The sequence below is a fragment of the Mytilus galloprovincialis genome, chromosome 11 (genome assembly GCF_965363235.1).
Source record: "Mytilus galloprovincialis chromosome 11, xbMytGall1.hap1.1, whole genome shotgun sequence".
NCBI lineage: Eukaryota > Metazoa > Mollusca > Bivalvia > Mytilida > Mytilidae > Mytilus > Mytilus galloprovincialis.
Window position 1 is genome coordinate 20,975,316 of NC_134848.1, and position 72,089 is coordinate 21,047,404.

The 72,089-nt window shown below is 31.5% G+C and overlaps 1 protein-coding gene across 2 annotated transcripts; it reads right to left on the reverse strand.

Moving 5' to 3' along the window:
* Nucleotides 1–29,534: 29,534 nt before the first annotated feature.
* Nucleotides 29,535–57,465, reverse strand: LOC143051846 (thiosulfate transporter TsuA-like). 2 transcript variants are annotated; one of them, XR_012970923.1, is made up of 11 exons: nucleotides 56,576–57,465; nucleotides 42,239–42,322; nucleotides 41,398–41,555; nucleotides 40,325–40,373; nucleotides 39,322–39,424; nucleotides 38,744–38,867; nucleotides 38,291–38,351; nucleotides 37,848–38,017; nucleotides 36,592–36,743; nucleotides 31,510–33,285; nucleotides 29,535–31,232 (listed from the first exon to the last, which is right to left on the reverse strand). XR_012970923.1 is itself a non-coding variant. In XM_076224820.1 (10 exons), the coding sequence occupies exons 1-10, from the start codon at nucleotides 56,808–56,810 to the stop codon at nucleotides 33,138–33,140; spliced, it is 1,284 nt and encodes a 427-aa protein (XP_076080935.1). In that variant the 5' UTR covers nucleotides 56,811–57,465; the 3' UTR covers nucleotides 29,535–33,137. The 2 variants fall into 2 exon arrangements, 1 of the variants encoding a protein (XP_076080935.1); XM_076224820.1 differs by having other exon boundaries at nucleotides 29,535–33,285.
* Between the last annotated feature and the right edge of the window lie 14,624 nt (nucleotides 57,466–72,089).

Genomic DNA, 72,089 nt, shown 5'->3' on the forward strand with positions numbered 1-72,089 from the left:
ATCACAGAATTGCACAAAAAATTCTAGCTATTCTGTACATGTATGTAAGTACATTTGTTGTACAGACGAATATTTTTATTATTATTGTCAGAATCAGCTATCAGTCATAATAAAGTTATTTCCATCCAGTTGATTATTTTATTGACTGGCCATTTAAAATGGTAATTTCGAACAATAGTATGATACATATACCCTTACTCTATACATTTCATACCAATCATCTGGACAAAGGGAGGTAAGGCACATAATACCAATACTATGAAAAATATTACATCTCTATCCAGGACCATGGACTGATGACTAATTATATTTTTTTTAGTAAATTCTGTGTTTGTCATTATTACTATTGTATCAATGTCAAAAAACGTCGGCGCCACAAGGGTCTTTGGGTTCCAAAAATAAAGAATCAATTACTTTTTTGTAAATAAAACCCCGCTCAATACTAATCTGCCGTATTTAGGACCATTTAAGACTACATATAAAACTGAGAATGGAAATTGGGAATGTTTCAAAGAGACAACAACCTGACAAAAGAGCAGTAAACAGCAGTAGGGCAAATGGGACTTCCATGCAACGAGAAAATCCCGCACCCGGATGAGAACCTCACCAGGCGCCTTAATCAAAATATGTACTAGTTCAGTGAAAATGGACGTCATACTAAACTCTAAAACATAAACATCAACTAAAACTTAAAAAAAGGCTGGCAAAGGCCAGAGGCTCCTGACTTGGAACAGCGCATAAAAATGCGGCGGGGTTAAACATATTTTGTGAGATATGTTTTTCTTTTCAATACCAGAAAGGTGTCTTTACCATAGCTTAACTCTGACACGATTCCGAGCAATTGAAATATCACGGGCGAAAGGAATAAATTAAAATGTTGAATGAATTTTAACAAGACATTAACTCAAATACACAACAAAATATTACAAGTCTTGTACATATATAAATATGTTATGCAATGTGAGAAACAGCGTTTAGAGTATCGTATATTATGGAGCTACGAAAGCGGCATAAATTTGTTATCATAAAAGAAACAAAACACGGATTCTCTAGAAATCAAATTATTAAGGTTCATATTATTTTTTTAATTTTGATTCTCTGTCTAGATGAGATGTTCCGCATGACATGTATATCTATCCCATGCACTGTCGTTTTTTGCACGAAATGGAAACAACAAATATTCGAATCGTGCGAATACAAGTTGTATATTTTCTAACGACAACAACTTAACAATATGTATCTTCGCCTCATATTCGTTGAATCCTATCAACAAAAATTCTTTCATTGTCTATACTTAAGCTGTATGTATATAAAATGTCCAAGTTCTTTGTGATCTGTAGTCCTATTAATTCTCCATTCGCATTAATAGCATGTAAAGCATGATTGTTACAGTCCGATATTATAGTTGTATCCATCGATGTAACTACGATATCCTTGGGGTTAAAGGTTGCTTCTTGTGTATTCAAAACTTGAGCATCCATTGTAGTAGAAACTTTTACGACCATTTCTGTCTACGCTCACTACTCTCCCCATAAATTCATCATTTACGAAATCAATTACGTAAACATTATTTGTCGAATCGGTTGCGATTCTACTTGTACATGTTGTATATTTAAATAACATGTTCTCTTTAGCATCCCGATCAAATGTTCTTTTATGTTAATAATCCGTCCCAAAAACGACAACTTTTCTTGTACAAAATTTCGTTACTGGGTACCTTGGACCTTGTTCGCGAAGACCCATTAGAAGTTCATTATGTTTACTCTTGTGAATTGCCAATATTATCATTGGGGACATGTCTAAAGCCATCTGCGTATTCATAGTAGTTGTTGAAGTCACTTTTAATTTGGTATATGGTTTTAGATTAAACAGGATTTTTTCTTCAACGCTGATAGCAAAATCGGCACATTCAATGTGAATTTGTTGTAATACTGTCATGGAATCTTTTAATAATTTTACTTTTATAAAATGATACTCCTGTCCGTCCGCATTATTCATAAAGTAAATTATATCATCAGCGCAGCTAATCATTTTATGGATTCCCGGTACATTGGTTGTGTATGTACTAAAGACGGACGAAAATACCTCGGAAATGTCTTCAGTCTATCTGATAGGTCAATACCCACATCTTGGGTTGTAATTATGTTATGTTTGTCTGCAGTCTTCATCCGAGAATGAACTTTGTTTTTGCAATTGTCACACATTAATAATTCACATTCAATACATTTCCATTTCATTTCTCTCTGAATATTACAGAGCTGACACAAAAGGGGTATTTGTGCTTTACAAATGGATATCGCCATGTCGAAGATCAGTTTATTAAATGGCTTCCAAAATTACTCACCCCACTATATATTTTATTCCTTAACAAGACGATAAATATCAACTTTATCGTCAGGTAAATGTGGAAGATATCGTCTGTACACTTATTTATCCTGCAATCAGCCAACTATTGTTCAAATAACAGGTACACAAATATATTTATGAATTTATGATTTATTTGAATTTGTACAAATAATTCTTCTGTTGCCCTGCTTCCATGTTTAGCAAATGGTGATATGGATATTTCTTTTTGTGTAATAGTTCATTTCTTGGTCCTCTTTGCGGTTCGATTTCTTTGAAAAATTAGAAACAGTGATATAGATTTAAACACCTACAGTTATGATAGGTGTTGGTTGTAAATTGAACGTATGTACATTGTCGAACAATAAAAATTTATTCGTACTCGATATTCGTCCTCATACAAATGAATTTTATATTTTCTGACAATCTAAATATATTGTACATTTACTTAAATCTATTTAAAATTGGATCAAGGATGAAAACGCAAATGAATAGTCATCTATTTAACCATATTATAAGGTGTATATGCCTATTACAGTAAATTTGTTCCATCAGCGTTCGCTCAACACAGAGACTGGATGCCAGCGGACGTTTTTGCATTCTACTTTCCACTTAGATATATACCTAATGGTATGTAAATTATGGTTCTATCGAAACTTGTATCAGAAAGACTTTTAAAAGGTATAGATAAAACTTAAATTTCGAGTAGCTCAGTTAAAACTGTTCAAAGTCTAAGAAATCTTTAAATAAAAGGCTTAATATCGAGTTAATCTAACTGCATAGTTTGACTACTACGATTACAGCTGTTTAATTCTGGTTTAAGGATGGCATCATAAAAATCTGTACTTTAGATCTAGCCTCGGATTAGCGCGGATTGAAAATATCCTGGTCTGATTTATTACAAACCAATAAACGAAAACCACTGTAGTACAGACTTCTTACTTTGGACAGATGCTAAATTAGTACACCGGCTATATAATGTTAGAATTATCAGGTACTTAATATAAAGTAATATGATCAAGACAAGGTAACTTCTTAATTGAACAATTTTAGACCGAAATAGGGTTGTGCAGATAAAGATATTCTAAAATGGCTATGCTTTCCGAAGTTTATCAAAACCCGCACAGTTTTCTTAGTGCTGAATCTGGACGATGTGAGGTTGTCCTAAATCCTAAAGATACTTTAATGATTTTCCAATAAATTGTGACATTAAGAAGTATATTTAAAGAAAGAATAGAAAGAATAATCTTTGCCGACAAAAAAGAACAACAAATACCCTCGATTATGAGCTTGAAACGTCAAGTTTTGACGTGACTTGCTGGAAAAATATCGTTCGTCGCATTAAAGTGCTATTATTATCATTTAAAAGTGAACTTCAATCCCTGTATTTAAACTGCTAACGCAACAAGTAAAGAAACATGATCACTCTGCACAGAAAAGAAAAAAAAACAAGGTACAATCAATGTTCATCTAGAAATTGTTCATAGATGATAATGATTGAAACAGAGTTGTTTCTCTTTATATATTTCATTCGCAAGAAAACTATTTAAAGACATTACAATCAAAACCAAGGAGTAAACAAAGAAACACAATAAAGACCTACATTGACTATCCAATGTATATATTTCGAAGAAAAGTTTATCAGTGAAAAACTACAACAGCAGACAAAAATGATATGTTTACCAATGAAATTATTCATGATCTTATGGATATTATAATGAACAAAAAGAGAAAATTTCAAAATAAAAAATCATCATGTTTTACTGCTTTTATATATTCTTAATGAATTCATATGCAAATATGTAGTATAATCAATGGGTATTTATTAAGCTTTTAACCTTTGTTAAATTGTATGTGATTTTGAAATGTATGAATAGATTTAATGGTCCAAATTTCAGTATTGATCATAATTGAAGGTCGGGTTTCCCCCTAATTTAAACTGCCAAATTTCTTATACTGTCTTATATACTTCATGGTTTCTAGAAGAATTTTCGGAAGGTCATGATCAGTATTTAAGAAAACAATAATGTTTTGAGTATTAATATGGTCATTTTATTAATTCATATGCTCAAAACAATATTGTTCTCAGCAAATTTTATTGCAAATAATTTGGCAATTTTGTGCCATGTATTGCTATCTGAACCATTTTTCGTTCGTGTTGTGTTTGTCTATGTGTGCATATCTTTATTTGGAGGAGTTTAAAATGACGAAGTCCCCATATTACGGTAGAAAAATTAAAAAAAGTAAAGAAAATCGGGAACATTTCCCGAAATTTTTATTCTACTAATGAACTCAAAATCGTTAACTTTTTTATTATCATACTTTTTTAAAAACCCCGCATTTGCGCAGAAATCTACTTCCTTTTTCCGGTATCGTTGTCATGAGACTTTGAGTAAAACATATATTTATCAGTCTAGTAAAATATAGGAAGGAACACAATACCAATTTTATTTTTAATAATTCTTTGATATGAAAACACTTTACCTAATGATAGCGTTTCTTTGTTTACATTGAATATGACGTCATAACTTAAATCTCTAACAACAGAACCAAATCGGAAATGTTACGGTATTTTCGTTTCTTTTTTAACAGATTTTGAAGTTAAAAATAAATATGTTTGAAAAAAAAGTATTATATACTGACTTCGTCCCCTTTCACAGGTAATGCCTGCCTCATATTATAACGGCTCACGTAATAGTTTGTTCTGTCCACTGTTTGTGTCATCGCCTGTTATCTTAATGTATGATTTCAAGTTATTTTAAGATATGATTTCCTGTAATGTTATGATTTCCAGTTATTTTAATGTATAATTTCCTGTAATTTTAATGAATGATTTCCCGTTATTTGAATGTATAACTTCCTGTTATTTTAATGTTTAATTTCCTGTTATCTTAATGTATGATTTCAAGTTAGTTTAAGATATAATTTCCTGTTATCTTAATGTATGATTTCCTGTTATTTTAAGGTATGATTTCCTGTAATCTTAAAGTATGATTTCCAGTTATTTTAATGTATAATTTCCTGTAATTTTAATGAATGATTTCCTCTTATTTTAATGTATAACTTCCTGTTATTTAAATGTATAATTTCCTGTTATCTTAATGAATGATTTCCTGTTATTTTAATGTATAATTTCCTGTTATCTTAATGAATGATTTCCTGTTATTTTAATGTATAATTTCCTGTTATCTTAATGAATGATTTCCTGTTATTTTAAGGTATGATTTCCTGTTATCTTAATGAATGTTTTTCTGTTATTTTAATGTATAATTTCCTGTAATTTTAATGAATGATTTCCGGTATTGTTATAATAAAGCTTAATAATTATCTAGATGTACAGTATAAAGAAGATAAGAGACATACCGGAACCCAGTAACACAAATATTCAGAAGATATATCAAGAAAGACCAAATTCAAATATGTATACAATATATACAAATCTTGGACTGAATCTTTATCGAACTGACTTTTGGCAAAATCTATCATTTTTACTCTACTGTTTACTCAGGTTAAAACTTTATTCTTTAGGTGAAACATCTCATTAATTTTTGTACCACTCAGATTTAAATAAATAACCAAATTTTAAATAAACTACAAAACAGTGATTTAGAAGTGCAATATACAAGATACCTTAAAAAAGAGGGACGAAAAATACCAGAGGAACAGTCAAACTCATAGATCGAAGTTGCATGGAGGCCTCCCTGTGACTACAAAAGCAACAATACGTGTTTTTCTATACTCTTTGTGAGTGTTCATTTTCATATAACCGACTTTTGACTCCTGGATTGATATTTTTCGACAAGTTGCCTTCTCTGTTTTGGGACATTCGGGTACTCAGTGAAACAAGAGCAATCTTAAAAGGTAAATTCAAGATATTTATAATTTTGAAGGAAAGTTAACTGTGTAAATGTTCTATACATGACGTAATCATCGGAATATAGTAAATTTCCCCCCGAATTACACCGATCATAAACTGTGGATTCATTATAATTCGTTGGATACAAATTTTCGTGGGTTTCGTTGATAGAGGTCAACCACAAATTCAAATGTTTAACAAATAACCTATGTTCAATAGGCATTGCATACAGAGATTGACAAAACCACGAAATCAAATATCCACGAAAATACAAGTTTTCAGCGATCCTCGAAAATTAATACTTACGAAAATAAATGAATCCACATTATTTGATTTTACTTTCTTTGGTTGCCTGTAATTGACCGAGTACCAGGATGTCCTACCACAGAGAAGGTAACCTGTCGAATAATTTTAGTATCCGGAGTTAAAAGTCGTTAATATCAAAACGGTATATTGCTATTTGTACACCTCACTGATTTTTTGTCATTATAACACGAAGTTAAAACATTTTGTTGTTCAAAGCCAATATTTCAATAAACTAATATATAAAAATTTAAACACATTGTTAAACTAATAATTTTAGAATATGTATCTTAGCGTCTTTGTTTATGCTCGATCCAACCAAAAGAAACCCCTCATAGGCTACTCAAGCTGTGTGGATATAACACATTCAAGTACCTTGTAATCTGTAGTCCTAATAATTCTCCCATAGCATTAAGAGCATGTAAAGCATTATTTCTACAGTCTGAAATTATCGTCGTATCCCTCGATGTAACTACAATATCCTCGGGAGTAAAGGCGGCTTCTTGTGTGTTGAAAAAAGTTGATCCGTTGTAGACAAATCTTTTTCGGCCATTTCTGTCTATGCTCACTATTCTTCCTCTATCATTGTCATCAAACCAGTCACTACGTAAATGTTATTTTCCGAATCAGTTGTGATTCTTTTCACATATTTTAATAACTTTTTTTCCCAGCAGTATCACGCTCAAATGTTGATCTATGTTTATGATTAGTCCCGAAAACAACAACTTGTCTTGTGCTGCAATCTGTTACTGGGAACCTTTGGCCACTGTCTCGAAGACTAAGTAGAAGTTCATTATGTTTACTTATGTGAATTGCCAATATTTTGTTTGGGGAAACATCTAATACAGGCGTCGTTTTCATTTTTGTTGTTGTAATTGAAAACAGTTTGTTTTCGTGTAGTGGAACAAATAGTATTTCATCCTTAAGGCTGATAGCAAAATCGGCACACTTAATGACCATTTTGTGTAATATTTAAATGGAAGCTTTTAATAATTTTGCTGTTATAAAATGACACACCTGCCAGTCAACGTTATTCATGAAATAAATTATATCATCTACGCAGTAACTCAATTTGTGGACTGCTCCTACACAAGATGTATATGTATTGAAAACGGACGAAAATACCTCGGATATGTGAAGAGTCTTTAGACGCTCTGATAGGTCATTACATACCTCTTGGATTTTGATAATGTTATGTTTGTCTGCAGTCCTAATCCGAGAATGAACGGTGGTTTTACAAATATCACACATCAACAATTCACATTCAGTACATTTCCATTTAATCACTCGGTGAATACCACAGAGTTTACACAAGAGTGGTGTTTGTGTTTTACTAATGGATGTCGACATATTAAAATGATGATTTCCACTTATTATCCGTCCCGAAAACAGTAACGAGTCTTGTACAAAAAAAAAGTTTTAAGATATTTTTCTAAAAAAAATAGACGGCGATTGCATATTTTACTTCCTTATGAACAAGAATAAATATTATCTAATTATTCATATCTTAATAAACATTATTATATGACTTCAAATATATTTTAACTCATGCATGAGAGTAATTTAATTCTGCCTAAGAAACAACACCAAAACAAATATCATGGTAAAGAAATTATATTAAACTTTGAACACATTAGAGTTCAATAATTTTTTTAGCTAAATCCGATGTCCTATGCCCTAAGTATGAATATATATTCATCATAAATACCAGGTAAAAAAAACACATTTCAACAAGATTAACAAAAAATTCTTTATACTAGCAAGCTATGTTATGTTTGGCCTCTTTTATACAAGCTTAAAACGTTGATGTTGTGGGTAAATTTGAGAATGTGTTGATGCGTTCATTGTTGTGTTTTCTCTCTCTCTCAGTTCTATATAAAACTAGAACAGATAGGTAAAAGATTATTAGATTCTTTTTTTTCAATTTCAACAGGGTAAACTTTGATTTAACCATCCAACAATTTTAAACCATGACACTTTAAAACTTAGTGTGTTTATCCCAAATCTACATGCGTAAATTGTGTCAGGCAAAAAGAGGAAATCGTAATTGAGCTGTGAAGTGGTCAGTGGTTCAACTGTAAGTTAGTTGTACAAACCTTGATGATTACAAGACGACTGGCTTTCATAGTTGTGGTTATGCTCCAACGCTTGGCGCGGGTGCGGGGCAAAGGGAGATGCCCTTGAGGCGATATATGTGTCCTCAGACACATTCTTATTTTACTATTATTGTAATATTGGCATGTATATGTATGTTTAATGAAAAATGATTTTGTCATGTTGATGGCTTTGTATAAACGGTACGACTCCAAGTTAAGGGTCGTAATTGTGTATATCAACGTCCTTTAGTCTCTGGAGATATTTTGCATACTATATCTCTTTTTTTTATATTCATTGGTAGTCTAATTTATTTCTATAAACTGCTAGACCTTATCTTTTTCTTTTTCGTTTCACATATCCCTACTTTCATGCACGCTGGTTATTATACAATATATCCTTATTAATTGTTATAGCAAAATTACAAATTGCCAAGGACAAAATTTTATATCATTTTTATATGCATCAATCGGTATCACGTTACAAGAATTTGGGAATTGAACTTCACTTTAAGAATGCAAAGATTTTGAAAATCAGTAATGCAAGATGTTATTTTAACTTCAATGATGATGAAGATAGCTGGCTACTAAACATAATGTAGGAAGTAAAATGCATATTCTGGACGAGAACATGTTAATTGGATAAAATAACCATATCAATGATAATTCATGTCAGATAACTACTGGGCTGACTACCGACACAGATTTGGTGTCAACTCAAGGACAGAAAATAAAAAATACAGGTCTTTTTTGTTTGTTTTACATTAATTTTCTTTTGAGCTTCTTTTGAAATCCCATTGGAATATTAGAAGATCCCAAGTAAAAAGAAATTTCCATGGGAAAAAAATACTTTCAATCAGCTGTAGTGACATCATTGACATTTGAAAATGTCGGAATTTTCTTTTTCAATCATTTATGACTTTTGGACAAATAATACTCTTGTTGTCTTGTCAAACAGCAAGGTCAATTAGGAAATGGCATACTAGTAATTGTCCTGTATGGTCATATGGCACATAATGTTGCAGCATATTTAAGCAATCATTGCTTTAAAATGTATAGATTAGAACTGTTCATTATAAAAATTCTTATATAAGTTTTCTTTATTAAATATTACGCATATAATTTTATTTAATTTTGTATCTATTTTCTAGATTGAAGTCTAAAATCTTTTTGTTTTCTTGAAATTTTTCAATGATACAAACAATTATATTCATAGTGTCTTTATTCGACGCAAACAATTTAAAATAAGAAGAAATATAAGCATAATTCATATTTGCTTTAACTTTACAGTAATAACTTCACAACATATATCTTTGCGTTTTTGTTAACGTTGGATCCAATCAACAGAAATCCTTCCTTATCTATACTTAAGCTATATGGATATATAATATTCAGGTTCTTTGTGATCTGTAGTCCTATTAGATCTCCATTTACATTAAGAACATGTAAAGCATGATTTTTTGTGTCTGCTATTATTGCCGTATCCTGTGATGTCACTTCTATATCCCTGGGATTAAAGACTGCTTTTTTTGTATTGAAAGACGCGCATCCATTGTAAACAAATCGCTTACGACCATTTCTGTCTATGCTCACTATTCTTCCACGCTCCTTATCATCAAGACAGTCTATTACGTAAATGTTATTTACTGAATCCGTTGTTATTCTCTTCGCATAATTAAATAACCTTTCACCTGTATCGTTTCGCTCAATTATTGTCTTATGTTTATAATCCGTCCCGAAAACAGCGACTTGTCTTTTACTTAAATCAGTTAGAGGGAACTTTTGGCCATTGTCTCGAAGACCTATTAATAGTTCATCATGTTGACTCATGTGAATTGCCAATATTAACATCGGGGACATGTTAAGTACAGTCTCCGTATTCATAGTAGTGGTTGACATCGCAATTAGCCTTGTTCCAGGTAGCGGAGTGAATAAAATTTCTTCTATGAGGCTGATAGTAAAATCTGTACATGCAATGTCCATATTTTGTAATACTTTTAAGGAACCTTTCAATAACTTTGCTTTTACAAAATAATATACCTGCCAGTTCATGATACTCATGTAGTAAATTATGTCATCAGCGCAGCAAATCAGTTTGTGGATTCCAGGCAGATTAGTTGTACATGTGTTAAAGACGGGAGAAAATACCTCTGAATTGTGAAGAGCTTTGCTTGCCTCTTGGATAGTGATGATTTTATGCTTTTTTGCAGTTTTAATCCGAGAATGAACGGTGGTTTGACAATTATCACACATCAATAATTTACATTCGGTACATTTCCATTTTATTTCAGGCTGAAGACAACAGAGTTGACACAAAAGTGGTGTTTGTGCGTTATTCATGGATGTCGCCATAATAACAAAACTTGGTTTCAAAATGGCTTCCTAATACTATACTCCTCTTTCACTTCCTTAATAACTGTAATATCTTGTCAGGTAACCGTGCAAGAAATTGTTAACACACTTATTCTAAAAAATTACAAAAACGTAAATGAATTTAAATGTAAAACAAGTAATTTGATTCTGACATATACTTTTTGCATCTTCGTCATATTTTTGTTCAAAGTTCACTCATGCATTCATGTAGTTTAATCCTACATTAGAAAATACATTTAATTACATATGGTACTATTTTACGTTTAAGTAATTTAATATTTCAATTTTAACATTATCAAAAGTCCAATTTCTCTTATTCTTGTTCTATTAAAAAACCAGTATTACAACAATACGATAGATATTGTTTCGATGATGAATATTATCTCGTTTTCCCGTGCTTGCATTTCCTATCATAATTTTCTTGATAGAGGGTTGCTGCTCACAAGGAAGCCACTAAACCAAGAGTTCCAAATGTTGAAGTTGAAATCATCACTTCGTAAATTTTACAGACGCCATCACGAGTTGGTTGACCGTTAATGAATAACCGTTTCACAAATGATATTTGATATGTTCCTTACTTCGTAACAACAAACCCCTTCCCTTTCATGAATGTGACCTACCGAATAAGACTATTTACCGTATTTGTTATCACATAAGGAACACGACGGGTGCCACATGTGGAGCAGGATCTGCTTACCCTTCTGGAGCACCTGAGATCACCCCTAATTTTTTGTGGGGTTCCTGTCGTTTATTCTTTAGTTTTAATATGTTATGTCATGTGAACTATTGTTTGTCTGTTTGTCTTTTTCATTTTTAGCAATGGCGTTGTATTTTCTATGGTGTCACGTACATGTATAACAACGTTACGGGTATCAGAAACAACAACAAAGGTTAAGCAAGATGTTTTATTTTTTTTATATTTTGACAGTCAAATAATAGAATCTGAGCAAAAACGTAGAAATTAGGCATTGTATTTAATTACTTGATGTAAATTCCATTTTTAAATTGTCCTTTAAATATCGATTTTTGATTGGTCTGGGCTAGAGGGTAACACTCAAAAAAATTGTCAACCGCTCAGCCATGTGATAGAGTTAATTAATACCCTCGTATTAGCCAATCAAAATATGACATTTTAACGTGAAGCATTATAAAATATAATGTCGTATTGTAACAATGGTAACAAAAACCATCTCTAGATAGTCCATTCAAACATTATATAAATTATTCTACGGTCCTGTGTATCAATCTACAAACAATATAAAAACATCTTTGATAATTCAAAACCAGGTTTAAGATCTCCCAATATTATATAGATGTTGACAAATGTCTTGTTTTAATTACATGTTCAATTTTTTTGTTTCATTGAGCGAATCATTATAACCTTGCTTCCACAGTGGTAAACAATATATGTCAAAAAAATAAAACTCATTAAAGGGATAATTCGCGATTTTTCACTTTTCATCTTATTATGTTCATTATACAATAAAAGACATATTCACCAAGTTTTATTTTGATATGAAAATTAATAAAGAAGAAAATTAGGAATTATAAATTTTATTTCTTGAAACGTGACTTAAAGCGCATCGATGACTTTTGGTGTAGCTATTAACCAACGAAAAATAAGTGATAGCCATGCAACATTTAAAATTAGATCGTGTGGATTTTTTTTAACGAATTTTAATAATAAAAGTAAATCATACAATAGAACATTTTTATGATTTTTTTCTACAAATACTTTAAACAAACATATGAAACTGACATGATTGATAGTGTATTAAAAATACATGTTTGTATTCTGACCGTTTTGCTTCATTCCAGCAAAAATTTGCACTTGCTTGTACGATGGAAATAAAATGTGTATTGTTTTGTGACACTTATGGAATGTTGAATGCGTAATTTAACTAAAGGTAATTAAAAGATTAGCATTATGTAATTCTAATCTTTTGATCTTCGTTCAGTGAAACCTAGGCGTCACGGTTCACTGGCATTTCAGATGTGAACAACCAGAGACATATATATATACACATGTATATATGTCTCTGGAACAATATATCGTATCGGAATGGTAAACGGGAGTCAGTCATAGTTTTAGACACAAAAATTTAAAAAAAGAATTAAAATTAATTAACGGGAATAATAAGGTCGCACAATAACTTGATAGCTGTTGTATATTTTTATATTTTGCATAAGATCACTTTTAAATGAATTATGACTTCTGATTACTTTTGTAACGATAAAATACTGAATTATTTTAACTGAATAAATTTATTATAAATTAAAAATAGCCTTTTAAACACGAGTGTTTGAACTAAAATTTTTAAATTAGAATCGGCAACCTTAAATATTTCAAACAGATCATTAACAATTGCAATTATATAATTTAGTCCATCCAAAGCGATCTTTATTTTCCTATTTAGGAATAAATGTTCTCATCAAAATATTTCAAATCTCACAACGCATGAATACTTTCTTGAATTACTTTTTTAATATTTAAAAAAAAAAGACGTTTTAAATAATTTAGGAAATTAAAGGATCTTCTTTGAATGGAATTGAAAAGATATTCTTTTCAAGTGTGAAAAGTATCAACAAAATTTATGCATAATCGGGAAGGTCCTTATCAAAAAAAGTCTTCGTCTCACAACTTATAATACTTTAGCTATTTGACCAACGATGTTTTAAAATAACAGAACGAATTTTAAGTTTGTTTTAACTGGCAAGAATACCCCTAAAGCGGACAAGCAGTTTATTCTTTAAATTGCTGTCATTGAATATCAAGAAAGAAAATAAATCCCGAAATTGATTTGAAACTTTGATACTCTAGTTTTCCTGGAAAATATTCACATCCCTTGGGGATCATTAGTGTACACCCAGTTGCGTATATATTACATGCATGTCGGAACAATTGTGATGATGACGAATTTCTTCCTTTATTCGAGAACAATCTAATTGATATATAAGCTGTGATTTTACTATGTCCATAACTTCGATGAGCCTAAGCAAGTTATATATCGACGTGTATGTAAATCAAATTGGCTCTCTTCTTCTTCTTTTACACAAAATGTATGTTTCTTTCTTATGTTCAATGTAAACATGTATATATTTCAATTTGTGCTATATATAGTTCCATAACTGATCATATCCAGGCGTATAAACAAATGGTCGACAAGTGCGTACATTTTTTTAAATCAATATTTCTGGTTCGAATCTGTCCTTCACTATTGACAACGAGTATATATTACATTTTACCAAATTTACCCTTGAAAAAGTATGTATATAGATTTTTATTTCATTAAATCTGGTTTTTTTTTTGTATTATTTATATTTTTATAAATAATATTCTTTACACCAGAAATGTTATTTATATATTAACAAGCGTATGCGTTTAGTAATGACAGAGACATATATATGTGTATATATGTCTCTGGTAATGACTAGTATATCATACCACTTTCGGACACGCAAGACAGAGATGTATATTATACACATAATAGTTCAAAACGGAAAGTTATAAGTTATCGGCCGTGTACACTGATCAATACCCTTAGAAGTGAAACGATACATGAACTTACAAGCCCGACAGGAAATCGCTTGAATACCTGGACGTGTCACTTCACACCCCTCATAATACCTTTGGGAGTAATACCTTTAGCCATGCGGGTTATCAGTTGAGAGAAGATCCGAATTTGTTTGAATAAGTTTATTACATAAAAGAATTATGAACAAATTAGATTTTCGAAAAAAAATTCAATTTTAACGGAACACTTTACTTTTTATATTTGTGATTTGAATTTTGACTTTTTAACTAATTCCAATATTAACAGTTTAAAAATAACAGACCATGGTTATTTTAAAAAAAATAATAAAATATTCCGTAACAAGTTAGTTAACTAGTCGGATAAAACAACCGTATGATTGACAAGATATCGACACGCAATTACGACTACATCATATCTATGAATTTGAGCGTTTTTATACATAATGGACATAATATCAATTTTTCATTGTTTTGCGAAGTTTCCCTTTAACACAAAAAACAATATATCTCATCAAAATTATGTTTTTCTTTAAGGTAAATTTATACTGATTGTATGCAGAGACTTATCTTTCATTGTACATGGCTCAATTTGTTTGTAATTTTGGATGACAAAACACACTTGACTTAATATGACTAAATTGTGAATGCATTGCAAAACCTTTAGTCCGGCGGCTTTGTAAAAAATTGTGCACATCCTGTTACCAGCATGAAATTTGGCATAGACCTTCCTCAACTATTACTCTTTTATTTCAGATAGGGAGGCATTTGAAAAAAATGTCTCACTTCCGGTAAAATCCAAAATGGCGGACGTTATACTTAAATCAGCCCAATATCGAAGGCTAGCGTGTAAAAATGTCCTATTATCATGCTACTAGAATGAAATTCAAAACAGTGTGGCTGTGGCCATTGATTGACACATTAAATTCATCCATTGACTGGGACAATTTACGTGAACGTTTGTATGTAACGGCCACTGCTCACTATGTACTTTTTAAAGACACTTAAACTATGGGGTCACCAAAGGTTCTCAACATCTTAATAAAGTAATTCGAAAAATTAATCAGAAATAACACGATGTTTTGATTTATATCAATTATATAAATCAAAACATAAAGGTTATTCCTGATTATTTTTTCGAATTATTTAATAATTAAAGGCGTTAAGAAACCTTTGGTAACCCCACAGTTTAAATGTCTATCGTAGGTACGTCGTGAACAGTGGTCGTTACAGACAAACGTTCACGTAAATTGTCCCAGTCAATGGATGAATTTAATGTGTCAATCAATGGCCACAGCCACACTGTTTTGAATTTCATTCTATCATAATATTTGGTACAGACCTTTGTGTTTTACTACTTTTGGATAAATTAAATAGATTAGATGTCTTCAGAAACCCCACTTCCGGTTAAAATCCAATATGGCGGACATTGTACTTAAATAAGCTTATTTTTTAGGGAGGGTAATTGAAATGTGTTTTAACGTATTGCTACTATAATTACATTGTGTATGAACCTTTCTTTGGTGCTTCTGATGAAGACAATGTATAAAACATATGTCTTAAAAACCCTTACTTCCGGAAGTATCCAAAATGGCGGACAGAGAAATATCAATTTTTTATTCAAATTTTCAACTATCTTCAAAATGTAAAGAAAATGATTTTATTTTGTGCTGGTCATTAAACTTTTGGCTTTAAGTTATCCCCAAAACCACTTATTCTAGCATGTTGTAAATGCTAAGATATAAAGTTGACACTTCCGGTAAAAATATGACGTAAATTTTAAAGATGAGTCCTCAATCTATTTCTTCGATGTAGAGTTTTGGATAGATTGATTTAAACAAAATAAAATCACTATAGTACTAAAAAATATTTAAAACTACTTCTATTTGGCCAAGAATACATGCTTATTCACAATCACCACCACATGCACACAAGGCAGTGCACGGGAGACCCGATTTTACACATTAAAAATAACCGCGGCATCCTTTCTTACATCCATAATGTACAAGCTTCTGAAAAAATTATGAGGTCTCAGAAAGAGTTTTTTTTAAAGGGACCCTCTTTGTCCCTTCGCAATCCATTAGTGACAAGACTAGGTAGCATAAGAGTCAATCCAAAGCTCGTCTCACTAAACACCTGCATTAGTATATTACACGTTTTACATGCTTGAAAAGACTAGAACAAGTCGTGGGAAAAGCCTCACTTAAAATGAGATTTCCCTTTTGTGCAAAAATTGACTTTCTTGGTTCGTTAATCATGTTAGATCTGATAAGTTTGTACAGTACAACCCCGGTGATTTAGGCTGATCAATCATCATTCTTTATGTTAAAGTCACATCTTCAAATACCATTAATGTCTCCCACGCAGTCTTTTTTTTCCTTTTAAAGCAAAGAGAGAACAGTATCACAACCCGTCATAAGGTATTGGTCAGAAATAAAAGTGTGTGATCACTCATTGCCTAGTGCATTTGAAAGGCCATTGATAGATATTAATCCAAAGATTTTTGCCTCCCCAAATACAATCAATAGTTCGTCTGCCCCTTTGTTACTGAATAGCGAAATACTGGTAGTTTTAAAGCTGCTAAAAGAAGCAAGGGCAACATTTAGGGGAAAGGGAATACACAGACGAACCCAGGATTAAAAACATCCTCAAAGATGGGAAAGTTTTCTGAGAGATGACGACAGTAAGAAAGAACTTTTAAGTTTTCATTCACAGGAGCTTGCTCAATACAATTTTGAGTACAAGGTAGTTGAAGCAACAAATGCTCAGGATGTTTAGTGTTATCCACCACTTGATGATGTTTCAAGTTTAGCACCATGTTTACACGAAGAGACTGACACTAGAATCAAGATAGATGTGTCTGATGCAGTGAAACATAGACTTAACTGAGTCATGACTCAAACATGATGTCATTGCTGTTTCGCTATTCCGTGACAAAGGGCAGACAAACTTTGGTTTGCATTTAGAAGGGGAAAAGTATAAGATATATATCAATCAATGACCTTTTAAATGCACTAGGCATTTAAAGATAACACGTTCGCTGGAAAAGGAACTGCGTTGGTGACATTAATGGAGTTTGAAGATGTGACTATAGCATTTATAATGATGATTGACCAGCCAACATCACCATATGGATTTGATGTTTAATGTCATTGAAAACGATACGTGGTTTTGTTGGAAGATAAAAAAAAGAGAAACAGATTAGGTTAACAAGGCAAGAAAATATGTGTTTTTGCAGAATTTATTAAGATGTGAGAAACAATACCACAGTCTTTGTAAATGTTGGAAATCAGCTCTCCGATTGTGAATTGCGGCCTACTGAGTATGCTGATTGGGTATTATGTCCTTACCTAAATAAAATACCTTGAAACTGAAATACGAGTGGATGAAGTCTTGGATGCGTATGGTAGTTATAGCAACAAATGGTCAGGATATTCTATCTTATCCACCACGTAATGTATTTCAAGTTCAGCACCAAGTTCATATTTAGAGGCAGACACTAAAATCATGGTGCATGTGTCTGATGCAGTGAAACACGCACTTAAACGAGTCATGATTCGAACAGTCGTTAATGATGATGTTGTCAATACTGTTTCGTTATTCCGTGACATAGGGGTAGACGTTGTGTTTGGGAGGGCAAAAGACTTTGGATTAATATCTATCAATGGCCTTTCAAATGCACTAGGCAATGAGTGATCTGGGTGATCTGAAACACTTATTGTTATCCATGTCTTTACCTGTTGTGATATGGTTCTCTCTTTGCTTGAAAGGGGGGAAAAGACTATGTGGGAGACATTGATTGCATTTGAAGATGTGACTTTAACAAAAAAAATGATAATTAATCAGACTAAATCACCGGGGTTTTACTGTAAGATCGCACAAACTTAGCAGACGCGGGTAGGTTAATGCGGTTTCAAATATTTTTTTACAATTTTTGGTGATTGCATCGAAATCTCATCTATTACGTCATTTTCGAAACCATACGAATTTTGATTGGCTAAATCGGACGTTGGGAGAATTTGCTATAGAGTGGTGATTTTTTGGCTTCACCGAGGTCAAAGATTTATCAACTTGTTGTTTTTTCGACAACGGCATTGCGACATTAACAATATCTTCATACATGACCATTGTTCCCTTGAACACTTACAGTTTTAAGTAAGAAAATCGCCAAAAAACTAAGATTCATCAACGTCAATGTTTAGCTTGTCACGTCACAGTCATTATTATCAGCTGTTGAGCACCTTGTCACAGAAGTCGGCATATGGAAATCACAATGGAAAGGTGGATTTTGCATACATTTTGAGGTAAATACGTTGTAAATTGTAACTCTTTATCACCGGTACCCATTTCTTCGTATTGAATTTGTTGAAGTGAATCAAAACATTTATAATTCGTCATTTATTTGGATAACCGACGACGAAAACCGTTGACCTATGAATCAATCAACGAATCAATAAAGTTAGCTAAATGGAAACAATGCTCGGAGAAAGATTGTTTTAATATTAGTTATATTAGACTTGATTTTTCCCAAGCTATAACTGTTACATAATAATTACACCCCCCCCCCCTAATTCCCCCTTGGTTTAGCGTATGCAATAAATTAAAACTATTCATTTTTACTTTGGTAGTAAGGGGTGCACCCCCTATATTATCATACCCAGTCTACGAGGGTGGTAAAGGGGGGTGCTTGCACGAAAAAAACGTGAAATAAAACATAATTTCACGTTGAACGTGAAATAATTTCTGTAATGAACGTTGCACGAAAAATAAATACTTTTATGTGAACCTTTTGTGACTGAATCACTGTCTTTTTGTATATATTAACTCTTTGTTTTACTTGATATTCCCGATTTAGTATACACATTTATGATTTAATTGGTTTACAGCTTTTAAAAAAGTATTTCTTGACGATCCCTGTCAAGTGTTTGAATTTTATTTGAAAATACCGAGCACGCAAAATAAGACTTTGAAAATCACGATGCACGTTAAATTAAATAAGCAGAACACGTTGAACGAGGCACCCGTCTTGCACGACTGAACGTCAAATAAAAAAGTAAAAACACGTTGAACGTGAAATAAAAAACGGCGATCACGTTGCACGAAAATAACCCTTTACCACCCTCGTCTACCTATTCTTAAGCTTAGTCATTTTTTTGTTTATACTTTTATACACCACCCACGCAAATGAACAGTGTTGGTGTTATTACATTTTAAACAGAGAATGACATTGTTTCAATTCAGATTTATTTTTTTTCATTGACATTGTGATTTAAGCATAAATTTTATTAAAATAAAACATGGATTTGTTTCACAAATAGTATTTATATATCTATTGTCATTTCTAAGTTTATAAAAAATACCAGAATTTATAAATGCATGTTCAAACAAATAAAATGTACTATTATTAAAGTTATATTTCAGTTATCAGGCTACTGAGATTTTACAAAATGAGAGAATTTGCTCATCTCAGTTAATATATTATCCAATTTAATTGTTAGTAATAGACATGGACATTTTAAATTGATCACCACTTTCATTCAATTGACATAAAGACTATTGATTACTTGTAGGATTTGCTAATCCAAATAAGTGACTTTAAAAGGTGTCAATCTACATTGATGTAAATATTTCAATATCATACAGATTAAATACCTAACAGTTTTTTTTAAGTATCTCCTTTATTGCCTATTTCCTACATGTTTAACAAAAAACTTTTGGTGTGTTTATTGCTTTTAAAGTTTTGAGTATGCTTGAATGAGACACAGAATATTCATTGAATGTGTACATGGTGTATAAAGGATATGTGTGAAAAAAATGTTGCAGGATTTGAAATATAATTAAATTTCCATTAGCTCTTGCACTATCATATTTGGTATAAATTGATTTAATAGTCCCATACTTACTGACCATGGCACCATAAGTTTTTTTGTTATGAAATCATCATCTATTTTTCTTAAAGTATGTTTTCTATCAGCATGTGGTAATTAAATTTATTGAGAGAGAGAAAAAACAGGACATTGAATATATATATATTTCAAGCTGTCATTATATATGGTGTGATTGCCACTGTGACCAACGACTGAATAATGTACAGTGTATGGGTCTGTATGATTTATGAAGAATGAGCAAGATTCATGATTTTATTGTACACTCTAAAAGTTTACACTGTTACAAGTGGCAAAACCCAAACATGAGAGGCACCTCACCTGACAAAATAGAATTCAAAGAGCTATCTGATTGATTGAATGGTGTTTAACGATACTTCCCACACTGTTGTGCGAATACACGGAGGTCATGTTTTATTGGTAGATAAAACTACAGTGTCCGTACAAAAATTCAATACATAATTTTTTTGCCAAAAAATACCAAACAGAAAGAAAAGGGGCTTCATACCCCAAGCCGATGTGTAATTATAATCATTCTGATCTATTCTCCGAGTATTAAAAATATATATATTTAAATAGTTTGTTTCTTTTATTAAATATTTGGTTATGAAGAAGATGCAACAAAAGGTACATTTAAATAAAGATCAGCAATAAATTCCCGATGACTGAAATTTTTATTTCTGTTTACAGAATTACTTCCCTTTGAAAGTCACTTGTGCGTTTGTAAACAATGTCGGACACAAAAAATTGTGAAACACGTGAACTTTGACTCAAAAGTGCTAGCGTGTAGAAATGATGAATTTTTAAGTCAAGTTAACGTACAGAAAGCTGAATATTAATATTTTTCGAAAACTGCTTCTCGGTTCATGTTGTTAATACCGTTTAAGTGTTAGACGTTGTAATATCTGAAGGTCAAAGTATTTTTGGCACAATTCAGTCGAAAATCTCCGTTTATGTATTTAATCTTTTTATTTAAAGGAGGCGAGTAGCACTTTTCTAATACTTTGGTATATAAGCTATCCACAGATAACAATATTTAGAAAAACAAGACTGTCTACACGCTAGCACTTTTGAGTTTACTGTTTTCACGTTTATAAATAGATTTTGAGTGTCACGTGATAACCACGTGATAATTTGAGAATGTTATTTTTGCAAACGAAAATTTATATTGTCAACTTACTAGCAAAACTAAAAAATATAACAAATTACACTATAAATGAGTCAAAAAGTCTTTTTATTAAAAGTCGAAATTTAAGTTTCATTTTTTCATTTTTTCGAAAATACAGCATTAACATACCCGCGGATGGGTATAACATGGTTAACGAAGCAAGAAAATAACTATTTGCGCAACAGGGACGGCTTTTCGAGGCTATTCCCTCAACTTGGTCTAGTCTTTTCCAGCATGTAAATAATGCAATATACTTAGGCAGGTGTTTAGGGAGACGAGCTTGGGATTGGCTCTTATGCTACCCACTCCAGGCGGGGACAAAGAGGATAACTTTTGAAAAACTCTTTTTGAGGCCTCATCATTTTGTCAAAAGCTTATACATTGTGGATGTAAGAAAGGATTCCGCGGTCATTTTTAATGTGGAAAATCGGGTATCCCGTGCACTGCGATGTGTGCATGTCATGGTGACTGTGAATAAACATGTATTCTTGGCCAAATAGTAATAATTTTAAATTATTTTTAGTACTATAGTGATTTTATTTTGTTTTAATCAATCTATCCAAAACTCTAAATCGAAGAAATAGATTGAGGACTCATCTTTGAAATTTACGTCATATTTTTAACCGGAAGTGTCAACTTTATATCTAAATATTTACAACATGCTAGAATAAGTGGTTTTGAGGATAACTTTAAGCCAAAAGTTTAATGACCAGCACAAAATAAAATCATTTCTTTACATATTGAAAAAAATGAAAATTTGAATAAAAATTGATATTTCTGTGTCCGCCATTTTGGATATACCCGGAAGAAAGGGTTTTTAAGACATATGTCTTATGCATCAAAAGAAACACCAAAGAAAGGTTCATACACAATGTAATGATAGTAGCAATACGTTAAAACACATTTCAGTTACCCTCCCTAAAAAATAAGCTTATTTAAGTACAATGTCAGCCATATTGAATTTTAACCGAAAATGGGGTTTCTGAAGACATCTAATCTATTTAATTTATCCAAAAGTAGTAAAAAACAAAGGTCTGTACCAAATATTATGATAGTAGCATGATAATAACACATTTTTACACGCTAGCCTTCGATGACGTCCGCCATTTTGGATTTTACCGGAAGTGAGACTTTTTTTTTCAAATGCCTCCCTATCTGAAATAAAAGAGTAATAGTTGAGGAAGGTCTATGCCAAATTTCATGCTTGTAACAGGATGTGCACAATTCGTCTGAAATATGCTTGTAGCCGCCGGACTACTTATACCATTGGCAAGTAAACTTCACACATAAAAGTTACATTAAGTAATACGGATATTGTGAGTATGATAATGCTACACTTAGTTTGAAATGACAGTCAAATCTATATGTTAATGCCTTTTTTTCTAGTCGTTGGTAAGTGCGTTGAATGTTTTGTTAGTTATGGTGCTTTCAGTTTGTACAAGACAAACAATTTGTCTGAAGTTATTGTGAAATTGAAATTATAGCCATAATAGTGACAAAAACTCAAAATTCCATTGACATCAAAACGAGTGAAAGTGGTTAATTACTTATAAAGACTTCATATACATAGCCAAAAGTACAGCTTTTAAACGTTATGATCGTCATAGTTTTCTGAATGTGTTACATCTGCATATTTTTTTATTATATTTCACAACCTGTTTCACTTGTCAGACATATTATACGTTCTACGTTTGGTCTAAAAGTCTTTTTATAAAGTTTTAACGTTTCTTCTGTCAAAAACTAAATTGGTTGATACACCGAATTTCTTTTTTTTATGGACAAAATACAAAAAAGTGTCCAAAACTAAATCCTCGCATATTCTAATAAATGTTTCTTAAATTGGACACAAATGAAAAATAAAGATAACTGCCTTTTGACTGAAAAAATTATATCAACGTTTGCGAAAACCCGAAACTGTAAAGCTGTATATTAGCTTGCTGTCTGACCCGTATGACCTTACCACCACAACCATATAACATCTGGGAAATTCGGTATCCATTCGTAAGTTTGATCGAATGGTTCCGATTCCCCATCTGTCACCATTTGTTAATTGTTAAAACAGGTGGGTTTAAAAATTACTAAAAGAAGACAAGAATATACACGATGCTTGTTGAGAAATGGTTACTACAAATGATAATTCAATGATTGGCAACTGAGGTAAAAAGGGCTAAAAGCGTGTATGGCACAAGGGAGCATAAAGGATAAATGTAAGAAAACAAAATAAAAATGAATCAGAAACAAAATCACACCTGGTAAATAATCCAAGTCTTTTTGATATCTCAAAACATTGGGAACTGTTTTCCCTCGACCCTTGCAACTCTTGTTCCGTACTTAAACAAATTGAATGGTTCTTGAAGGAAATACAAATGTGCACATATGTTATAAGAATGAATAACACGTCAAATATTTATTTTGTATTTAAAATGTACAACTCTAGATTACTTCCCTTTAACCATAAAAATAAAATGTGTACACGATATAGAAACAAAGGAACATATGTTTTTTATCTTCAACGTTTCCGAGATTTCTTATATTCAACTTTTCCAAGATTTCTTACATATTGAAAAATATATTATAAGAAATTTCACATGTATAATATTTGCAACAATTTTACAATAGAAGTTTTACAACATGTATCTTCGCGTAATCTGTGCTGCACCCTATTAACAAAAAATTATGATTATCTATACTTAAGCTGCAGGGATATAAAATATTCGAGTTCTTTGTGATTTGTAGTCCTATCAATTCGCCATTTATATTGAGAACATGCAAAGCATGATTACTATTGTCCGATATAATTGTCGTATCCTGCGATGTAACTGCAATATCCTCTGGATTAAAGGCGGCTTCGTGTGTGTTGAACGCAGCACATCCGTTGTATACAAATCTTTTCTGACCACTCATATCCATGCTTACTATTTGTCCTATCCTCTGATCAATATCAAACCAGTCTAGTACATAAATATTATTTTTTGAATCAGTTTTAATTCTTCTCGTAAAGTTAAATAACCTTTTCCCGGTTACATCGCGTTCAAATGTTGCTTTATGTTTATAGTCTGTCCCGAAAACAGATACTTGTCTTGTACTAAGATCAGTAACTGGGAAATGAGGACCTTTCTCCCGGAGACTAATTAAAAGTTCAGCATGTTCACTCATGTGAATTGCAACTATTACCAGTGGAGACATATTCAAAACAGTCTTCACTTTTTTTTTGTTGGTCGACGCCGCAAATAATTTATTTCGTGGTTCGGGAGAAAACAATATTTTCTCTTTAGAACTGATAGCAAAATCGACACATTCAATATCCATTTTTTGTAATGTTTTTATTGAAGATTTTAATAATTCTGCTTTTATAAAATGGCAACTCAAGTCCGTACTACTCATATAGTAAATTATATCATCATCGCAACAAATCAATTTGTGTATTCCTTTCAAATCAGATGAATATGTATTAAAGACGGAAGAAAACACCTCTGAAATATGAAGGGCCTTCAGACGATCCGAGAGGTCATCACCTATCTGTAGGATAGTGATAATTTTATGTTTGTTTGCAGTCTTGATCCGAGAATGAACGTTAGTTTTGCAATTATCACACATCAATAGTTCACATTCAATACATTTCCATTTTATTTCGGCCAAAAGACAACATAGTTGACACGAAAGTGGTATTTGTGCGTTATTGATAGATGTCGCTATATCGAAGTTAGGTTTTGAAATGGCTTCCTTATGAACAAAACAAATATGTCTCATTTGTGGGTATACATGATTTGTGCACTTATTGGATCAAGTGTTGCAAAGAAATCATGTCATATTTATTTAAACAAAGCATATTAAATTCTTCAAGAGAAATATGACCACTTTAATTTGGTTTAAATATATGTCTTCCCTTAAATAAATTTCATAATACCATATATAAAAAGGAATGGAAGCAAAATGAAAGCTCGGTCAGTAAAGCTTACAAATATAAAGAGTGTTTACCGTTAAAAGTTTACAACAAGTAGGTTTCCGTTGGGAGTTGATTTTGCCTTTAGACATCAATAGGTGTACCATGTTTATATCATCAGTTAAGATACCAGTATTCATAAGGATTCTTATAGTTTGTACTTAGATAAGACTAATTGTACACATCAGATCTGTTTAAATAATCCATTAAATCAAATCCCATTCATTGTTTTTGTCTTCTTTTTTTTAAATAATGGTAAATTAGAGCAAATTTACAATGAGGTCAGTAAATAGTACAAATTCATGTGTAAGAGTTAAAAAAAAAACATGCATTCAATTCTTCAAATATGATCGATATGACTAAAAATAATCTAATGGAAAACGATACTATTCCAATCTACAAAACATATACAGGTATCTGTCCGTACTTTTGTTTCATTGTAACGTCATAGCTGTCTTCGAATTATTTATGAAGAAAGTATAAAATAACTTGCTTATACAATTGTACACTTACTACAAGTAATAAGAAAAAGATGAGACTCATAGGATGAATTATGAGGACAAAGTCCCCTTATGAAGTTTAAGTATAATAGATACGGAGACTTTTACAAGTATCACTCTTTACTGTTTGCAGAAGTTTAATTATTCGAAATGCTAGCTGGATTTTCTTATCCCAGGCATAGATACCTTAGTCGTATTTGGCACAACTTTTTTGATGTGGAATTACGTTATAATGAGTTAAAGAATAGAGAAGAGATAAATAAAGGCAACAGCATACAATAAACTGCAAAACAAGAGTTGAAAACACACAAAACAACAAATTTTAAAAAGAATAACAGAAAATAGCAAACAAGGGTTCTTAAATATAACAAAAAGGAAAATGTGGTTCATAATATAAAAATAGAGAATAATTGATTTGAGCAATAACGAAAAGAGGTGACAGACCTTCCAAATGTGAGATACAGAAATGATGATCCCCATTCAGACCGGCACATCAAAGGGCTTGATCGAGTTTACCGTATTTTTGGTGGGATTCGGTTTGTTTTGCAATCTTGAGGTTTCTTGTACACGTTTTGGTCAATTTGTCTTTTTGGAATTGTGTTGTGTATTTGGTAGTGCACTGATTTTAGAAAATAAATAAAAAATAAAAAATCGCACTGGTTTATCTCAAAAAGATTTTTACAGTGTAGTTTACTACTATTGATACAAATAATATCAAAATTATAGAAACATCTTCCAGCTCTAACTCAAAATATTGACAATTCTGTGTTAAGAGGGTCTAAAATTAAGTTTGACAACTTCAGACATACTAATGTTTGATCTTTTTTAACTGAACCAAATCACTACTAAACATGAAGAGTAAGCATTCAAATGTAATTAACATATAATTGCATAAAATATTAAAAAATAAATTGGGTAAGTGTACATGAAAAATTAAGTTATACACTGTTCACAGTAGGGACTATATTCGTAGAAAACGAAAACCAAAAAACGATTACTGTGTCCTTGGACCAGAATGTGTATCCTTATTTCACTTTCAGTGTTGAAATTCTTTTCATTTTAATAACTGAACACGCCTTATTCATGCGTTACACATCTTAAGATAAGGTATTAAATTGAAGGTCACGGAAAACGGATGCAATGAAGTCGCATTATTTACTGCAAGTACTTCTTTTGCTTATTTTTACAAAATTGAACCAATCCGGCTGAAGGGAGCGAATTATTATTTCACATTTACAATTTATTTAACGATGGAACAATAAGAAACGTATTTTTATTAATTTTCTTTATATTTTGAAACTAGTGTTTCCTTTAACGTTGTTTTTTTTTTTTTTATTTCAAACTGTTGTCCTTGGTTCCCATATAGATTGACATTTTAAAATTTGTAATGTTAGGAGGACCCGCAAATGGATTGTTACGTGGTCATTAATTATACAACTAGCATCTGCTTAAGAATGAACCTTCATACAGATAAAACAAACCAATATTTGAACATGTTGTATTTGCATAAAATTTACTGTTACAAAATGAAACGCCTTATCGGTGGTTTTTAATATAATATTCGCTGGATACAATTTTGTCATGCCAATGGAACTGTATAAGTACATATTATATTGGTTTTGATCATGTTTAAAGGTCATACGGTAAACTCACGTTGCTTACATTAACGTCCATTGGTCTCTGGTGGATAGTTGATTCATAGGCAAACAGAACACATCTCCTCGTTGTTATATACACTGGAGGTCTTACCACATCTCTTTATTATTCATTCACAATAACAGTCATACTACATCTCCTTATTTTGTATATACATTGGCAATCATACCATATCTATATCAATAAATTTTGTGTTTTTACTGTCTTCTGATTGGTTAAAATTATTAGTTTTATTTTCAATGTTGTCAATTTTGATGGTGACACGCCCACTTTGACGTTGTGTATTCATACGCTTACATGTGTGTACGTTTTTATTGTAAATATAATTAATATAAAAAGTTCTTTTAGCCTTAGTTTTGATAGAAATTTATTTATAATGAATGGCAATAATCTATTTTGATTTTATTGAACCATAAAACTAATTTTTGACTCTTCACATTTTACATAATCCGCTTCGCGGATTATTCGATGTGAAGAGTCAAAAATTAGTTTTATGGTTCAATAAATTCAAAATAGATAATAGCCATTCATTAATTATTATCTATATACACTGGCATCCACACCACATTTCCTTATTTTTTATATTCATAAGCAGTCATACCACATCTCCTTAATTTTAATAAACATTGGCAATCTTACCACATATCTTAATTTACACTAGAAATGTTTCGATATATCTTTATTACTTGTTTAGTTGAATAATGAATAAATAACTTTAAGTATAAGATTTCTATACACCAATTGTGCTTCACGTAATACATTTTGAATCGAACTTTACGTCAATTAAAAGACAAATGATTTTAAGAAAAAGAAAAAAAAACGAGATGGTATTAAAATAAGGAAACAGTAGTATACCGCTGTTCTATAGTAAAAATCGGTTAAACGAAAATAATCCGGGTAACAAACCAAAACTGAGGGAAACTACTTAATTATAAGAGGTAAACGTCAGTGATGATGATGTATGCTGCTTAACGTTAAAGGGGAAGTAAATGTAAAATCGGTACGAGACCATGTGTTTATATCAATTTGAAACCCTGCTTTAAACTATGTCCATGCGTTGAAAAGAACTTTCGACATGATAATTCAAAAGGAATCATTTGCCACGAAGACCTAATTTAATTTATAGCTATTTGATTTGATTTTGAGCGCAATGGTGAAATTGCTATGTAGTATTTTGTAGACAGTTAACTTTTTTATCTGTTTTTCCTTCATTTTAAATGGAGATGGTTGATAGTTTTTTATATCCTGTTTTACTAATTTTCTTAATAATGAGTGATGTACGTTGTTGTCCGGAGTATGGTATTTGATTGCCTCTATCGCATTTTGTATGAAACTTAAGTTTGTAACTACCACAGATCAATTGACCTTATATAAATTTGGCTATTCAGTTTATGTTCTTTAGGGAGCTACCATTTGATTTTTATGGGGGGGGGGGGGGGGGGGGGCTAGGATGAAACTTTTTGTCCTGCATTTTTATTTAGCTGTAATCTCTGTCCTGCCTTTTTATTTTTTAATCTAATCGGTCTTGCCTTTTTTTTTTAGTTTATCCTGACTTTTTTTTACCTAAATTGTCGTCCTGACTTTTTTTGCAAGTGTCACATCCTGCCTTTTTTTTTACCCCCCCCCCCATAAAAATCAAATGGTAGCTCCCTTATGGTCATCTATCACAACTATTGCAGCGTATTTACTTCAAAACTTTGCCTGGCTTCAAATGTTCAGTTTTTAATGTTTAGGATGAAGGTAAATATAAAATAGCGCCTCAGAAGCACCAAATGAATAAATCATTTCTTGCTATATTACCCTTTTGTTTAATGGCTTTCACAACATTTGTGTCTTTCTTTTAACTCCAACTTCGAAATAAAAAAGATAATAAAATATAACAATCTTTATATAGAAATTTAATATGAAAATCAACAATAATAACAAAGTCAACATATAATACAATGTCGCATAGTAACCATGGTAACAAAAACAATCTCTACATAGTCCATTCAAACTTGATATAAATTATTCTACGGTCCTGTGTATCAATCTACAAACAGTATAAAAACACCATTGATATTTCAAATTAGGTCAAAAATCTCCCAACAATACAAAGATGTACAAAGTACTGTTGCAATGTTATATAGTTCCTGTTTATTGGGGAATGTATTGTTTTAATTACATGTTTCATGTGATTATTTCATTAAGCGAATCATTATAATCTTGCCTCCATAATGGTAAACAATATATGTAAAAAAAAAATAAAACACATCAACAGAAAACAAAATCTCTCATCAAAATTATGTATTTCTTTAAGGTAAATTTATACTGCTTGTATGCCGAGACTTATTTTTCATTGTACATGGCTCAATTTATTTGTAATTCTGGATGATAAAACACACTGAACTTAATATGACTAAATCATGAATGCATTGCAAAACCTTATACATTGGCAAGTAAACTTCACACATAAACGTTACATATGATAATGCTACACTTAGTTTGAAATGATCGTCAAATTGATATGTAAATGTATTTTTTTCTAGGCGTTGATAAGTGCGGTGAATCTTTTGTTAGTTAGTGGTGATTCCAAATTATTGTACAAGACAAAATCTGTCAGTTATGTGTGCAGTTATTGTGAAATTGAAATTTAGCCATAAAAGTGGCAATAATTCAAAATACAATTGAAATCAAAACGAGTGAAAGTGGTTAAGTACTGAAATAAACTTCATATAAATAGCCAAAAGAACAGATTTTAAACGTTATCATCGGCAGACTCTGAGTCGTCAGACTTTCCAAAATATGGAATATCTGCAGATTTTTTTTTTTATATTTCACAACCTGTTTCACTTATCAGACAAACAATACTTTCTAATATTTAGAACTGTGTATTGCTAAGTATTTTTCTTTTGTTCTGCGTTTGGTCGTAAAGACTTTTATCATTATATTTAACGTTTTCCTCTGCCAAAAACTAAATTGATTATTAAAACTTAATTTTTATAGATAAAATACAATAAGAGCCCAAAACTAAATCATCAAATATGCTTAATATGTTTCTTAACTGGGATAAAAAAAAGAAAAAGACGAATAAAAAACTGCCTTTTGACTGTTACAATTTATTTTATATTAACAAGTGCGAAAACCCGTACCGAAACTGTTAAGCTGTAAGTTAGCTTGCCGTCTGACCCGTGTGACCTTCACAAACACAACCGTATAACATCCGGGAAATTTGTTATCCATTCGGAAGTTTGATCGAATGGTTCCGATTTCCCATCTGTCATCATTTGTTAATTGTTAAAACTGGTGGGTTTAAAAATTACTAGAAAAATACAGAATATGCACGATGCTTATTGAGAAATGGTTACTACAAATAATAAATTAATGATTGGCAACTGAGGTAAAAGGGCTATAAAGCGTGTATGGCACATTGAGTAAGAGAGCAACCATTTGATTATAACTGAAAGTACGATGTGGAAAAAAGCATAAATGACAAATGTAGAAAAACAAAATAAACAAATGATTCAGGAACAGAATCACACAAGGAAAATGATCATGACCCGTCCTACTGTTTGTTCCTTAATTGAAATATTTAATAGTTCTTAAGGTGGTACCTAACACTACAGGGAGATAACTCTGTAAAGTCAGCTTAACGTTTTAATAACGTTGTGTTGTAAAGGGAATATTAAGCTTCTCAATGATCAAAATTGGTGTTTGTCAAACTGCTATATAACCAGTGTAATTTTTCTGATAAAACAGTTAGTTCAAAATTTTTGAAATTTTTATATTTTTGTTAAAGAGTCAAAGTAATTACTTTGACACAATTTTATGATAATTAAACGAGCCAAATTAATTTGAGTGAAAGTGTTGGGTACCACCTTAAAGGCAATACAAATGTGAACATATGTTGTATACAAACGGATATCACATCAAATAAAAGAAAACATTTGTAATTATATTAAAACTAGAACTCTGATTACTTCCCTTTACCCAAACAGATGAATATCAATATAAATGGATACCCATTCTTTTGCTTATTCTGTCTAAAAGAATATTACATAATTTGGGATATAATTTGCAAGTTGGCCTATGCTTTACTTTCGTTTTCAAAAATCTTAGTGACTTTAAATTCATAACTTTCTGTTAGTCTATTTGATTGTTATATAAGTATTTGTCTACTGGATTGTTATAGGATTTTTTTTTTCAAATCGACGTTGTATAAAAATGTAGAGCAACTCGATGAATAAATATTACACAAATTGGCAAGATTAAATAAAATGAAGGAAACAATGAAATGAAAAAAAATAATGAAATAGGATGATTAATACAACGTCTTGGAATAATGCCCCAGATATAAACGGAAACAAAACAGAATAGAACAGCTAGTCATATAACTTATATAATATACTTTCCCTTGTGACACAATTTGTTTGTTGCAATGCACAAAAAGTTATAAGCTATGTTTTAAACATTGAAACAGGTGCGTGTCTTACTGCAACGGGAATTACCTAAATGCATTTGAATTTCCTTAAATTATTCAGAACGATAAAAAAAAATGAAGTAACAGAGCAGAAATTAAAGTTACATAGAAAAATAAACGTCTTCGGGAACGACCATCTAACTTCAAGGGGGTATGGTTTTTTTTCTAAAAAAATATTCTGAATTCCATTTTTATGAGAGAAAAAAATATTCTGATCAAGCAGATGACAAAAATAAATATTCTAAATCTATATATTTCCCATATCTGATAGTGTTAAATATTGAAAAAAAATCTGATCGATAGCTTTGAAAAACTAAATAAAATTGTTCGCGATTTGCGCAGGAAAAATATTATTACTCAGGGGAAAAAAACATGACCTTTCCTTGAAGTTAAATGTTTGCTCCCTTAGTTTAAGGTATTTTATAATACTTAAACATGTAGTTTAAAAAGCCGATAACAAATAAATCTGGTTAACTAAAACTCCTATGAGGTGTTATAATCATAAAACTTTTGATTAAGGTAAAATATATATACACGTATATATAAATTAAAATGATATAATAATTATGTATAAATATGGATATAATCACAATATAAGTATCATTTGGCACATTTGATTTGTTCAATTCTGTAATCTAATACAATTATCTTACTAAATAAGTGGTTGACTACTTCGTATGGCAATTACATGCATTAACTTAACTTGACAACTAGGATTTTGTTCAACGACTATACTTTAGTCAAGGAATCTTCTAAATAGAAAATTTGTCATTTATTCTGATGTTATTGTTCGGAAATAATTTCTCCACTGTAGCAGTAATATGAATTCTAGCAAATTATTAACGTCATTGTTACACTAATTTCATTGCACATTCAAACAACTTGGTGATGATGATGGTGGTTTTACGACCTTGACTACCCATGAGGGTCTTGCCGGTTTTTCTCTAAATCACTTGAACTACCCATGTCCTGTCATTTTGCATAGTTATAAGCACCGGAAATTGTCTTCGTTTTATGTATCATTTTTCAGATAGCACCGGTCGACGTCACATAATTGTCCAATGCACCGGTAGCTTGCATAGCGAAAGAAGTTGCTATTCCCCCTCCAAACATAAAAGGAACTGCTACAAATGACATCCACACTAATAAACCCATGCCTGATATCCCATGACCACTGAAAGATAAAGAAACCTTCGTAAATATTGTATATTAAAAAATGCTGTTGATGTTTTTGATATTGTGAACAGTACAAAACGATAGATTTTCCCAATACATTTTATTTTACATTTTGATAGCACTATTCAAATGCAGCGTTTTATGCTAGCCACTAAACCAGGTTCATCTCACAATTTTTTCTTAAAATGTCCTGTACCAAGTCAGGAAAATGGTCATTGTTATTCAATAGTTCGTTTCCAGGGGCGGATCCAGGATTTTGTAAAGGGGGGGCGAAGATTATAAATGTCGCCGAGCGAAGCGAGGCGAAAAATTTTTGGGACCTTTTTTCGGCTAAAAACATAAAATAAGTGTAATATGCACAATTTAAACGGTTCCTGGCTTGGGGCATGTATATTTTATAGTTGCTGTATTAAAAGTGTAAGGGTTGGACATTTTTTTATGGACATGGACATTCGATGAAATTTACAATACGACCAACACGAGTTAAAAAAGACAAACAAGCGAAAAATTTTTGGGACCTTTTTTCGGCTAAAAACATAAAATAAGTGTAATATGCACAATTTAAACGGTTCCTGGCTTGGGGCATGTATATTTTATAGTTGCTGTATTAAAAGTGTAAGGGTTGGACATTTTTTTATGGACATGGACATTCGATGAAATTTATAATACGACCAACACGAGTTAAAAAAGACAAACAAGCGAAAAATTTTTGGGACCTTTTTTCGGCTAAAAACATAAAATAAGTGTAATATGCACAATTTAAACGGTTCCTGGCTTGGGGCATGTATATTTTATAGTTGCTGTATTAAAAGTGTAAGGGTTGGACATTTTTTTATGGACATGGACATTCGATGAAATTTACAATACGACCAACACGAGTTAAAAAAGACAAACAAGCGAAAAATTTTTGGGACCTTTTTTCGGCTAAAAACATAAAATAAGTGTAATATGCACAATTTAAACGGTTCCTGGCTTGGGGCATGTATATTTTATAGTTGCTGTATTAAAAGTGTAAGGGTTTGACATTTTTTTATGGACATGGACATTCGATGAAATTTACAATACGACCAACACGAGTTAAAAAAGACAAACAAGCGAAAAATTTTTGGGACCTTTTTTCGGCTAAAAACATAAAATAAGTGTAATATGCACAATTTAAACGGTTCCTGGCTTGGGGCATGTATATTTTATAGTTGCTGTATTAAAAGTGTAAGGGTTGGACATTTTTTTATGGACATGGACATTCGATGAAATTTACAATACGACCAACACGAGTTAAAAAAGACAAACAAGCAGTTTTTATCAAAATGTTTGATTGATATATGTTTCACCCAACATAACTTAGAGAACGGAAGTGAGGGGTTCCAAATCCCCCAAAGATTACGAAAGTGTCTGAAATGACAACGAATTTAGACTGATGGTCGACAAATGGAGACATAAAGGTCACACCCAGTAGGCAGGTTACAAAGTATTCAATATATATAAGTCCGGCGAAACAGACATTCAAGTCAGACACGCAAACCCCGGCCCCAAAAAAACTACGCCCGTTTTTTTCATCATGTTCATTTCATGCTAAATAATTTTGTTGGAAATTTTCGTTTTTAATAGCAAAAAACTGGACAAGACTATTGTTTTTAATCCAGATACGGTTCAGAATTTTTGTTTAAGGCAAGAATCAGAGTCAATTTTTCTCTCTCAAATATCTAAGACTGTCTCCTCAAATCAAATGGTTCGTACCTGAGACTTGAAATTCTTATAGAGCTTATACTAAAATTGAGAATGGAAATGGGGAATGTGTCAAAGAGACAACAACCCGACCACAAAAAAACAACAGCAGAAGGTCACGAACAGGTGTTCAATGTAGCGAGAAATTTCCGCACCTGGAGGCGTCCTTCAGCTGGTCCCTTAGAGAGCTACCATTTGATTTTTATGGGTGGGCTAGGATGAAATTTGAAAAAAATAGGCAGGACAGGAGTTTTGAGTAAAAAAAAAAGGCAGGATGAGACACTTTGCAAAAAAAAAAGGCAGGATGACAATTTAGGTAAAAAAAGTCAGGATAAACTAATAAAAAAAAAGGCCGGACCGAATATAGTGAAAAATAAAAAGGCAGGACAGAGATTACAACTAAAAAAAATGCAGGACAAAATTTTTCATCCTAGCCCCCCCATAAAAATTAAATGGTAGCTCCCTTAACAAATATAGTTCAGTGATAATGAACGCCATACTAATTTCCAAATTGTACACAAGAAACTAAAAATAAAATAATACAAGACTTACAAAGTCTAGAGGCTCCTGACTTGGAACAAGCGCAAAAATGAGGCGGGGTGACAGGGGTTCTTTATTCAATTTGTTATTTATAAAATAAGCTGGTGCATTTGGGGTTAAACATGTTTTCGTAGGTAAATAATATTGTGGAAATTCTTTTTCTTGAGGGTGCAATAGTCTATAGAGTATTTACTATTACTTTCTGTTTGGTGGAATAGTGAAATAGAAGTCAATACGTTCTTGCTCAATCCTGTGTTGCTTTGAAGGTTTCCTGATTGTCATGACATCCTCAGCCTAAGCAATGTTTATTACTGTAATTTTAATTTCAAAATGACCGTCGTGTGCCGTTTTTTCAACGCACTGGTCAACTCCACCATAGCAAATCACATGACTTTGACAATCAGTAAATACCACCGAAAAATATCTTTATATTAAGTAAAGAATTGTCGTATAAAAATTAAATACTCGGGAAATGGCAAAGTTCACGAAGTCTAGTCTGATAAAATAATTTTACAAAAAAAAAAAAAAAAAGTCCGAGCAAAGGGGGGGCGTACGCCCTCTACGCCCCCCCCCTGAATCCGCCACTGGTTTCTGTGTGTGTTGCATTTTAGTGTTTCTGTTGTGTCGTTGTTCTCCTCTTATATTTGATGTGTTTCCCTCAGTTTGAGTTTTTAACCCGGATTTGTTTTTTCTCGATCGATTTTTGAATTCCAAGCAGCGGTATACTACTGTTGCCTTTAGTTTAAATTGAAATATCTTCATACGCTGTAGTAGAAGAGTGGTGACTGACATTCTTATTAGACACTTTTATTCTTAATAGCTAAATGAATGAAAGCGAAAATTTGAACTGCCACTTTCACATGAGGGCATGTTGGATAGGGTTATATAATTTCCTTGCAACCTGCCACTGATAGATCCCTCAAAGAGTAGGTACAATGTTTTTTTAACGTGCGGAGGGTTTGCATGACACCCTACCTTTACGATCCGATTCATTATATTCACTTTATGTCCAGGCGTTTAAAATGGAAATCATATATACCTTGTGCATCCTGAAGCGAATCTTGCTCCAAATATGAGAAAAAATCCACCAAAAAATGCCACATGTGCTGGCGCACCAAGAGCGATTGTTAATGATGATGACGCCGACGCTGATATTAATCCTCCAATTACTGCGCTACACACTAAAAATACCTGAAAATAAAAGTGAATCATATAAGATGTATAAAAAGTGTTATAAGTTGGCTGAAAATATAATATCTCCAATTTTTATTAAAGAAAAATAGTGCGTTTTAAGGAACCGACTATAACTTCAATGTTTCTATCTAAATTTTAAATACAGAATCTTTTTCAGAAGTCATATCAGTATATATTTTTCTATTATAAATTGTTGTCTTTGTGATGTTTGTTTGTATATCCGCTCAGCTCTCATGAAACAATGTAATTGGGATGCATAAATACGGAGCCACGTTCGGTCGGATCATACATGTCATTCATACTCTGTAGCTGGCTTGTAGTTAAAAGGTACAAACTTATCATTTGATACGCCGGACGGGCGTTTCGTCTACATCAGACTTATCAGTGACGCTCAGATCAAAATAGTTAGAAAGCTAAACAAGTACAAAGTTAAAGAGCATTGAGGCCACAAATTTCCAAAAAGTTGTGCCAAATGGTCCGAGATCACAATCAATTCGTAGTGCATTTCTTTTAGAACATAAATGAAAATTTAAAAAATCCCACCTGCGCTTTCTCAATGAAATTTTTAAAGTGTGTTGTACTACTTTTGGGACAAATTATATCAAAATTATAGAAAACTTCATCGGCTCTAACTCAAAATATGGACAATTTTATGTTTAGGGCGTCTTGAAATCTTTTTACAGCTTCCGAAGTGCTAATTTGTAACCTTTTTCAGCTGGACCAAATCACTACTTTCCTTTAAAATTCTGAACCCAAATTTTTTTACAGCGTAATTTTACCACCCCCTCCCCCCTCTTCTTGCAATTTGAGGCAGCATAAAACATGGAGATATAAATTTGGAAGGGGTATTAAATTAATTGGCAAGTAACCCACTGTCAACACTAGGGACAACGAAAATCAAGGGACGACAATTGTGGTCTAGGACCAAATACGGCTAATCTATGTCTGGAATCAGAAAATCCGAATAATTCATACATTTGCCAACAGTTAATTTCTAATAAAATGACCATATAATTGATATTCATGTCAACACCGAAGTGCTGACTACTAGAATCCTTCCACATATTTTTATAATTATAATTACAATTTGACGAGACTTACCTGCCACCAATTACCAACGCCTAATCTTTTACTGGCAAGATATGGAAAGATTTTCTGTAATTTGTCGGTTACAACCCATTGTGACATCACTGTGACGTAGGCACTGCTGCCACCTACTGTGTCTTGTACAAATAAAACTAACGGTAACTGTATAATTCCTAGGATTATACCTGCAAAAAAGAATTAAGATGAATTCTTCCGATAAAATTAAGTTTTTTTACATGAACTATTGTATATAATAGAATTAGACAAATAATGTGTACGTACGTATCTATTTACAAAATCCAGTGTGTTTCCTTGCTAATTGGTTAATTGGAAGCCGCTAGTCGATTTAGAGATTCTTCAACAAATCAGTTTGTTTATTCTTTTTTATAAGGTCAGACACAGTATTTATATGATACTAGTACTGATTATGAATTCAAAATTTAAAAATAAATACTAACCGGAAGCATATGGCGGCCATGAAACTGCTGTAAAAACATTAGCTGATGCTGGGTTACTTCTCTAAAATACAAAATAAGAATGTCATGTTAAAACCGTAAAATATGGAAAAGACTACTTTAATAAAAGCAACATTAGTTTACTGATATTTAAATATCGTTAATCGATTAGCAAAACAAAATTCTTTGTAAAAATATTTTGCATCGATTCCATTAGACAAAACACAAGAATTATTTTCATTTTTTTTATTTGTTAGAAGACCTCTTGAGACGAAAAATTGTTGCGACTTTTAAAATTCAATTCAAATACTCAATTCATAAACTATGGAAAAGAGATAGAGTAAATAAACAAACAAACGAATGAACGAATGGTTTATAGAATCAACAGTTCTTTTGCCTGTTTAAAGTCCAGAAGTCCTTGTTTTAAGTCGATTATCAACAAGCAAAAATACTCACATGAATCAAGTCTGTGTCTTTGGTCCATGGCCAGAACCATTCCATTATAAAAACTACTATTCCTAATAAAATACTCATTGGTAAAGCCAGTGCGAAGAATGGTATTTTAAACGTCGCTGGAACACTGAAAGATAAAAAATACTACATGAGACCGTAAATACAGACGGAAGTTTCATAGTATATGAACACACATTGTTAGATATAAGTTATTTACAGACTTAAACATTAATCATATAAATCCAAAGTAAATACGCTATAGATTAAACTTTATGAAAATCAACTCTTTACCTAGAATTACGATCATTTGAAAGGCGAAAAATATAGGGGTTCGTGTTACTCAGTCTTGAGTTTTTTATGTACAAATGTAGTTGTTTAATGGACCTCTTTGGGGTTTTTTTTCTAAATTTTTCTTTTGTTCACCGATTCGTAAACAGTTTTTCTTTGCCTTTTTCGTTTCTTTTTGGTAATCTTATTCATAAATGACGAAATAAAATCAATGTTTCCAAAATACTGAAACTTTTGAAAATACATATAAAGATTTTAAAAAACAAATTAATTAGAAAGTGAAATCTAAATACCTGTGTTTTTCCATTGGGTTCTTTGGTCTCGTTAATCTCTCTACAAAAGGGGCGATCATTCCGTAGACCAAAGCTCCAAGTAAACAACCAATAAGTGAAAATACTGAAAATATAAAAAACTATACAAATATTTAAGGAATGACTGGAATGTTTTTTTCTGTCTATGAAGAAATAACATAAAAAATGTGGTGCACACTGAATAACCCGCGTAGTGTTATTTTGAATAGACAGAAAAAATAACATTATAGTCATTTATTATAATTTAATTTTGAATTCCATTTTAAACGGAGTAAATTATGGAAAAACGTTGATGACGTTAAGGTCACATGATAAAATTGTGTATATGAGCTGATAAAGATAACAAGGTCAGCCAATCAAAAGACGTGATATATTTAAAATTAAATTATATTATAATGTTAAATACAGTAAGCGATTTTAGATAATTACTAAATAGTTATATTAAAAATAATCCACTAAAATAAGATTAATGGTCCTTTGGTTGCATTTCATAAACCAAATAGAAATTGTTTGAAAATGCGAAAGCCTGAAATGTTTCAGAAAGAGAGTTTTCCCTGCATGGAGTTCTAACCAAATGAAGACAAATAGAATGCACATTTAAATATACAACACACCAAAAGAAAACGTTTTCTCTTTCAAAAATGACGTAACTTGCTTGTTTGCTCATTGTTTTCTTCTTCTTCTTTGAATTCAAGAAAAAAATACATACTTCTAAAAATTCTGCTAAAAGTTAAACTAATAATTACAAAGGAATCCTATCACATTGTAAATCAATGGTTTTCTTGAACCGGAAAAAAGTAGTTTCGTTGATTTGTTTTTAATGGGATCATTTTATTCTTAAGTTCTATTTGATAGATGTATTTTATTGAAGTCTTTTGTTTTTGCAATGAAGCATGGTACATTTTGATGCAACACTTCAGTGAGATATTGTATTTGTCCTTAATTGCAAACATTTTTATTTCTAAGTATATGATAATATACTTACTTGCATTCGGTACCCATGTACCTATCTGTATTAAAACCATAGCAGGGCACTGCAAGAAAAAAAAATATTGAATATGTGATTTCATGTTTATAGGTAAAAATGTTTAATGCATTTAGATAGAATAGATAAATATTCCTTCTAATAACCAAAAAGGTTTGATTAACATAAAGCAATCTTTGCTAATTGTTGAATTTTATTTTAAAAAAGTTTGAGTTGTGTAGGCGATTCGTGATGCACAGTTCCGTATCTGAGCCTGTAATTAGAGAGTAATTTCCCCTTTGAAATGCCAATGATGAAAAAGACGGAAAGAGCAAACTTATTTATGCATAAATGCATGTATTATTCAATTGTTTCTAAATCTTTGTTTACACGTGTAATTTAAAACTTTTGGAAGCTACAATGCGTTTGGTATGAATAATTAATTTCAAATAAAGTCGGTTAAAACGCCTATTTTAAAATACTTTTAACTTATCAAAAGCACTTTCAAGGACAGAGGCACATTATTTTCTACAACCAGTGTATAATTCACAGCAAAAAAAAATAATTTTGTTATGAATTATGCTGTTAGTTTTCTCATTTGAATTGTTTCATATTTTACATGTCAGGCCGACTCTACGATATGAGTGTTTTTCTCGTTCTTGAAGCTGTACGGATGACTATATCTTATCGGGGCCTTTTATAGCTGTCTATGCGGTATGGGCTTTGCTCATTGTTGAAGGCCGTACGGTGACCTATAGTTGTTAATGTCTGTGTCATTTTGGTCTTGTGTGGATAGTTGTCTCATTGGCAATCATACCACATCTTCTTTTTTATATAATTCATTATTGACTGGAACCCACTTCATTTGAACTCTCGTAGATGGTCTCATAAGTAATCATAACTCATCTCTTTATTTTTATATTGATTGATTGTTGATGTTTTAACGCCACTTTTAAACGCCACTTTTGAGCTATTTCGTGGCGGCCAGTTTTTATTGGTGGAAGAACCCGTAGTGCCTGCAGATTTAATTACATACAGGGAAATACTCGTGTTGAAAGTGTGGAATAACAGAATTAAGTCCGTAAAAAACTTACAGCTCCGCTCAATGCCATGCCGATTCCTAAAATGAAAGATCCGAGTGCTGATGTAAAGAGTGTCTTCTGTGAAAAACAACTCGTATATTCCTCTAAAGCATGCACAAACTTCTCTTTCACTTGAGGAATAATAGATAAAATCACAAAACACAACTGTCCTGAAATAGAACAAAAATAGTTCTAATATATACTAACAAAAACAAAAAAACAACAAAAGACTTTAAAAAACAAGCAAAAATAATTCATCTGATGTTTCGCAAAGAGCCATCTAGCCTGTTCTTTATTTTTTTCCGTCTCAAATCGGGCATATACATTTGTACAAACAATATTTTCTTTTTCAGGTTTTATGTTATTTTTTTTTGGGGGGGGGGGGTGTTCTGTCTTGTTATGATGTTACTTTGATTTTATTGGATATCAGATAGTAGCTCATTTCTTTATTTTGATTTTTATTTTGCTATATTTTTTGTCATTTTTTGTCTTTTTTTGTATCAAATAATTGGCCTAAAGTATCAATGATATGCATTTGTTATCAAAATGTACACCGTGGTACAGTAAGATTGTATCGTTAATACATAGTTATCAAAGGTACCAGGATTATAATTTAGTACGTCAGACGCGCGATTCGTCTACATAAGACTCATCAATGACGCTCATGTCAAAATATTTATAAAGCCAAACAAGTACAAAGTTGAAGAGAATTGATGATCCAAAATTCCAAAAAGTTGTGCCAAATACGGCTAAGGTCATCTATGCCTGGGTTAAGAAAATCCTTAGTTTTTCAAAAAATTGAAAGTTTTGTAACTATCAATATAAATGTAAAGTAATATATACGTAATAGTACCTGCTGCTACTGCGGATAAGAATACCTTCAGCATGATGAACAGCTCAAACACCATCTGTTGCCTTATTGCTTCTGGTTCAAAGACTAAAAAACAAATCAAAACAAATTAGGCCTTTGTTATACCAACTTTTATAATGAGCTATGCGATTGTTAATTTTATGCGTTACATTGTACATCATTCACTGTATATCGAATATGTTTAATCCTCTACAAAGTGGACATTCAAAATACATAAGTCGAAGAGAAACCGAAAGCCATGGCAAAAACCGATAACGAAAAACTATAAAAAAAAAAAAAAGAAAAAAAGAAAAACAACAAACCAAACAACGCTATACAGAAACAACACAGCAATACTAAACGCCGGGCGGATATTTATCAAACCAGGCTTATAAGTCTTATTAATTTAATACGCTAGGCAAACTTATGTGCTCCGTAAAGGTAAAAAGATCATAAGTTCGTGTTTTTGAATCGCACATTAATTTTCACAACAAATATTTTTTTTTTTTTTTGTTTCCTTCGGTTTTTCGATTATTTCTTTTATAAGTTATTATTTTTATCTGTTAACGTCTTCTTTTTAAAAAATCTGACCGATATATATATTTTACATATACATGCAAAATTATATGAAACACGGATATCTGTTTCCTCTGATTGATCTTTATTTTTTTTCATTCCTGACATTTGGAAAGCTAATATCAAAAATCAATACAGCATCATAATCAAAAAATATTTCATAGATATACGATTTATTTTTTTACAAACACCAGTCAAATGAAATATATACCAAAAAGGATTGTTACAAATAGTTGGTAAAAATGAATGAATGTGTGATTCAATTTCGTATTGTCAGTGTCACAGTGTCACAGTTGGATTTGTTTCGACATGTTACATTTACACGAGGGGCTTGATGCCGGGTAATGACAATTTATATTTTCTATAAATGTTTAAACCATTTTACGCCATTATCTATATTTGTTTGGTCCCATAATCTCTGAAATATTGCTATATATTTTGGTTCGCATTAGTCTCTTTAGTTCCTTTATCTTTTGACCGAAAACGATTTCTATTCTTGTAGAAACTATTCTATAACACCCCGGTCCCAACTCATTTTATCCCATACATGTACGGTTTTAGTGTCTCTCTTCGTCCGTGAACGAACTTTGCAGTTGTCAGGTTTTAAATAATGAACTAAAGATAAACGAAAAAGATGTGAGGTCAACGTCATCACAATTGCAACTCATCTTAAAAAAAAACAATGACAAAAAATATAGATAGATTTAACTTGGACAAGACCTGAACAAAACATTTCAGCGATTGTTTTCCCTCAAGAGTCCGTTACTGGGAGAAATTGAAACTGCAAGAATCGGGCTTATAGTTTAACCAATTTTCTTTTTAAGATTCACACACACTTTTTAAACACAATCCAGAATAACCCTTTAAGGAATAACAGTACTGTAGTTGAAGAGTTGCCACCGTCAATTGTAGATTAGACGGTCGCAAATGCAGTTTTACTGGCGACGTGTAGCGTAGAGGTAAGAATTCTCCCGTTAGCCAGTAAAACCCCTGTTATTGAGATCTGGTCGTATGTTGGTGTGGGATGTTTGAATACGCAGCCACATGCGGTCAATGTTGGTATCTGACACAAGTCAACAACTGATAATACGTAAAATACTTGCAACTGAAGTTTAAGCAAGTAACTTTAACCTGAATCCCGTCAAGATTTAAACGAAATTAGTAGTTATATCCACGAAAAACAGTAAATTATACGCCTTAAATAACTACCACTATTGCTTTATATTTTCTTAATGTGGTCGTAGAGTTAAAGTACTGAATTTACATTTTGTACGAGTACTAAACTGTCGTTTCGGATTATCCAGTGTGTGTCAGTCGTGTGTCTGACCTGAAGGTAGACTTATGTTAGAGGATATTGATGGACAGATAAGTATCAGCATTATTTGTCAAATACGCAACTTTTCTCAATTCGTAAATTCTTATTTGCCCATTTGCAATCTTCTGTAACCACATTCAGACTTTTATGTATCGTACAAAATACTCGATATAAAGACAACATTATTCGTAAACCGCCTCAAAGTAATTGTGTATTAACACTACCACACAATCCGTTGTACAAAATACAAAAATTCTTCTCCAGCCTCAGTATTTCACTGGACTTTGACACATATTTTTACTTATGAATTGAATTCTTTTTGTATAAATTTTGGGTGTGTAAGAGCTTTGACCGCAGCAAAGTTTTGTATAGAAATGAAGCATTAAAATTTTACAACTACACTTAAATACTATAATTATCATTCGTATATCTACGAGCAATAAGATGTATCCTTTCATTTAACCTACTGTATGTTGTCAGTTTTTATTGGTGGAGTGCTCGGAGAGAACCATCGACCTTCGAAAGAGAAACTGGCGATCCTAGGCAATTATATTAAAGTCGAACGTGTTGGACTCGAACTCGCAACATCCGTGTTAGAAGGCTAGTGGTGCAGTAAATAGCAAGACCGTAAGATCATTTGGCCATGACATAAACTATAAAAAGGTCCATCGATTATTTTTTTGACAAAAATGGAAACCTTAAAAACATCTGTTTGGCGGTGCACTATTTTTCCGACTCATCATAAACATTTTCATTCATGGCATTTTTTCAAATCTAACTTCATCAAATTTCAACAGTCAGTAATTTAATAAAAATGACATTTATTAGTAATAAAATAAAAGATTGTTGGTATTTAAACAATTACATTAGTTGACAGGAACCTTGGAGCAACAAAATAGGTTAAATTAAAAGTTAAAATTCTGATTTGATTTTAACAAAGCGGCACCTGTTTTAAAAACTGATTGAAATCTTTCAATTGTATAATTTTATACGATTTTAATGAAACTATTTATCCTTGAAAGATTATATCTAAATGAAAGAGGGTCAATTTGTAACATGTAAATAAAATGTTTATATGAAATCAGAACATGAATTGTCATATTTAAATAGGCCGCTTATAACAATGGAAAATCAATTCCGGTCAAAAAAGATTTTATATAAAAAAAAAAAAAACACATCACCAAAGATGACAGGCTCACAAGATCATCCTTTATGCAAGTTATATAAAAAAAATGGAGGTGTCCATATTTAAATTGGCTGCTTATAACAAAAGGAAATCAAATACGGCAGGGCAAAAAAAATTGTTATAATATATAAAAATAAAAAAGAATCAGCAAAGATAAAAGGCTCTCAAGATCATCCTTTATGCTTTAAGTTTTTTATATAAAAAAAATTGAGGTGCCCAAAGATGGCCTTTTACAAAGCATCATTTCTGTTACTAGTAATTTGTTATTCTTAATCGATCCATATAGTTTGATATAGCTCTTATGTTCGTTAGAAAACAGTCAATGTTAGCTTGACGCGCGTAGGAGGTACGATTCCAAATTTGAATCATACTTCAAATTTTGTATTTGTTGTTTCTGTGTTAATAATTAAAACTAAAGACTAAGTGTCATAATAATGTGTCCATTTGAGTTCCAGTGGACGACAGATACCCTGCAGGCTATCGGGTTTAACCGTCCTTGCTCGACTTGTTTCTCGCAAGAAAAATTACTGAGGTTTAAATTCAAACAAGACGGATGTTTCTCACTCAACGTCCAGTGGCAAGTACTCGGCGTGTTTCAGGTTGAAGACACCCGCTTTAATCAGGGCAAAAACCCCAAATCCCGATCCCGACACCATTTTTCGAAAGTCTTGAAAGTTTATCGTAAGGTAAAGGGATGTAACTCATTTTATTTACGAAGAAATCGTCAGTCCAAAAAATTCATAAACTTTTTTGATTGGCTTATTAATAGGTCGTCAATTCATTTGCATATCATTATAAATTCATATCTTCCAGTTCACTCACATGTGACCTCAAAGTAGCCTGGCATCCGGCCCAATCTAGCTGCGCGTCGTATACTGACAAGATTAGCCAGGACCCCAGGCTAACCTCAAAGCAGGTTTCGTTAGATCTCCCACGCGACATATCAGAAAATGGGAGCAATGAGAGATCGGTTTTTAATTAGATTGGTCACTAAGAAATGTCCTTTTTTAGTTTTTAAAAAATTATTATACGACATTATTTTTAATATTCATTTTTTTAACAATATTTTTTTGGTGTAAGTTTTTTGGTTTCTGTTGTTGGTCTTTTGCGGATAGTTGTCTCATTGGCAATCATACCACATCTTCTTTTTTATATACCAGGGATTTTTGTTTTACGTATGAAGATATAAATATACGTATACTCTAATCTTGTTAGTGGATGTAAGTGTATCTGTAATTCAGTTAAACTAAAACAAAAACACAGATAGGAATAAATCGATATCCAATTAATCTAGAAAGTCATAAATGTTAGATATCTTTAGTTTGGCAAAGGTGCCAAGTTCTTCTGAAAACATAGGAATCGGTCATGTTTTCAATAACAATTTATTTTCATTAGTCTTCGGTGGTATTCACTGAATGTTTCATGTTGTTAAATGCAGCAAAATAACCGGATTACAAGTGTTTAAACTAATTACAATATTTATTTTAAAGATAGATTACAAACCCTAAGATTATTATAAAGTCATTCTAGCGAACACTTATAAAAAGAGATTAAAATGTAACTAAACTCACTATATAGATCCGAATCACCTTCTGAGATCTTTCAAATTGAACAAGGAATTTGACTATTTGTGAAAAGGGATTTGGATTATCAACCACCATCTCACGTTCACATAGAATAGAATTAAATTATACTTGCAATCCAACATTGTAAAAATAAAAGATTTTTTTTTTGGAAACATCAAACTGACACTATTACTACAAAACGTGTAACAAGACATCAAATATTCAACGGAATTATCTAGACTGGTCTTTTGAATCGAAATGTTCCACCTGTCTTAGCTTCATATACTCAAATCTAAATGTTGTAAAATTCTTATTGGATCTGGTATATCAAAAGATTTACATACTTTATTAACATTTTTCAACAGTTATATATATTCATATAAAATAGAAATTATATCAAGCTCAAATTACAAAGAAGTTCAGTCAAGATGAATTATTTTGGTCTTGAAAGAAAGTATATTTTATTTTAATTTTTAGATTTGGTATACTAGTTCAGTTTTACACAAATACTCAAAATTTGCCGATTTCTGTCAAAATTGCGGTTTTTATACAGATGAAGCAGTAATGCAGGGGAATAAATGTAAAGTTTGAAAAACTTTTGCAAAACATTCCTGTAGTAAAACAAACACTTTTGTATTGGTCTAACTTCTTTCTGCGGTTTGATTTAATAAGGGTTTTACACCTCTCCCAACATTAATATATCTATTGATATTATTTTAGTTGATCCATTTTAAAGTCCACAATAATTAATATATATATTTGCCTCCTACACTTTTTACCGCACCCGCTTTACTTCGAAACAAAACATGTATTGTAGAAGTTCTATTGTGTATGTACAATTTAAAGCGTCATTTTATAATTTTTTATTTTTTTTTGCACTATAGATACTGTTCAATATATTACTTTTCGAGACTCTCTTATTTGCCTCAAATTACTATTATATTAATCAAAAAGAATATACATGTATATCAATCAAAAAAACTGTTAAATGAACAAAACTTCGCAATAGGTGTATGCAACACTTTTTTGTTTTAAATTTTAACAAATTTCAACATGAAACATACGAAATTACATAATACTGTTCTAGGCACAATGTGTAAAAATTACGTAATACTTGTATAATTTATCAAGTTATAAGGTTATAGGAAAATATATTGCAATAAAGTTATTTTGTCAAGTAGACCTTGGATTCCAAACACATAAAATACTAATCCCGTAACAATTATTTGACATTTGAAAATCGAACGTAAATATACTTAGAGTGGGGCGCCCATATTCGCCGAGGACACAATTTCGCCGTTTTATGATTTTGAGGTGTAAAAACTACAAAGGGTGGCTGAAATGGAAGATATATACCGGTAAATGATATTATATAACAAATATCATTATTTTTTTAGAACTGAGACAAAATTGCGGCACCTACTGAAAAGGACCGAAAAACAGACAACGATTTTCAGCCAATTTCCTGAAGAAAAAACACGAATTCAAAGAAGTATTTCTAAGTAATTCTTTGACTGAATGCCCTAAATTTCAGTTCTTAACACCTTTGAAATGTCTGCTATTCATCTTTAATGAAATTGATTTGATTAATGTTGTTTAAAGCTGCGGTTATTTGGTTTTAAATAGATATGTAAAAACGGCGAATATGTGTCCCACATTGACAAAAAATCAGAAAATTTCAAGCACCCTTTAATCTAACCTTTTAGATGATTATATTCAAACAAACACGTTTTCAAGCTTAAGAATATTTTGCATTTGAAGTTATCTTCATATAGAAATATCAGTGTACTTCAAAAACATTTAGACCTGAACATAAACTTTAGAAAACATGAAAAGATGTGGCGAAAATGAGCACCTCACTCTATATGACTAATTATAGCACACGTCTTTAAAGATAAGATGGAAAATAATGTAACTTTTTTTCTTCAAAAGTTTTGGAAATTGTATAATATTGAATAATATATTCCCCTTACGCAAAGCTCCGATTCCTTGACCAATTTTGGCTCTGTCGTTTAATATTATTACAGATTGCGTATAAAAATCCCATTGAAAGTTCGTTTATTTATCTGATTTAAGACAAGTCTAACAAATTGAAAATTTTAAAATAGAATTGCATAGAATTGAAAAACAAAACATAAAAAACAACAACATTAAAATGCGTGAAAAGTTTCATTGCTCACTGTCAAATGAAAAAATACTCACACGATTTTGAACTTATGTATAATCCTCGATTATAAATTATCAATTAAAAACATAAATTATAGATTATCGAACTAGATTGTACATTAACATCAGCAATGCAATGTAGTTAGTTCTCTTAAATTCCGACGTATTATTTTTATTTCAAAGCCATCTGTCATTTTAAGCAGATCGGTTTTATTTTTAAAGAAGCTATTTAGAATTTTAGAATTTATTTCTAAATGAGTATTCTTTGCAGATCAATACAATTTCATAAATTTCTTTGTAAAAGTTAACATGTTAATTATGTCCCTAAGATTTTAATAAGTCCAAAATGACATGTCACTTTCTTAAAGGGAACTTGCATTTGATCAAATAAAAAAATAATGGACTGAAGTACAATTAAAATATTTATTATAGAGATATTTCATCTATCATAAAGTTCAATTGTCGTAGATATTAACACGTCATTCAAAATATTAGAAAATACCAGAAGGCCCGTGTACCTTAGAAAACGAACATCTATAAAAGTTAGTCAACAATCTAGATGATAAAAAATAAAAAAAGTAAACGTTGGTCCACAAAACTGAATAAATGGATAGTATTGAGCAATAGAAATCCTGGTGAAATTGGGGAGTTTTGTGGTGAAGGTCTTGATATGTCGACCCCGAGACTGTTCGTGGTTCCCGTCGACCCCGAGACTGTTCGTGGTTCCCGTCTTTATCTTAATGTTATAATGAATAAGGAATGTGTTCAATAGTCCTATATTACTGAAAATGTCATTTAGTATAAATCAAAGATTTTTAAATGTCAAAATCGACTGATTATAGTTTCTGAATTATTTATGAAAACGAATTACGGAATTGCTTAAATGTCAAAATCGATCCGTTATTGTTTTTATATTATCTTTAAAATCGAATGTCGTTCTCCACCCACTTGCTGTGTGTGTTCTGTTTGAATAACCGAATAATTAATTTTATAGAAAGAAGAATCAAATAAATGCTTATTCCAAGAATTCGAGTTTTCATCATGTGTAATTGTTCAAATAAATAAAAGGGGGAGGGTGAGAACACAATGAATTTGCCTATGATTTACAAAATAATATTTTTGTCAAAAGTCAGGAACTTCGTCGTTGATTACAGAGACGGATTTAGGTCTCCCTTTTCGGGGACAAATTTGGTTGATTATATAGGGAATCATTGAAACGTGACCGGATTGGGGCCCCTCTTAGGCAGTCGGTGGGCCCCCTCTTATTTCTGGATCCGCCACTGGATTCTATTATGTCATGAATATCATAATGTTTATTGGAACAATTGTTATTAATGAAATTGAGAATGGAAATGGAGAATATGCCAAATAGACAACAACCCGACCAAAGAGACAACAACCGGACCAAAGAGACAACAACCCGACCAAAGAGACAACAACCGGACCAAAGAGACAACAACCCGACCAAAGAGAAAACAACAGCCGAAAGCCACCAATGGGACGGTCTTCAACACAGCGAAAAAATCCCGCACCCGGATGTGGTCCTCAGCTGGCCCCTAAACAAAATTGTGTACTTATAGATCAATGAAAATGAACGTCACACTACACTCAAAACCGTATAAATGAACTAAAATTAAAAAAAAACATAAAAATGCATGTGTATGGTGTTGAGAAGATATCTTTGATAATTTCTGTTAAGTTCAATCACAACTTTAAAGGACTCATATGTCTATTGTTGAAGTCTGAATGTCTGATGGTTATCAATTCTTGGGTTGTTGTCTCAATGACGTATACACGATATCGCCTTTAATCAAATTCCTTAAGAAAATTGTGAGGAGGCCCAAAAGTCCTTACGAATTTGTCCAAATAAAAAGATCACATATTAGTAATCGACCGTTTCAGAATCTATAGAATCATGGGTAATGTTAATTTTATTGTTCGTACCCGAAAAAAGAAAATAACGCCACGTCATTGGTTAAGTTTTCATTGTTTATGACATTTTTAACCAATTGGGACGTTTTTGTGTACACTTTTGAAAATATTATCCAGGATGCCTTATATTCTGAAACGGCGAATTGTTACTCGCTTGTGTGTGCTGTGAAGAGTTTGTTCGCGTGTGTGTAATAATATTTAAGATGTGGCCATTACATATATAAATTGTTGCTTGACGGGAATAAAATTAAATGTTTGAAACTCCATATGAACATTAAAAAAAAATAATTGTTTTCTTCAAACAAGTTAAATAAAAGTTTTTAAAAAATAAACATATATTAAATAGGTTCTCTGTGTACAATGCCTATTCATATAAAAAATAAATGTGCTTAAATTATATATATATGAAAGAGAATAATATGTACAGAAAATGATAGCTTGTCACTTTTCGTAAAATAAATGAAAATGTTTATAAAGAATGAATTTTAAATAGACAGGTTTTTTTTTTATTATTAAGAGGAGAATGTAATATATTTCTATAATTCTTTAGATCGAAATATTTCTAGTTCGTGTTTAGCATAAATGAAAGGAAAATTAAAATAACCGGAATTTTGTCCTCCATTTGCTTTTGACGCATTCTTTGATAGACATTTCTGATGTTTCTACAGGGTTAAAATTTTGAGTCTAATACCGGTATGGGTTAAAACTTTGAGTCTCATCTAATAATTCAAAAAGTAGATGAGACAATCCTGTATCAGTCGCTTACAACCATGAAACAAATCCCAATACAGCATGAAATCAAATAGTGAAGGAACCTCGTCTTATATTATTGTTGTTACTCGTCTCTCAAAGTCACAGTAAAAAGCTCACGATCCAATATTCATGATGTCACCCTTGGTATAAAATTTCGTTTAACTAGAATTGGTATCATGCATCATTTAGAACAAATCTCATCAACATCCGGGTATAAACTCTTTAAATTGCTGTTCTTTATCTCAAAGTAAGAGTAAGAAGCACAAAATCTCACGACTTACTATTCAGGATGATCGATCTATAGGTATAAAAATACTGTGAAAAGGTATGATTGCAAATGAGAAAACTCTCCAGGTGCACCAGAGACCAAAATGTCATAGAAGTTGAGAACTATACCCAAACGTACTGCCTTTAACAATGTGCAAAATTCATACTACATAGTTCGCTATAAAAGGCCAGAAAATGACAAATGTAAAACAATTAATTCGAATGAGAAAACTAAAGGTCTGATTTATGTACAAAATAATGAGCGGAACATGTGCATTATTTAATCTTTTCTACTTTTTTTTTCAAATATTCTACTGGGAAAAAATATGATCATTATTGATAACAGACTTATTTTGAATTCTGTTACTGAATATTTATAAATAATGCCTGAATGCTTGATAAAGATATATACCATTGACGATATGTTTTTTTTTCTAAATTTAGATTTGAAATGCATTTCCTAATTTTCACGTTGAAATACATACACATTGTTAATTATCGTATTCATAAGTCTTTGTTTTTGTACCTACATTTACATGTTTGTTAAGAGTTCTTAGACCTTGTTTATAAATAATGGATTTGATAACAGGGATAATTAAGATTTCTATCTTATCTCGTGTAACTTGGAGATTTTTACGAGATTTTATTCTCATCAACACATAAAAATGTACAATACTTATTTAAAGCTATCCTGACATGTATACTCCACGGGATTTTGTAGATGTATTGAGTATATATAAAGTATAAAATAATCAAGAGACCTAATAACTTTTAAGATTATAAAACTTCACCTTGTTAAATTCTGCTTACTTAGTTTCCTTATCTATTGGAGAAGGGGTGATGCTTGAGGATGAATTAGACAAAATAAAAAAAAAGAAAAAAAAAGGGAGAGATACCAGAGAGACATTCAAACTCATAAGTCGAAATAATCGGATATAGCTATGGCTAAATTTGAAAAAAAGCAAACAATAGTACACAAGACACAATATATAAAACTAAAGACTAAGCAACTTTAACCCAACTAAAAGATGAGAGTACATATTTTTTTGAATGGGAAATGCTATTGTATGAAAAGTTCATTATTTTTTTTTACAATTTGCAAAAAGTGTTATCAATTATTAGCAAGACGTTCAGATTTTTGGCAATTAAACTAGAAAAAGACAAAATGTACAGCGATTCACATTGCGATACAAAGCATTGTTTAGTTTCTTGTGTACAATTTGGAGTTTAGTATGGCGTACATTATCACTGAACTAGTATATATTTGTTTAGGGGACAGCTGAAGGACGCCTCCGGGTGCGGGATTTTCTCGCTTCATTGACGGCCTGTTGGTTACCTTCTGCTGTTGTTTTTTCTATGGTCTGGTTGTTGTCTTTTTGACACATTCCCCATTTCCATTCTCCGTTTTATAAGGTATCAATATGATGCCAGAAAGATCAGTTTATTTTCTAAATTTTGAAATAACAGTGTGTTCTTGATGCTACATTCTTGTGTAATTACATCATTGTATTTTTTTCTCGGAGAAACTAAGAACACCTGGGGTAACCTGACGACCATGAGTAAATTTCTAACAACTGATAGAACAAAATCGAGTGCGCATCTCAGCCTACGCAGATAGGAGTATCAACCAATGATATCATATATTTACAGGGAGATATTTCCACAAAAACTAACTGTACCATTCGGTCATATGGTTTTTACAATGGCATAAAACCTCAAAAATATCCGGCATGGAAACGTATTTTTTCTTGCCCATTACTTTTCTAAAATGTTTATTAGTTTGGATAATATTGGCATAAATTACGTTTACTTTGGGAAATCCATTTGAATAATTTTTTATGGCTTATTTTAACAGCAACCTTATAACACAAGGAATCAATTGAACAAATGCAACAGGCTACATGTAGCTATGCGACATTAGTTAAGAGCGACTTCAGAATGACGGGATATTATATACACTCCCATAATAAAATCAAACACCCGGAGGCGGGCTCCTGTCGGCGGTCAAACAATAATCATGGCATAAAGAATGTATGACGAATACAGAAGGTAGCAACAATAGTCGTTTGGTGGCTTGCTTCCAGACTGTGAAACATTACTAAATATTCATTTCAATTGTAAAAGCGTAGTTCGTCAGTACTTCAGTACTTTGATTACCTTGAGAACTTTCTATGATAATCTTAATTTCTTTTTATTGTATTAGAATTTTCTAAAATCGTTACATAATTGTTATACACTTGTTAGTTTTATCAATTTATTTGAGATTCATTTTAAACATTGAAAAATCCGTAGTCAGCTTATCGATCGTTCTCCAAATTGACTTTAGTGGTATCTAACAAAACTGATAAACTATTTACAGAGCAAATACTAAAAGTTAAACCTACAACCAAAAATAAACAATATGAAACAACAATCCAAAGATAAAATAATGTTTTCCTCAAATTGATTTATGATATATGTAAAACTTCTTGTTATGAACTGCGATGTAGTGATCGCCTTGAGTGCTGCAGATTGTTTGGTTTTACCTCCGACTAGGTCAAAGTTTACCTTCAAATTGGTATTTTTGAGCCTCCTCCAAATACACGGAATAGACCGATAAGTTCAGAGTCAGAATTATCTGTTGTTACTACCAATAAGAGCTTTTATACAACTGGGGTATGAGTGCTCCTGTGAAGGTGTAAGTTTGGTACAAAACAACACAATTACCATGTTATCGTTTGGAATATGCACGAGACACTAGCCACTTCAAGTTTTAAAAATGCTGTTACTTTTTTTTCAATGAATGAGCAGATTTCTAAACAAATAACTTGGAGAAAACACATATTTTCCAGTTTTGTCTTTTTAACGTTACTCATTTGTTAAGGTTGTGACATTCTACCATGTTATATTTTTAGTGAAGGCAGCAGTAAGAAGACGTTCACATCTCTTTACTGCCTTTTAGAAGATACTTATCAAGATAAAAAAAAACTTGAAATCGCATGAGCTCCAAGAAGAGAAAGACCGAGTACGTCGAAAGGGTAAGCCTCTCCTGATTTGCCTTTATCACCCGCCATGAATAAAACAGTTGTTTTCCATTCGTTTGATTTGTTTGAGCTTTTGATTTTGCAATTCGATAAAGGACTTCAAGCTCCGTTTTCAATTTTGTTTGAAGTTCGTAATTTTTGTTATTTACTTTTTTTAAACAGTTTGTTACATTTCTGAAATTCAATTTTTACAGTATACATATGCAAGTCTGCATGACGGTTCTTTTAATTTTATTATCAACATTTTCAGTCTATGGTCATTTCTATCTATGGTCAAAATGCATTCTATGGAAGATGCTTAAGTTAACTTTTCTTTTCTCTCAACTTAAGTTAAGGTTAATTATATATGATAGCCGTTTGGTGACACTTCTGTTTTTGGTGGAACTTAATCAAAATTAATTTATGGCAACCAAATTCCGTACATGTCGTCGCTGTAAAGCATAAACAGTTACCATACAATTCAATCTCTCATCAAATTCTTTTGAAAAATACAATACATGTGCTATGCATGTGTACTTTTGTTCGTTTTATTTCTTAACAAATCACGTTACAATATCCAGATATAAGACCTATTGTCCAGATGGCTTTTCATGAGAATTTGTTAAACATTTTTTCGCATAGATGTATTTTTTGTAATTAAATAACATTAGCCGATTTAAATAGCCCGAAGTTTAAAAAGATTATTCAATATGTTATGAGTATGTGTAGAAAATCATAAGATTAAATATTTAAGATTAGTCTATATTCGCCTGTTTCAATACACAAACTTAATTTTTCAATCCTTTTTGTATATTGTACTTACCGATATATAATGTAATATATTGGGAGTGTTATTATTTGTTTAAGAAGTGGCATACATTTATTTTCTACTGTTTAATAAAAAAAAGTTTTTTCCTGTCATATATTACAAAGTTTCAAATAAAGTTTACACTCCTTATTAAAATATTTCAATTATTAAATTGATGATTTAGTCTGCTGAATTGAAGTTTTATACTCAACCGTTTTCAATCGTTACATGCATAAATCAATAATCAATTCCAAAAGAGAATTGCATTTTGAAACGGGTGTGAATAGAAATATAAAAATTGATTTGATGTGGGAACGCTTGTTTCAACTTTACCATATATAAAAAAAATAATCAAGACAACAATACAATGGATGTGTTCTTCTGTTATTCTATCCACATGCATGTAATCAGGGACTTCTTGGCAGTATCCAAGAATCAGTCTGTATAACGGTTTTGATAGTATTACTAAATAAAGGTAAAATATAATCAAGAATCAGAGAATCAGTCTGTATAAAAGACGGTTTTGATAGTATTACTAAATAAAGGTAAAATATAAATGCGGCTCAAATATAACGAATAGAGAATACTAAGCATAATCAGAAACAGAAACATGACCATAAAATTTTAGAATACAGAGATGAAAAATTATAAAGAAGATCAAGAGACAACTATTTACAAGAGACCAAATGACACACGAATTGACAACTAGAGGTCAGCCCTTCATCTCGATCCCCATATATATATCAAAAACAATGTATATGAAAACCTACCTCTTGATTTTTCCATTGCAAATCCAAATATTAGTCCACAAATACTAGATATCAGTAACTTGACGAAAACTGTCAGTGCGGAGTCCTTGGACGTTTTGGAATCCAGTGGGAATTTAGTTTCACTGTCTGCAGATGATCCATTGGAAATATCCGTCTGCTCTTTTTCCATCCCCGCCACATGAATAACTGTGACGGAAGATTTTGTCTTTTTAATTGGTGATTTGTCGAATGCCATTATGGAAGATTTATCTACCAGTATATTAAATTTGTCAAAATATCGATTTCTGATAATATAGGTTTCGTTTTATCTTTCACACTACATATTTCTTATTAGAACTGCACGTTTATCTCCTAGTTCTTAGCGATGCATTTTCATTCCACTTTTTGCTGTCTATGGCATACCGTCCTATATATTGAGGTTGTTAGTTTAATTCCAGAAATCTTGTAATTGCTTTCTTGATTATGTTTCAGAATTATTGCAGTTGAATATGCATCAATAGAACAATGTCTGTTTTCCTTCTAAAACATGCATCACAAATTGCATGAAACATGTAGTAAAATATTTTATATGCACTGTTTCACCAGACGATTGGTATCCGAAGAAACGATGAAATGTCAAACTAGAATTCCAGTATTCCACTTATCTATAATTGTATCTCACATGAACCAAATGATAATTACTACACGTTCCAAATGTAAAAGTTATAAATTATTTTTTCAACACGAGCCTATTTTCGTTAAGTAAAAAGAAATCCGCTTCTTAATTCCGTTGCATGTTTGAACAATCTCTGTTCATATTATTATACTAAATAATCGAATAGATAAAAAAAAAAAAAACTATTTGTATTTCTTTAAGTGTATAGATTGGTTTTATATTAAATCAGCTCACTTGTATACCTATATTATACGTTAACAAGAGGGGACGGTTTAATGAATATATATTGTGAATGAAAACCTCTTTTCATTGGACTTTACCTTTTTGCTGATTCATGTCAACAGATCTGTAAATACCTTTGTAATAATCTCTTTAAAGAATTAGTCTAACCCAATTTATTATCTATAACGTACTTAAATGGATTTCTGACATGCGCAGTGACTATTTCCTATGCACGTTCACATATCATATTATCCGAGTAAAATTGAAATGTAAATAAACCTACATAGATAAGAAAAATTAGATCTATCGTCGTATATTTCATTTTTATTTACAGATTGTTTCACCTGTCAAAATATAATTATTTAAATTGACAGGTGATATCAATGTTTTATAATTACATTTCTAACCGACTTAATTACATGCATGACAATAACACAATATTGATTGAAGTTAATTACAATTTAACTCAACAGTGCATACAATAATTAACGGGTGACATGCAGTTCTTTTAAATTCGTTTTCTGAAACATTTCTTCTAATTTTGTAATTTCTCCTTAAGTCTTTAGACATGAAGTTTGTGACAGATTTCTGTATTTTTACATGTACATATCTAATTCAAGCCTTAATTATTAAGATGACATGCAATTTCGTCGTTTTCCCGCGAGATAATTTGTCTTGTTAAATTACGCCTTAATTAACATATGACATGCAGTTTGTCAGATACTTTTTTCTGGCTATATTGTTCTGCATTTTTGAACATGAAGCAGTCACGTTTATGAAAATGTACCGTTATTCTTTTTTTGATAATGCCAAAGTATATATTTGCCCGTTTCCTGTACTCTGGCAGAAACACATAGAAAATGTAGGTAATTAGTTTCTAAATATTTTTATACACTATGTTGGGAAAGGTTCAAAATATAACCTAACATGTCCGATGTTCAATTGTGTTAGTGTTGGCAGAGAAACATGCCTGGAGGAAGGAAAGACGACAGCATTATTGCAAACAGAAGAAATAATACATGACCCACGCTTCTTATAAATGCAACCCGTAAAATTAAGAATGGTTACACGAAGCTATAAGCGAAATAAACGAGATAAACTTAGAATCTGCAGAATGGTAAGCAGTTCTTAATTCGCTAATGACATCGTTTTTGAGATATAAGCGGGGCAGACTTATATGATGATTAAGGTAGATCATAAGTAAATGTTTTTTGAGACAGAATTTTCTTATAATTTGCCAAAATGAAGAATTTACTATACTTTTTTCAAAAATATATTAAAAAATATGGGTCACCGTGCTATTTTTCAAACTACGAGTCGTTGAAAATTGCCTAAATTTGGTTAGTTTGTTCATGAAAAAACACATAAGAGTGCATAAAAAAAATTATATGAGATAAAATTTTAAATAAATTGTGAGAAGATAGGTTTTATAATATGTTTTAAGAAAATAAAAAGAAAACATGGTGTCACCGAACTTGTTTTCTTGCCACAAGTAAAAATAAAAAATTTCCCTATTAGCCCAGTATAAATTTTGTACTAAAAGAGTTATCTCTCCTTAAATGGCTCATTTGAAAAAAAAAATGATTTTAAAAACCACAAAAGGTTGATATTTGTTGAAATATTATGAATAATACAATAAATTAACAAGTTTTCTTTATATAAATAAACAGTCTAACCATAAAATTGCAAATCTGTTTCCAAGTTTGCTGATTTGGGCAAATAACTAGACTGATTCTGTACTGTGATTGTACAATCCAAGATGGCGGTATACCATGAATCTACCTTAAGGTTACAATGTACCAAATAAAATTACATGGGCGCAGCCATTTTATGAAGGGAACATGACATAGAGATAAAAATAGATGGCTCTCTGTGATTGGTTGTTATATCATTTATGTATTTTTTTTTCTGGAAAGCATAATGAATAAAGTTTCATGCAAGCACATATTTGTCCTTAAATGTATAGGATGAAGGGTCGGAATTTTTTTTTTTTAATGTTGATCAAAATTACGGAAAATTTAATGCGAAATCGTAAGGTATCGTAAAAAAAACCAAAATACATCAAGAAAAGCCATGGGACCATATATATTCAAGTGCGGTAAAATCACAAATAGATATCGAGCTTCAATTAGATAACGACAGTTTTTCCACAATTAGTTTATTAAAAACGCCATTTAAGGAAATAATTGCTAAAAATAGCATTGCCGGTAATGGGGCCCCCATTTAGTACTTTATATTCTTAATGGTAAGCGGTTCCTGTTTCGCTAATAGTAATAGGACCCTTTATTGAATTAAAGAGAGGCCAAATTCAATGCTATACACAAGGGTCGGCGGAAAAGTTGTCTCCCTTAACTTTTTTGTTGTTAAGATGGATATATACCCTTCCACGTCCTGTCTTTATTTGTTTGATGTTTTTCGTTGTATCCACCTGATGAGGTCAGATATTTCAACTGATTTTTATAGTTTGTTCTTAGGTTGTGCTGTTACACCACTGTCTTAGGTTAGGGGAAGGTTGAGCTTTCACAAACAAGTTCTACAGACAAAGCAGGAATAGCAAACATAGTTCTACAGACAAGATAGGGACAGTTAGAGAAGTTATAAAGAAAGACCTGAACAGGGAAAGAAGTCTACAGACAATGTCGAAACAGTCAAAGAAGTTCTACAGACAAGGCGTGGACTGTCGAAAAAAGTTCAACACACAAGGCTAGGCCTGAACAGTCAAAGACCGATAAATACATAAGGGAGCTACCATTTGATTTTTATGGGGGGGCTAGGATGAAAAATTTTGTCCTGCATTTTTTTTTAGCTGTAATCTCTATCCTGCCTTTTTATTTTTCACTCTGTTCGGTCCTGCCTTTTTTTTTTTTAGTTTATCCTGACTTTTTTTTACCTAAATTGTCGTCCTGACTTTTTTTTTTGCATGTGTCTCATCCTGCCTTTTTTTTTTACTCAAAACTCCTGTCCTGCCTATTTTTTTCAAATTTCATCCTAGCCCCCCCATAAAAATCAAATGGTAGCTCCCTAACATGAAGTGAGATTTGAAGATGATTGAGGACCCAAAATTCCGAAAAGTGTTGCCAAATAAGACTAAGGTAATCTTTTCCTGGGGTAGATCAACCGAGAATTAAACCAGATGTTAGTAATAGATCTAGGACGGATAGTTATTGGTAATTTATAGTACACAATACGTGTACTCTGTCATTATTTCGGTATATCACGTTTCAGTTAAATTCTTCCAAAACTTTAATAGATCTAAACTATTACCATTTAAACTTTATGATTCTGATGACAGTATCCACGGTCGTAATCTTGTAATCACGAAATGACCTAGAGTCCAATTAATTATGGACAAAAGCAAGGATCTGATATGATATATTGTGTACTGGAGTGTTAACATTATTTTGGCATGTTTTACGGCTTAGGATATATTGGAGTTACGTGTATTATACAATTAAAGGTTATTATGAAGGAGTTAATTGATGTGTAACCACGAATGACACACTAAAATTTGAATAAAGTCCCAATGATAATTTTCAAATAATTGAAATGAATTGCATATCATAGATTGATTGATTTCATTTGATTTTTTTGGCGTTTAAACGAGACTTAAAAGCACCGCTTTTGGATTATTTCGTGGTGGCCAGTTTTATTGGTGGAGGAAGTCGAATGCCCGATGAAAACGATTGACCCTCAATAGGAAAGCTGACAATCCTAGTCCATCTATATTAGAGTCGAGTGCACGAGGGTTAGAACCCACAACCTCAGTGTTGATTGGCTAGTGATTACAGTAGTAACTACTTAGACCACTCGGCCACCGGTTGAATGATTGATTGATTGTTGACTGTGTATTTAACGTCCAGTTACAAATATTTCATTTATGTACGACAATGAATATTTTTTTACTTTATTTTGATTGAAAACAAATTTTCAAATTCAACTTTACCATTGTCTATGTGAAATTTTAAAATTGTTTGTATGTACATTGAACGACAAATATATGTGACGTATAAAATTTTCTGACGTAAGACACGCAAATCAATGAATGTGTTTGTAGATAGATGTTATTGTGTTCTGTTAAATTGATCCTTTTAAAATTGTTACACGATGATGACTACTGTTCCCATATTTTGACTATTTTATTTATTGTGTCTGTTTAGTTAACGCATCATTGTAAATATAACGGAATTTGATGAGACGGTCATCAAAGTGAGAGGGCTAGCGCTATAGAACCAGGTTTAATCCACCATTTTCTACATTTGAAAATGCCTGTACCAAGTCAGGAATATGACAGTTCTTGTCCATTCGTTTTTGATGCGTTTTGTATTTTAATTTTGCCATGTCATCATGGACTTTACGAATGGATTTTCCTTTAAGTTCAGTTTTTTGTGATTTTACTTTTTTCCTATCAGCCTACAAAAATGAAGAAAAAAGTCGTAAAAAATTAAAAATGCATAATGTTTTAGCATTAAAATAATGATTGTTTAAAAGTTAATCCAACATATTCTAATTATCATTTTTGTCTCTCTTGACGGAGTCAAAAAGCGAGACATAGGTATGCTGTTACCGGCGGTGGCGTCAACAATGTATTAGTTTGTGATTAGGTCTAGTTTATGGTGAACTACTAGTGGTAAGTCAAAGATATTTGGTATGCAGTTGTATAAGTATTGGCACATTTCATTACCATGGAGATTATTTGACCCCCCCCCCTAAGTTATGGTCGACTGACTTTGAAACTTTTGCTTAGCTTTCATGTATTAGTTTGTGATTAGGTCAGTTTATGGGGAACCACTAGTAGTAAAGTTAGGATAATTGGTATACAGTTGTACAAGCATCAGCATATCTCATTTCCATGGAGATTTGGCCCGCCCTCTCATTCATGGTCTGTTGACTTTGAAATTTTTGCTTAGTTTTAATGTATTAGTTTGTAATTAAGTCAGTCTATGGGGAGCCACTAGTCGTAGGTTGATGATAATTGTTATGCAGTTGTATAAGCATTGACAAACCTCATTTTCATGGAGATTATTTTACCCCGCCCCCTCAGTCATGGTTCTATTGACTTTGTAACTTTTGCTTACTTTTCATGTATAAGTTTGTGATTAGGTCAGTTTATGGGGAACCAGTAGTGGTAGGTCAATGATACTTGGTATGCAGTTGTATTAACATTGGCACATCTCATTACCATAGGATTTTTTTTACCCTCTCCTCAGTTATGGTTTATTGACTTTGAAATTTTGCTTAGTTTACATGTATTAGTTTGTGTTAAGGTTTGATTAAAGAGAACTACTTATGATAAGTCAATGGTATTTGGTATGCAGTTGTATTAGCATTGGCACATCTCATCTCCATGGAGATTGTTCAGTCATGTACCTTCAGTCATAGTTCATTGACTACAGATTATTTTTTTACAGTCAAAGATATTTGGATTCTAATTATCATAGAATCATTATTTTAATGCTAAAACCTTGCTAAGACAAAAATGATAATTAGAATATGTTGGATTAACTTTTAAACAATCATTATTTTAATGCTAAAACCTTGATTTTTTTCTAAACTTACATGTTTTAAAAGTGTTGCTATTTTTTATTTCAACATTTGCATTATCGAAACTACATAAAAGCGAGACATATCTCTGTGATAACAGTTTATAAATTTTAAAAATTATGCATGTTTAATTGTTATATTATATGTGTTCTTATTTATTTATTTGTTCAGGAGAGGGGTGTTTTTAACCAAACAAAAAATTATAGACGTCCAAATCAATCAATCTTAAACGTTTCCTTTAACTTCGGATCATATATTATCTATTCATTTATTTTTTTATTGTGATTTGTCCATATCTGCTCTTTGTTCTTTTTATCCAGACCATCAAAAACCTATACCAACTATCGGAAACACCACAAAACAAAACTTGTTTGCCAATTCAATTATTGGTACTTACACAAATGACGTCACAGTATTGTTCCAATCATATCTTCTACGGAAATCATTTCAACCCCCATGAACCAACCTTATTGTACTTTTATCTGATTCAATACATCATAAATAAGAAGATGTGGTATGACCGCAAATGAGACAACTCTCCATCCAAAGCCAAACTGTATAAAAAGTTAACAAAAAATATTATAGGTCAAAGTACAGCCATCAACACAGAGCCTTGGCTCACACCGAACAGCAAGTGATCAAGGGCAGGCCCCGAAATGACTAGTTTAAAACCATTCAGACAGGAAATGTTTTATATAATCCTGCCAACCTACTTATACCGAACAGTAACAGATACAGAAGCTTATACCTCCTTGAACTCAATGCTCCTTCACCGTGAATTTATTTATAACATTATACAGTAGTTTATCAACCAGATAACTGCATTAAATGTAAATTATGTCAATAGTTAACGATCAGATGTTTTGCTGTGTCACTGTATTTAATTCTATAGGATAATCGTCAGTACAAAAAGATATTAAGTTGCATAAAATATATTTGGTTACATTTTGATACTCGTTAAAAGTTAAAAAATGAGCGACTAACATGCAAAAGTTTAAATGTATGGAATGCCATCAGTTTAATCTCAGGGTAGCGTAATTATAATAATATAGTCAGAAAACTGAATGAACAGTAATTTGATATTCTCATTAATTGGTAATACATGCAAATAAATGAATAATTCAAAATTAAACAAATAAATAAATTAAATCAATTTAATTAATCAATTGATCAACTTACTAATCAGAAATTGATTCCTTGATTAATTGATTATTGAATCAATGATTAATTAATAATCGATTCAATGATTAATTAATAATCGATTCAATGATTAATTAATAATTGATTCAATGATAGATAATATAATTGATTCAATGATAAATAATATAATCGATCCAATGATTAATTAATAATTGATTGATTAATAATTGTTAATGGTTGATTAATCAATTAATCATTAAATAAATGCTTGATTAATTTATAATTAGTAAATAGATGATTAATTACTTGATTTATTTATTAGTTTATTGATTAATCAACGAGTAATTAATCAACTGATTATTATTAATTGATTAATTATTCATTGGTTAAACAAATAATTAATAAATAATTGATTAATCAATGAATAGTTGATAAATTAATTTATTAATTAAAAGATATAGAAACAAAGAAACAAAGAAAGATATTGTGATCAACCTATTATTCAATTTATAAGATAAAACGGCAATCGACCGATCCATGCACTGCGATCGGTGGATAATTCATACCACATCTCTTTAATTCTACATCAGTGAAATATTTAGAGATTAACATTTAAATCGACGAAAACGGTTGCATTTATAATAGTTATCAAAGGTACCAGGATTATAATTTAGTACGCCAGACGTCCGTTTCGTCTACATAAGACTCATCAATGACGCTCATATCAAAATATGTATAAAGCCAATCAAGTACAAAGTTGAAAAGCATTGAAGATAAAAAAATTCCCAAAAATTGTGCCAAATATTGCTAATAATCTATGCCTGAAATAAGAAAATCCTTAGTTTTTCGAAAATTTTGTTTTATTAACAAGAGATTTATAAAAATGACCACAATATTGATGTTCATGTCAACACCAAAATGTTGACTACTGGGCTGGTATACCTTGGGGGACGAAACGTCTAAAAACAGTCAAAACCGGAAGCGGAGATAGTTGACTCCAATAACTGTTTCATTTAAAAGTAATCTCACAATTATTTGACCTGTAGATGTTCAAAGGCAAGTATGGAAGTTTCAACTTGTACCAAGACGTCGATACAAATTGGATTTTCTAGAACATGAAAGTTCGGAAATAACCACTTAGCTCGATACAATGTTTTATGTGCTTTTGATTTGTTTTAGTGTAGTGAGGTTAATCATTACTGTTCCAAAACTACTTATGTTACGTCACAGCTCCATAACCAGAAACAAGTAGAAAAAAACGAAAATAATAATACGTTAAAGGCAACATCGATTAACAGCAAACGATGTTTGAAGTAATTAAAATTGATTGTATTGTGCAATATATAGATACGATAATGTTTCAGAAATGCATCTGTTACGTCACAGCTCCATCGCCAGAAACAAGCAGAAAAAAATAATTAATAATAGGTTAAAGACAACATCGATAAACATAAAAAAATGTTTAATGTCATTATAACCGATGGCTATGTACAATTATAGTTACGCAGAAATGCATGTGTTACGTCATAGCTTCGTCGCCAGAAACAAACAGAAAAAAAGAATTTGTCGCCGTTAAAGACAACACTGATTTAAAGTTAAAGATTAAAATCGATTGTTGTCAATTCAATGTGTAGATCTATACGATGTTGTTTCTGAACTTGCATCAGAAACAAACAGAAAAAAGAATCTGATGATATGTCAAAGAAAGTAGTGATGTGTCTTATATAGATATATAAATGTTTCAGAAATGCATATACTTCGTCAAAAGATTCATACCAAGAATCATGATAAAAAGGTGTCAATAAAATACGTTTTATATAGACTCGATGGTCAATTGTTTCTAAAATATCATGAAAAACAAACAGAAAAAAGAAGATGATTATAAATTAAAAAGAAAGTAACGTTTTAGAGTAAATGAATTGTAATGTCTTTAACTTCGATTGCCACCAGTTACATGTCTTATTTAGATATAGGGATGTTTCAGAACGGTATATACTGCGTCATAGGTCCATCACAAGAAACATCCAGAAAAGGAAGGTGATTATAAATTAAAGACAATATTGATTTACATTAAATGAATTGTAATGTCATTAGAATCGATTGTGTTTAGTTATATAGATACGATGACGTGACAAGCCACCCTTATGTTCATTGCATGACTCGGTAACATCTACCTGCCATTATCAGAGGTAAATTGAGCTTTAAAAGTATAAGTATATGGATTTCTCTCGACAATTATATACCATCACATGAAACATTGGTTGTCATTCTAAACGGCTTAGAGGTCAAACTGGTAGCGTGCTGAAACGAATGAAGCATTTTAGAATATCGTATGCAATGATATCTGTACACGGCTTATTATTTAGCCTACATTTCAGCAAAAAAATCTGATTGATCAAATTTGCATATTAAGAATTGAAGTTAATAGCTAACCTTGGTTAGAGGTAAGATATAAGCAACAATTTTACTAAAAAAAAAATCACTTAAACAAAACAAGAACACATGCATGTGTTTGTACATCTTATCAATGAAAGTCCTATTCAATTTGTATTTTTAATGTTGCCATAAAAGCGGGAGGTTTAGCTAGCCATAAAGCAGATTCAACCTATCAGATTTTTCTTAAAATGTCCTGTACCAAGACTGGAATATGGCAGTTGTTATCAAATAGTCCGTTTCTATGTATGTTGGCGTGTTTTATTTTTGTCCCTCGGTTTTGGCATCTGACAAGATTTTTTTTCTCGCTTAATCGATTTATGACTATTGAACATCGGTATACTGTTGTTACCTTTATTCTTATTTAAATAATTTAGTCTTGCTTAGAAACAATAGTTGTTCTTAATTTCACCGGATAACCGGAACAAACAGGATAAGTTCGGGTCAAAGTTATCAACGTCGATTCAAACACCATGGCAATGGTGATAAGTCCTGGTCATTATTCTTAATTTCGGATCAATGTATATGACATCAAATAGCCGTGCTATCCAATTCTATGAAGACATGAGCAGTGATCATAAACGGTATCAATGCACAGAAACCCATATAATCCCGACATATCTTTCGTCAAATATACCTTATAACCTGCAATTACTTTATGGATGTTGGGCATACCGTATGCTAATGTGACAGCAACACAAAGACACACAATTTCATCCAAGTTTCGGTTTTATCCTAGTCGGTTGGTTCGGTGCATTCTTTTTTTATATATAATTTTGTGATCTAAGAATGACCCATTCTCTATAAGAACGTTTGATCAAACTGAATTATTACTCAAGTAGATAAAAATAGTTCTTCTCGTCAGTGTGTCCATAAATCATGCTATAAATGTATTGAACTATTTGTTGTATGTGCATACGTAACGAAGTTTTTTTGCAGAAGGAATACCAGGTTTGTTTAAGGTAAACATCATACCAGATGTGTTTTCTACATCCACCTTCATCAGGGGACAGACAGATGTGTTTTCTACATCCACCTTCATCAGGGGACAGACAGATGTGTTTTCTACATCCACCTTCATCAGGGGACAGACAGATGTGTTTTCTACATCCACCTTCATCAGGGGACAGACATGTGTTTTCTACATCCACCTTCATCAGGGGACAGACATATGTGTTTTCTACATCCACCTTCATCAGGGGACAAACAGATGTGTTTTCTACATCCACCTTCATCACGGGACAGACAGATGCATGCTGACAAACAATGATAAAGTTTAGTCAAATGATATATATAAAACAAAACTCGGTCTGACATAGAAAGATTTAAAATGACTTAACAAAATTTTGATTGAAGTATCAAAGTATCATATTATAATATAATAAAACATGTCAACATAATAAAATATTTTATAAACTACAAATTATGAGGAAATCACGCGAAAATTCAACGTTTTATTGGATCAAAATACCATTTTATTACTTTACAATATTTGTATTATTTTTCAGATATATGGGGCTTTCTGTTTCATGTTTATATTACTTTTCCTTCTATTTAAATTGCAGGAAACAAAACTATAAGAAATTTGATATATTTAATGTATTCAAATAATTCACAATAGTATTTAATATTACCAAAGCTTAAATTGAGGTTTTTAAATTTCGTTTTATATCATTTTTATATATATTTATATATCATATCAAATATTTCATGTTGACAAAAATTTTCTCTGTAAAATTATAATGCGAAATTTGGCGAGATATCTACTGGTCTATTCATTGCGTCCTGAAGCGATGAAGGGCATATTAATGACATTGGACTTAACTCTTGTAAAACTAAGTATACATAAATTAATTTTGGGATGATCTACAATAATTTTGCATAGATGTTTGACCTTACAATTGTATAAACACTTAAGCAATGTTGCGCAGTATATACTACGCATTTTTAACTTTGTTAATAAAAAGCTGTCCTACGGGGATACTTACGAAGCCATTTTTTATATTTTTTTAATTTTATATGTTTTATGTTTATTAACGTGTGCATGTGTTGTAAACAAAATAATTAATGTTGGTTTTTAACTTTGTTATTTCAACTTAAGGACGCATCTTCTCGATTGTTTTAAAAAGAAAAGGAAAACACAACCCGCTCTTTGATTTGATAAAAATTGACGACAGAAGCCTTAATTGAAACATGGCTCTCGTTTTTGTCATATCTATTTTCTCGGACAGATTAGGGTTATTTGTAATAATGTGGAAATGTCCAAACTTTAATCAAGGGCGGACCAAAGAAATATATAGTATTTTTCTCTTTAACACAATGTTTACTGCTGTATTTTTGACATTTTCACCCACTTATAGTATTATGTCTGCTTGTTTTGTTCACCTATCGTTGTCAATATAATGGAATATGATGCAACTGTCATAAAAGTGAGAGGTTTAGCTAGCTATAAAACCATGTTCAACCCACAATTTTCTACTTAAGAAAATGCCTGTACCAAGTTAGGAATATGACCGTTGTTATCTATTCGTTTAGTGTGTTTGCGCTTTTGATTTTGCCATTTGATTAGAGACTTTCCTTTTTTTTTAATTTTCTTCGGATTTCAGTTTTTTTGTGATTTTACACTTTTTTTAATACCGGGCGTTTCTTCTCTTTTTTTTCGGATCCTTCCTGAGCCAGTCACTGTTTGATAAAGCATTTGCTGTTTTAAAATGCTTTAATGATTTAAAGAAAACATCTAAATATTGTATTCGGAATAGATCGGACAGAAACATGTTGACGCAACCAGTCTCTAACCTGGTTTTATACATAATTAACGATTCCCAAGGAGCAATCATTATACTTTGTTTCGTTAAATTCGATTGAGGTAAAGTTTGGATCCGATTCAATTAGAGAACTATGTGTACACAATTGTATGCCTGATATCTTTTTCTTTACATCCAAAAGTGTGTAAAAAAGTGTGAAATAATTAAGCCAAACTCTATTCGGTGTGGTACGTACGTATCAGGATTTCCGGTTTTGCATTTATAATAACAATTGTCTTATACTCTAAAACAAATAGTACAAATGTAGTAGTAATACGTCCTTGTAAAAAAAAAACCAAAAAAACTGCAAGTCATCTTTACAAACTACGTCTTGTCCGTTCAATCAAAATTGTGGGAGTTGACACGTTTATTATCAGGAAATATAAAAAGACATGTAATCTTATTAGGTGACAAGGTCATTGACTGACGATAAGATTTTCTCATAATAAACCAACTACTACTGATGTTTGTACGTACTGGCTTGATATTTGTTCATGTTTTAGATAGATTTATTAAAGTTTGCTTAACGTCTATTGATAAGTATTTCGCGCATTTTCAGGAAGAATAATAAATTTTAAGAAATCTTCACTGATTTTGACTATATACCTTGAAAAGTTTTATTATTTATTGATATATTTGGAATACTTTTTTTATTTAAAATACACCAACTCCTAACATTAAGATATTGAACTGGAAAATAAAATCTATGACACAAAATGTTACAAAATCCCTTCAAGCACAGGAAAACTAGAAGCAAAGGAACGGTGCTTGTAATGCTTTTTTTTCAAAGTGCACTGAGGTCTTCAAACTTGAGCAAAGTTCTAACTTCACTATAAGGAATAGCAGACATTGATATTGACATTATTTAAAACGTCTCGATATAAGTAAACGATCTTAATTACATTTATTAAGCACAAATATCGATAACTTTTTCTGATTGCAGATATCTTTCATCAGTATGATGTAAAATGCAAATTAAGAACGTAACCCAATTAAAAATCAAACATTGCTTGCATAATAGCATAATATTACAATCTTAATGGCATTTAAAAGATAAAATAACAAAAATATCGAACCCCGAGGAATATTCAAAACGGAAAGTCCCTAATCAAATGGCAAAATCAATAGCTCAACGACTTTAAAGGAATGGATAACAAGTGTCATTTCCAGACTTGAAACAGACTTCTTCTTATGTAGTAAACGGCGGATTAAACCTAGTTTTATAGCTAAATAAACCTCTTTTTGACAGTCGCGTAAAATAAGCGTATTTATGCATCCAAATGAATCTAACATATATTGTTGCTGTTAGGACTGAGCAATTAGAAGTATTTTCATTTGTATAAATCCTGCAATCAGCCATCTATTGCACATATGACAGGTATACACATCCATTTTCTCTTTGTACAAATAGTCCTTCTATTATCCTGATTTTATGTTTAAACGAACCGTAATTTTGAAATTACTGGCCATGTCAAATTTATAGTTCGATTAGGGGTCATACAGTCACTCGTTTAAGCAAAGTTAATAACTTAAAAAATTCAATACATGAACTTTCGATCTTTCTTTCAATTAATTTTTTTATACTGTGGGTTTTGTTAAAGCAAAAGTACAAAATGATGGTAACCGGTGATCCATTTTTGGACATTTCAATTCACATCAACTAGAGCATAAACGTGTAAAAAATTCTTTTGACCTATATGTTCATGTAAGGGATTTCTTAATTGTTCATATCTTTATGCTTTGGGCGTAAGATAATTACCACATATACGTACCACTATACAGGGAAATATATCATCGAACTTTTCCCAATGTTTCTAAGACATACATGAAGATGTACGTAGATCACATGCTCGTTCATTTGGATGTTTCAGAAAAATAACAAAGAATTTTTGGATATTAAATAGGATTTTCATTTAATATTTTTTTGTTTGTTTCTTATTATGATTAGTTTTTGTTAATTTTATCAATTATTTCTGTTTTTTTTTTTTTTTGTACACATTGTTTTTAATATAATGGAATTATATGCGACTGTCATGAAAGTGGGAGATTTAGCTACCTATAAAACCAGGTTTAATCTACCATTTGCATGCCTACCTAGTCAGGAAACCGACAGTTGTTTTAATCGTTTGCTGTGTTTTAACGTTTTATTTTGCCATTTGATAGAAAACTTTCCGCTTTTAATTTTCCTTGGGGCTCGTTATTTTAGCTGTTTTATTTATTACATTTTTATTTTCGACAAATGCTTTCAGATTCGGAAACCATGACAAGGAACATACGTTTTACACAATTTTTGTTTGTATACGTGAAACAAGTGTACCATGCCATTTTTACTGTTTAAGAACTTGGCAGGTTTAGTGAGAAGCACAATGACTAGTCATTCTTATTAGACCATTTATATATCAATTTGACAGCACAGTCAAGTGTTTCAGAATTGATATTATATATCTAGACATACTTTGATGCACCTTGTTACACCCTTTTGAAATTAAATACTTACAGATTTTAATTTACATTATGAATGATGGTCTTAAATGGATAGGAGCGTGCATATTTACTCGTCAAACGATTCTAATTTCAAATTGTGAAGATTTCTATCCATAAACCAGTCAACACATGTTGAACATAAAGATTTATATCATTAACAAGTAGGAATTAAAGGTTAAATAAGTTGATACTTCGCAACAATCGAATATCAATTTATTTAATTTTCAGTAGTGTG

Excerpts from the sequence above, each read along its gene's own strand:
- LOC143051846 (XM_076224820.1), bottom strand. The coding sequence starts at position 56,810 with ATGGCATTCGACAAATCACCAATTAAAAAGACAAAATCTTCCGTCACA. Across the intron at positions 38,352-38,743 it reads AAGACACAGACTTGATTCAT|AGAAGTAACCCAGCATCAGC; the intron begins GTGAGTATTTTT and ends TTTGTATTTTAG. Across the intron at positions 38,018-38,290 it reads ATGGCCGCCATATGCTTCCG|GTATAATCCTAGGAATTATA; the intron begins GTTAGTATTTAT and ends TCTTTTTTGCAG.